We start from the raw sequence: 62960 nt of genomic DNA, 5'->3' as shown, positions 1-62960 counted from the left end.
AAGGTTAACAATGACATGAGTTAATATTATCTATATTGCATGTAAAGGTTAACAATGACATCAGTTAATATTATCTATATTACATGTAAAGGTTAACAATGACATGAGTTAATATTATCTATATTATATGTAAAGGTTAACAATGACATGAGTTAATATTATCTATATTACATGTAAAGGTTAACAATGACATCAGTTAATATTATCTATATTATATGTAAAGGTTAACAATGACATCAGTTAATATTATCTATATTACATGTAAAGGTTAACAATGACATGAGTTAATATTATCTATATTATATGTAAAGGTTAACAATGACATCAGTTAATATTATCTATATTACATGTAAAGGTTAACAATGACATGAGTTAATATTATCTATATTGCATGTAAAGGTTAACAATGACATCAGTTAATATTATCTATATTACATGTAAAGGTTAACAATGACATCAGTTAATATTATCTATATTATATGACGATATCGGCGAATAAGATTGAAGTATTTCACTTGGTCTCCAAATTTACGTGTCGGCAAAGCAAGGTTAACAATGACATCAGTTAATATTATCTATAAAAGCAAAACAAGGATTTAAAATTGCACTACAATTTTATTCAACATTGTAATGTAAATTGTCTCTGATGTATCGTTATTTTCATGGAAAGTGTTCAACTGAGCTTCAATCTATGGTCCCCCTCGCCAAACTTTCACAAGAAACACTCGTCTAGCTGTAAACACTATCAATAATTTCCCCCACTCTTTATCTGTGCCTAAACCTAAACGTAGATTCCATGAACAAAGCTTCTTTCTTAGAACTGCACGCCTGTGGAATTGTCTTCCGTTTTCCTGCTTTCCGGCTGACTACAATATGGTTGTGTTCAAGTCTAAAGTAAATAAGTTCTTGATGAGCCGTTCCATATAAGTTATTAAATTTACCAAATTTTCATTACTAATGAATACTATATTGACCAATATTTACTGTACACTCTTTAACCCTTATCCTTGAGTGGCCTCTGGGCCTTGATAATGTGGTGATGCCTTTGTAAAAAAAAAAAAAAAAAATGTAATGACGTGCATATCGTGAATTTCTTGTAAAAGCACGAGATATTTGCCAAACATTGCATCTCTTAAATATTGCTTGGCCATGGCACACATAACGAAAACTTTTTGGGCGAGCATAAACTGCACGAGTGGAACTTATAGAATACAAACCTGAAACCGCGAGTTCATTGTTTAAACTCACCGGCTTAATATTCACAGGCAACTTGAATTGGAACAAATACATTGAAGGCATTGCCAAGGCTGCTGCAAAGAAAGTGAGCGTTTTTTTCCTACTGTGAAAGAAAATTATTCGCAGCTGAAACATGTACGCCATATGTTTAGAAAGTCACAATTCAGCTGATGCATCTACCACTTGTCACTCATTTTTGGAAATTGCATAAAAATAATCTCCATTCTAATTAGATCCTGTAATATCAATCAAGCTCAACCTCATGTCCCATCACTGTAATGTTGCATACTTGTATCTATTTACAAGTATTTTTAACAAAATGCCCTCTGATGCACTCGTGCCCCCTCGATGTACATATACTTGGCGTTCTCGCGTATCAGCAACATTAAACAGTTTCACTTTTAAGACATGTAGATGCTGTTATACTCCTAGAATTGCATCCTATCATTATATCCAATAATTACATCTTATCATTACATCAATATTATTATAAGTATATCATATAATTACATCCTATAATTACATCCTATATTTGCATCCTATCATTACATCAATATTATTATAAGTATATCATATAATTACATCCTATAATTACATCATCTAATAATATATCATATAGTTACGATGAAGAGATTCCTGAGATTGCAGTTTCTTTTCAAGTCGTACACATGACCTTCGTATTTCGTTCTCTTTCCCTCTCACCGCTCTTTAACCTAAGCATCATCGTTGGAAACACTAAATTCTATTAAGTTTCATTCATTCTTTTTTTCTGTTTCACATTACTGTGTCAGCTTTAATAGATTAGTTTTTAGATCCGTAATCGTAGGAATTACATAGTCATAGTGGATTCAATTTTGTGACATGTAGATGCTGGAAGGCATTCTATTCGAATAGTTTATCTCTTCAGACTGCTCGGAAATTCCCTCCCCGTTTCCTTTACTATATTAGCATGTAGAAGTTTAAAGGTAACTATAATAGATATATATTTGTTAAAGTTTCCGCATAATCACCTTAATGATTTTGATTAATAGCCATTCTGAGCAAAGTTGTTTGAGGTGAGACAGAGTTTTTCGTAGCCTTTTCTCTTCCCTGCAACCTTGTTGCGAGTTTGTCTCTGCTTTATCCTTATTTTCATGGCAAGACCATTCTATGACTCCCCGTCGCCAAATTTTCACAAGAAACATCGTCTAGCAGAAAACACTATCACTAATTTCCCCCACTCTTTATCTGTGCCTAAACCTAAGCATAGATTCCATGAACAAAGCTTCTTTCTTAGAACTTCACGCCTATGGAATTGTCTTCCATTTTCCTGCTTTCCGGCTGACTACAATATGGTTGTTTCAAGTCTAAGATAAACAAGTTTTTGATGAGCCGTTCCATATAAGTTAAAAAAATTACCGAATCTCCATTACTAACGATTACTATATTGTCTAATTTCTACTGTACACTCTTTAACCCTTATCCTTGAGTGGCCTCTTGGCCTTGATACGTGTTGCTGCCTATACATGTTGTTTGAGGTGAGACAGAGTTTTTCTTTAAATTCCACACATTGAGAGACACAATCAAAGCAAGAAAGGCGAGATTCTTTTTCAAAATTCTCTAATTGCAACTGAGGTTCTAAAATATACTTTGTTAATGAATAACCTACTATATTTTTTATTGTTTTTATGAAGTAGTAAGACAATGAATAAAAGCTAACACGATGAAGATGTACAGTGAAGAAATGTTTGAGGAATAGTTTTAAAATATATTTTAAAATCTTCCATTTTATTTAAATCCACAAAAATGCCGGTTAACGTTACTATTGTCATCTGTTGTTACATTTTAATGTTGAATTGAATTTATTGATAATAAATAATGTACAGTTCGATTGAACATTAATTTCCCGTCCAATATTTTTTGGTTCAATTGTTTTAGCCGTGATTTTTATTCAATTTTCGGTTTTTAGCGATTATCGATATTCTATGTTCAATGTCATCCATATTTTCTAATTCTAACTATAGTTGAAATTAATTTATTTTAAGCATTTCCCAGTTCAATACAGAATTAAAGATAAAAACTTATAGTAAATGTAGATAAGTAACATTTACTGCTTTCATTTTTTTATTTGTTTTTCTAACTTTTTATTGTTTTTGTCGAATCTTTTTTAAAAAATATCCCGTAGAAGCATTCGTGTGAAAAGTTGGTTAAAAGTGAAAACAATTGAAATTTTGATGTAAGAAATAAACAAGATGCAAACACACAACTATTGAGAAATTTGTCAAATCAAACGCATTTTCTATCCACTTTGGATATAATTTAAGTTTTCTGCATGGAATTTAATAAATATAAAATTCAAAAAGATTAAAAGAATACAATTTAAAATATATAAAACCCGATTTAATCGTGAAATTGTCTTAGCAGACATCAATCATTTTATCGTAAAATTGTTAAAAACGACATTAGCATCGACAATCAAATAGAAAGCAGAACAACCCTAAGTGTTCAATACCATTTATATAACTGATATGCAAATAGATTATCGATTAATTTTGTGTGAATATGTGTGTATTTATTCATGCAGTATAAACTATTTTACATAGGGGTTCTGCGAATAAAAACTCGCTATCATCAGTATTTTAGCAATAATTAAAAACTCGCTATCATCAGTTTTTTAGCAATAATTAAAAATGTTTTTAGTATGATTTCTTGTTTTAAAATTTTAATTAAAGTTTATTTATAATCATCCACATTTATTTATGTTTAGGTTTGTATCTAATATCGCCAAATTATATATATTGTAAATTGTAAAAATTGTAAGTTAAAGTCGATTTCTACTGAACTCATGATCAACTGAGTTACTAAATTAACTATGAATTAATTGTATACAACATTGAAATAAATTTAAAAAAAAAACAAACACATCATTTATACACAGAATTATTTTAATTATAAGTAAAATACAAAATAAAAAAGGAAACATTCATAACTTAAATTAAAAAACACAAAGAAAGCAAATAATCAACTAAATTTTGTATTTTGTTTAAAAAAGAAAATATCTTTTTTGATAAGATTGGAAAGGGATTCAGTCTGAAAAAAATAATGTCAGCAACTTAATGTATTAAAAGAAATAAATTATTTAAAAACTCATTCACGATTGTGTATTCTATCACGATGGTGTCAAAGAAAATACGTCGACCATAAAATAAATTATTGAAGATGTATTCCTTAAACAATATTCGTAATGTAGAGTATGTTAAATATTTTCACCGGTACAAACATTATTTTTATTAAACAACTCAATCCATTATAAAAATACTTAAATTTATTCATATAACATATTTAATATTTATTTACATCTGCAGCAATGTCTTTCATATATACGGAGAACAACATTTAAGAATTAACCTAAAAAAATCCATTATAAAAATACTTAAATTTATTTATATAACATATTTAATATTTATTTACATCTGCAGCAATGTCTTTCATATATACGGAGAACAACATTTAAGAATTAACCTAAAAAAGTCCATTATGAAAATACTTAAATTTATTTATATAACATATTTAATATTTATTTACATCTGCAGCAATGTCTTTCATATATACGGAGAACAACATTTAAGAATTAACCTAAAAAAGTCCATTATGAAAATACTTAAATTTATTTATATAACATATTTAATATGTATTTACATCTGCAGCAATGTCTTTCATATATACGGAGAACAGCATTTAAGAATTAACCTAAAAAAGTCCATTATGAAAATACTTAAATTTATTTATATAACATATTTAATATTTATTTACATCTGCAGCAATGTCTTTCATATATACGGAGAACAGCATTTAAGAATTAACCTAAAAAAGTCCATTATGAAAATACTTAAATTTATTTATATAACATATTTAATATTTATTTACATCTGCAGCAATGTCTTTCATATATACGGAGAACAACATCAATCCATTATAAAAATACTTAAATTTATTTATATAACATATTTAATATTTATTTACATCTGCAGCAATGTCTTTCATATATACGGAGAACAACATTTAAGAATTAACCTAAAAAAGTCGATTTCTACTGAACCCATGACCAACTGAGTTACTAGGTTCAGAACTTTTGTAAAAGTTAAATGACTACAAAAAAAAACACAGAAAAAAAATAACCAATGGATCAATTATATGTACAAGTTAAATAACTACAAAAACAAACACAGAATTATTTTATTTATAATAAGTAAAAAATTAAATAAAATACAATAATTATTGAATTATTAAAGTCGAATTGAATTAATGGCGGTGATGTATCCGTTGCGTCATATTCATGATATTTTCACATGTTATGTAGAGAGTGTTAAACATTTTTACTTATGCATAGTAATATATCTTTAACAAACAACTCAATTCTTTATTAAAATGTCAAAATGTATTCATATAATATGTATTATTAATATTTACAGCTACAGCAATGTCCTCCGTATATGCGCATGAAATGCATTAATTAAACAAAAAGATGAAATTACATAAAGTTTTACCAAGCAAATTCAGATTAAAATATTATCAGAAACAACATTTAATAATAAAATAAAAAAGATAAAAATTACATAAGCTTTTATCACGTATACGCATATTATACTATTATCATTAACAACATTTAAAAATATAATAAAATATATAGAAAGTACATAATTTTTGATCAAGTATACGCATATTATACTTCTGGTTATGTTCAGATATGAATCAATACTTATGTGTATTTTAATAGTTTCTCAATACCTCTAACAACTCATATTAATGTAATCGTAAATCTGATAATATCTTTTGAATTTATCAAAATATAAAGTGCTTAGAACAACTTAACAAATTAGATTACAAAATGATATTTTTTAAAATAAAATTATGTTCCATGAGTTAGAGATGAACCTAAAAAGGATTTCTTTGTTGAATAATGTAATCATTGCTGACATTATTCATCTCCCCATGAATTATAGTTCAGCGTATTAGAGAAGGAAAAACTTTAATACGACTTTTGAATTTTTTTCTTTATACAAATAAAATACAATTGCGAATTTTCTATTACTGTTTTTTGGCTACGCAATAAAGTAACTGAATTGTTTAAAGAAATGTTTGTTTATCTTATTGCGGACCAGGATATAATAATCCTAACTCGCTACAAAAGAAGAGAATGAAATGAATGGAAAGAAGGAAACAAAACTCAATTGCTGAATAAAGTAAACATGTCGTTTATTTTCTGTCGAAAATAAAGGGTTTAGGTGGAACACGGGTTCATTCAGTCGTTGACGACCATGCGCGTGGAAAAAAAGAGGAATGAAGTAGAGGAACGAGAAATGACAGTCCAGTATGTAGACAAAGAAAGAGAGAGGAGGTTGACCTCAGTAAAGCCGCGCGTACATCGTAGTACTCGTCCACGTGTAAAAGTCTTCTGTAGACGCGAACTTGTCTGGTAATGAATCAAAGCAAAAGGGAAGAAAGAGGATGTTAATGGTGTTGTTGACTTTTATACCGGGGTCAGTGTTCTGACTGCGCATGTCTGGATTTCCTTTCAGGGAAAGTGACGTTTCCTATGTGTACGTACATGTGCGCGTATGTGTGGGTACATGTGTGTACGTTAGCGTGTGTATGTATGCACATGAATGTGAATGTATATACGTGAACGTGAATATATGTGCGTGTTTGTGCGTATGTGCGTGCGTACATGTGGGTGTGTGTATGTGAGGAAAAAACATGTTCGAAAAATCTGTAACTTTTCTGCACAAATAAAGACAAACAGTTTTAATCTGATATCATGATTTTATTTGCAATCTGTACGGTCATTATATTCAATATATACGGCAAACGAAAAGTAAAAATTTGAAATGCAAAAATGTGAGAAGCTTTCAACGAGTTGGTAAGAATTTAGAATGAGTTTGAGCTTCAATGGCGGGGGTAAATGACCAGTTCTACATTGGGCATGTAATCCCCGTACACTTTCATTTGTTTAGTGATCATTATCGTACTATTCCAGATCCTTATCGTCCATACAACAATGGTCGTTGCTGCCCTGCCAATGGGTATTTGGAGTTAAGTATGAAGGAATATATTACTGTAAATTGGATTTGTTGTTTAGGCCTCACAGTTAATAGCGTTCGTTAGATCGAGGAAGTCAATGGACAGCGCTTTTTTCTGTTCATGGTATTTTTCATAGAAGCTGTCATAGAGTTAGCATATTTTCGATTTAGGATAATGTTACTTATTTTCAATAGATTATGTTGTTTTAAAATAATAAAATGTGTTTTCGAATGCGTATCCTACTCTTACATTGGCATTAAAATGACGTAAATATTTTAAAGGGAAATATCATTTCATTTCAGGTCACCGGGTATATTTGTTAGGTAGTTTTCCAATTTTTTGTCACAGAGTATATTTGGCAGGTAGTTTTCCAATTTCTTGCCATATTGTATATTTAGCAGGTAGTTTTCCAATTTCTTGTCACCGAGTATATTTGCCAGGAAGTGTTCCAATTTCTTGTCACATTGTATATTTGGCAGGTAGTTTTCCAATTTCTTGCCACATTGTATATTTGGCAGGTAGTTTTCCAATTTCTTGCCACGTTGTATATTTGGCAGGTAGTTTTCCAATTTCTTGTCACAGGGTATATTTGGCAGGTAGTTTTCCAATTTCCTGTCACAGGGTATATTTGCCAGGTAGTTTTCCAATTTCTTGTAAATGAGTCCAGTTAATCCTATAATACCGATATAATTACATCATTTAAATATGATTATCATCTTCCTAAGATTCCAATTTCTTTTCATGTCGTACAAACGTCTTTCGTATTTCGTTATCTTTCCCTCTTATCTTTGTTTAATGTTGCATCGTTGGAGACACTTATTTCTACTAAGGTTATTCATATTATTTCGCGTTTCATATAACGATGTCTGCTTTAGTAGATATGTTTTTTGATACATAACCATAGGAATTACACAATAATGGATTGTGTATTTCTGTATATGTTCACAACAGTGCAAAACACTTGCTAAGGCATTCGGTATTTTACTTTTTACAGATAATCTAAGGAGCATATTTATATTCATATTCTAAAAAACACCTTAAAGTCATTAGTAAGTCTTGATTATTGTCAGCAATTATAATGCTCATCATAAGTCATAAATGGTCCTTATTCAATTCACGCGGAATATTATTGGCTCATTCTTCTATTTTTTCGTGTATTGCTTGTGTCTCTTGTGGGATATTTCCGTAGCAGATTTGTTTTCTAATTCTTTCTCATTTATAAGGCAATCGTGTGGAAAATGGCCCTTATTAAGTGATGTTGGTGTACTGTTTTGAGGTTTGGATTTTCGGATATATTACCCAATGCTCACAATAGCGACACGATGTAGATGGCCGCCACCCCATGCCAATATGGGCAGATAGAGCCAAGGCTGTGTTCTCCATGTGAGTTGTCATGTCTTATTAAATTAATGTTTTGGTAATTTTGGAATCCATTCAGCTTGTGTTTTATCGTTATTTATTATCGTGTCATTTATCCATTATCGTATCATTTATGATTGTTTTTTGTTGCTTTTAATCAAAGCATAGATTTCTTTGCTCTCCTCATTGTATGTTCCATCATTCATTCTCTAATATAAAACTTCACTAATCCTCGAGCTCTTGATTTTCCAATGACGTTTCTGTGTCCATTATTAAATTTATTAAAACAATCGTACATTCTATTTAAACCGTTTATTTTCGGTTTCTTGCTTTCTTTATTCTTATGTCAACTGTTGTGGTTCTACCCTTGTGTTTCCTCCTACTTCTCTCTTATATATTAAACTGAGCTGCACCTCCTGTTCTTCAGCCGTCTCAGCACTGAAGAGAAATTGTTTGATCTGAACAATTTGTTTTCTGCAAAAATCCAGCCAATTCCGGAGCTTCCGTTTCCAATATGTTATCTTGTTTTATGATAAGGATGTCTCTTGTTTTTCGAATTGAGAGTTTCATAATTTAGAGCCTTGCAGCTTAAGATATTATCTAGTTAATATACAGAAGGGAGTTGTTTTATGTGACAACTCTCTGAGTATTAACAGTAAGTCTTTATTTCTGTCCTTGTAATTCTCGTAGTTTTGACATTTAACAACTGAGCTCTTTCCCACAACTCCCTACTCTGGACTAACAGACGCTCTGGCTTCGACAATTTCTAAGAATATTTTCGATTTCTTTGCGATAGCTTAGTCGTTAATAGTGGGGGGGGGGGAGAACCAAATTCAATTGTGTGATGATGGAGGAGTTTTGCTAATGATACGGGACATATAACGGATTCAATCAACAAATAACATCATGGTTGCAAGTGTTGAGATGTCGATGGCAGAAACTGTTCGAATAGATCAAAAGATGAATGGTGATATGGTTTTAACTCTGCTTCTCAACATATATTGCTAAATGATGGGAATTATGATTCTCCTTCAATTTACTTGTGAGAGCTTATACTTGTGTGTTCATTAAAAACTAGGATACTTGTGTAGCTGAAACTATTTAGGGAGAACCAGTGTATTATTGTTTTTGTTTTCAGTGAGCTCGCTTTCTGTTTGTCTCAGGATTTTATTTGATTTTTATTTTCTAATTTGCTCTGATTTTCAAAGTTGGAGCAAAAATCAATGGGCGAGCTTTTAAGCCTCCATATTTTCTGTTCTTTGTATTTACAAATGATGGATAGAAATGACGAGTATATATTTTATCAAGACTTAATATCTGACTGACGAATTTTTGTCCTTACTGGACTACAATTCTCAAAGATAGAGGCTTGCAGAATTTGTTTGTATATGCTTATATTTCCATGTTATTGCGTCGTGGACAACGGCTTCTTGATAAACAAATGATTTCTATTAATAAAGACTGTCCCAATTCTCAACATGAGATGTGCTTGATGGATTGAGACATCATTTTTATTAATATTTAGTCAAGCTTTTCTTATAATGAATAGTATCCTCACGATTTCAGTTTATTTTCATATCATACATGATATCTTGATATTTGGCCTGTTTCTCCCTTACAGCTCTGTCTAGACCACCATTATAAGGAATATTAACTTCCACCAAGGTTGCAACTCTCTCTGACTTATTCCATATAACTACGTCAGTTTTCACACCCGCATTTTCAAGCTAGGTGGCTGTAGGGATTACATGATCGTAATGTATGGTATATGTCCTTTCCAACTGTTCTTTCTGTTTGATGTTCTCATGATTTTCTGCTACGTTGGATATTTAATTTTTTTACAGATTGTCCAGTGGATGTAGTACATACTCCATCATGTCTCGCTGTGGAGTACTCTACCTAGACATTCAGTAGTTTGTGGATTCGAATATGCCTCATTGAACTTGATTTATCAAAAGAAATATTCACAAGTTTTCAAATGTGTCGCATTGTTTTGTGTCTTATATCATGAATATTGCTATATTATTGTTTTTACACTTTAGTGTGTCTTTTCATGTGTCTCATTAGATGGTGTTTATGAGAACTTGAATAATCACATTGTTCACACGAATATGGCTTTTCGCCACTGTGAGTTTTCATATGTGACATTAAATTGGATTTTTGAGAAAAACAATGTTCACATAATTCACAAGCATATGGCTTTTCGTAAGTGTGAGTTCTCATATGGTCCACTAAATATGATTTTCGAGAAAACGAATTTCCACATTGTTCACAAGAATATGGCTTTTCGCCAGTGTGAGTTCTTATATGTGTCATAAGATGTTCTTTACGAGAACTTGAATATTCACATTGTGCACAGGAATATGGTTTTTCCTTAGTGTGAGTTTTCATATGCCTTGCTAGGTTTGATTTTCTAGAACAAGAATAATCGCATAATTCACAAGAATATGGCTTTTCGCCAGTGTGAGATTTTAAATGTTCCTCTAAATTTGATTTTGTAGTACAAGAAAGATTACATTGTTCAGAAGAATATGTTTTTCCCCCAGTGTGAGTTTTCATATGCCTTGCTAGGTTTGATTTTCTAGAACAAGAATAATCGCATAATTCACAAGAATATGGCTTTTCGCCAGTGTGAGATTTTAAATGTTCCTCTAAATTTGATTTTGTAGTACAAGAAAGATTACATTGTTCAGAAGAATATGTTTTTCCCCCAGTGTGAGTTTTCATATGCCTTGCTAGGTTTGATTTTCTAGAACAAGAATAATCGCATAATTCACAAGAATATGGCTTTTCGCCAGTGTGAGATTTTAAATGTTCCTCTAAATTTGATTTTGTAGTACAAGAAAGATTACATTGTTCAGAAGAATATGTTTTTCCCCCAGTGTGAGTTTTCATATGCCTTGCTAGGTTTGATTTTCTAGAACAAGAATAATCGCATAATTCACAAGAATATGGCTTTTCGCCAGTGTGAGATTTTATATGTTCCTCCAAATTTGATTTTGTAGTACAAGAAAGATTACATTGTTCAGAAGAATATGTTTTTCCCCCAGTGTGAGTTTTCATATGCCTTGCTAGGTTTGATTTTCTAGAACAAGAATAATCGCATAATTCACAAGAATATGGCTTTTCGCCAGTGTGAGATTTTATATGTTCCTCCAAATTTGATTTTGTAGTACAAGAAAGATTACATTGTTCAGAAGAATATGTTTTTCCCCCAGTGTGAGTTTTCATATGCCTTGCTAGGTTTGATTTTCTAGAACAAGAATAATCGCATAATTCACAAGAATATGGCTTTTCGCCAGTGTGAGATTTTATATGTTCCTCCAAATTTGATTTTGTAGTACAAGAAAGATTACATTGTTCAGAAGAATATGTTTTTCTTCCAGGGTGAGTTTTCATATGCCTTGCTAATTTTTGTTTCTCATGACAAATATATTCACACACTTCACAAGAATATGATGTGGCCTCAGCGTGGTGTATATTTTGTGGCATTAGATTTCCTTTCTGAGAAAAAAATAGATCCAAAATAATGCTTATCCTATGTTGCACTAGATGTTTTCTTAGAAGTATATTTACATATTAAACAAAAATATTGTTTATATTTACAGTGTACTTGCATATTTTAGTCATTATGATTTTTGAAACAAGAATACCAAGATATTTATTATTCAGATTTTTCTAGAGATTTGATAAATATTGGAATTTAGGATGTTTTCTGCAACATATGTTTATATTTTCGCTGTTGTAAATATGAAAGAAGATCCAGATCCAACAAAGGCAGGAGTATCTGCAATAGAAAAAATATGTCAATATTTATTTTAAAGTTATTTATCTAAAATAATCTTTAGATGTTCACGTTACGAAATTTTCGTGTCTTTTTAACAATGACTGTGGAATTTCAGTTTTATATTGATACAATCATAATTTAAGCATAAATAAGATGTTGTTTTCGTCAGAATTATAATTATGAATTTTTTTATCAGCTCCACTGCTTTGTGGATGCTTGAGTAAAGCAACGGGGAGTTTATTCTGACAAAAAATTCCAGTTTGGAGTGACGATATGTAAATGGTAAAGCACTGCAGCAGCTTTCCGACAGCTCCTTCAGCTGCTCGGACTTTATACCTTTTCCATGTTATTTAATGCCCAATCCAATGATTTTGAAAACATTTTAATATATATATATATATATATATATATATATATATATATATATATATATATATATATAATTCGGTTTCTATTTAACCCATAGTTGGGACCCTAACAGGTACTACCACTCTGGGTCATAATGGACCTGGGAGAAATGGCAATTAAAGAGTAGCTCCACACTCCACAAAGCCCACAAGCTGGGGCCTCAGAATCGGATATAGTTTAAAGTCATATCGAAAACATTATGTACTTATGCGCCATGTCCAAATTAGCGTAAGTTCTAAAATTTACGCATAATTATTGCAGAGGGCTTATATTTGTAAGGGACGGATGTTATATATTTGTTGCGTGTTCGTATTCGTGAGACGTATATTATATATTCTATTTGAGTGTTCGTATTAGAGAGAGAGACAGAGTACATTTTAATGTGACATGTAATCCATTTAGATGAGGGATATAGAAAGATAGAAGAGATAGAAAGATTTATACAGTTTGGGGAGTGTTTCTATAACATTGACACATATATTTTCTTAACACATTTTTGAAATGAGGATTATCAGTCTTTTATCATAGGAAGGGACATTCATTATTTCTTGATACTGAGAGAGCGACATTCTTAAGATGATTTCATACACAAAGTTCTTTATACAGATGAATGGAACACAAGTTCTTATAAATACAAATTCACAATAACTTGTTCGTAGAATGACATACCACACGACAGCTGTTACAAAATATGATGACGTCCTTTATTTCTTGACCGATCAATGGTTTCGCATGAAGGAATTTAAAGTCTTACATTATTTCAACTTGTAAACTTTCGCCTCCAAAGTTGAGTTCCTTCTGACTCATGTCAGCTCTATCCGACCCTTACTCGACCCTGCCTCGGCACTCTCTGTTTGTCTCACTAAAGCTCTTACTATCTTGACAACTCCTCTCTTAGCCATGGCGTCATTGCATGGCCAACAAACGTGCATATCGATCCCGTGGCCTGACATGCCTCACGTGTCTATAACATGCACTGTTCTTCACATGTCTATCCCATTCTGTTGACCGATTGTTCTAACCTATTTCGGTCTAATCTACTTTCAAATATGTTTAACATTTTCTATTGTTCGGATCTAGATTAAATTTAATTTCATTTTCATAAACAGAATTGAATCATCAAATTCATTTTTAAGCCACATATCTAAACTATTTTATGTGAAATGATTAATTCTACATTCCATTTTCCAATTTTCAGTTCTAAACCCAGATTACCAAGTTCTAACCTATTTCTACTTTCAAATATGTTTAACATTTTCTATTGTTCGGATCTAGATAACCTCAATTTAATTTCATTTTCATAAACAGAATTGAATCAAATTCCTTTTTAGGCCACATACCTAAACTATTTTATGTGAAACAAAACAACGATCAATTCTACATTCCATTTTCCATTTTTAAACCTAGATTACCAAGTTTAATTCTCGATCCATCCTATCTCATTTTTACTTACGTACAAGAACAGGGACTTGTTCTCGTAACATAATGATCCAGTGAACATGATAGATGTATTTGTAACAAACACCATCCACAATTACATTCTGTTAAAAAAGGGCGCTCCTTATTTTAGTCAATGTAAGTCATGTGAAATGAGACATTCTGTCATACTGAATCGGTCTCATAACTCTTGAAATTATTTTTAGTAGATCATTTTTCATAATATTTTAATTTACATTTTTTTTACATAAACGTCACCACTTATCAAGGCCGATAGGCCACTAAAGGATAAGGGTTAAAGAGAGTAGAGTAGTCAAAAGGACAACATAGTAATCGATAGTAATGGAAGTTCAGTAAATTTGTTAACTTAAGTGGAACGGCTCATTAGAAATTTGTTCACGTTGGACTTGAACACAACCATATTATAGACAGCTGGAAAGCAGGAAAACGGAAGACAATTCCACAGGCGTGCAGTTATAAGAAAGAAGCTTTGATCATGGAATCTATGTTTAGGTTTAGGTACAGATAAAGAGTGGGGAAAATTATTGATAATGTTTTCAGCTAGTCTAGTGTTTCTTGTGAAAATTTGGCGAGGGGGGACCATAGATTGAAGCTCAGTTGAACACTTTCCATGAAAATAACGATAAAGCAGAGACAAACTCGCAACATCTCTTCTGTGAGACAGAGGTTGCAGCGAAGAGAAAATGACATCTCCCACCAGGCCACGAAGTCAATTTTGAACCTTATCAAGGCAGGACAAGTCTTTTCTAGCAGCTCCTGCCCATATGTGGCAACAGTACTCCATCCTTGGACGTATCTGGCTCTTATATAGATAGAGAATTGCATCAGCAGTGAGATATCTACTGGATCGATAGAAGGATTCGACCATTTTTCCAGCGGCCTTGGGAACATATTTGATGTACGTATTCCATTTAAGATCAGGAGTAAAGGTCAAGCCCAGAAGCCTGTAAAAACTTGAGACCTCCTCAAGACGAGAGCCATTCATTTTAATTGATGCCAGATGGGGATCAGAACGTTGATGATGTAAAGATAGAAGCTTGGTTTTAGATGCATTAAAAGTAACCAGCCACTCCTTTCCCCATTGTACAACGTGATCAAGATCAGAGAAGAGAGAATAAGAGAGAACTTGGTCGTTTACTGTCTTAGATGTGATACAATAGATGGTAGTGTCATCAGCAAAAATGTCTACAAATGATGTAAGGATGTGATTTGGAAGATCATTAATGTAGATCAGGAAAAGAGTTGGGCCCAGGATCGACCCCTGAGGGACTCCAGCATTTATACTGTGAGCTTCTGATTTTCGCCCATCAACTACTACTCTTATGAACCTATCAGAGAGAAATGATTTAATAATTGAGAAGACATTTCCAGCAATACCATAGCTGGAGATCTTGTGAAGTAAACCTTTATGCCATACCTTATCAACGGCCTTTGATATGTCAAGAGCAATTGCCCTAGAAAGGTTGCCTCTGTCGAGAGATTCGCTAATCCTATGAGATATAACTGTAAGCACATCTGCTGTAGATCTAGCAGAACGGAAACCATATTGTGTGTCACTCAGAAGGTTATTTTTGCTGAGATGGTTGATTACTTCTCTATTTAACACAGATTCCAGCAACTTACTCATGACGTACAGGAGACTTATTGGCCTGTACTGAGAGGGGGATGAACGATCACCTGAATTCTTAAATACAGGGCATACTGATGAGATTTTCCAGGATGATGGGAAGCAATTCTCCTTAAGACAACGTTTAAACAGTTTTGTAAGTATGGGTGCTAGTTCTGGTTGAAGTTTTTTGAGTACTATAATTGGAATATCGTCAGGGCCGGTTGCTTTACTGGAATCAAAGTTTTTGATTAGCTTGGCAACATCACATACAGGTATTTGTATATCACATAGTGTGTTTTCTGATACAGGAGGAAATATTGGGGGTTGGCGGCCTTGGTCGCAAAGGGTAGAATTAGCTGCAAAGTTCTTGACAAAGAGTTTGGCTTTGTCTGATGCTGACGAGATGACCTCAGGTCCATTTATGAGAGTTGGGATAGAGCAACGCTTCTGTTCAAGATTCTGTTTGCAATTTGCCAAAACTGGTCGGAACTAAGCCGCTGCTCAGCTACTTTGGACTTGACGGACTGAGCATACAACTCTTTTGCGTTCTTTATTACTTTCTTACAATGGTTGCTGGCATTCCTGAAAGCGGCTTTAGTTTCCATACATCTATTACGTTGGAAGCAGTGGAAAAAGTGATTTCTGTGCGCAATAGCAGCAGCACATTCTGGAGAAAACCATGGCTGGCTGTTAGGTTTTTGCTGGCACTTTTTCGAGGGTATGAAATTGTCTATACCTACAATTTACCATTCTGTCAGGTCTGATACTATAGACGACACATCCTTTTTAAACATGGAACGCAGAGGAAGATCCGATATAAATGTACGGAAACTATCCCAGTCAGCCATAGTGTATCGATATACTGTATGGTGAAGAGGTACGTCTGAGGACTTATGACATTTCATTTTTATCTTAATTGATACAACTGAATGGTCGGAAGATCCAAGAGGAGACAGAACGGAAACTGAACATAGTTCAGGGCAAGTTGTGAGAAAAAGGTCTAGGAGACTTGCATACTGGCCGTCATTGTCGGGCACACGGGTGGGTTCGTGAACAATCTGAGTGAGGTCATAAGCAATGGAGAAATTATAACAGAATCTCCCCTCATCATCGGTCTTGAGTGGGTCAACCATTCCACATTGTGAACATTGAAGTCTCCACATACGTGATTGTTAGCTGAAGGATATGCTAATAGAACTTGGTCAATTTTCTCAGATATGCTTTTAAAGATAGTAACTCCGCTGTTATGGGGGCGATAGAGAGTAAATATAAATGCCGTAGTGTGAGCTAGTGCTACTCGGAAGCACATATAAGGTAAGTTAGAACCTTCTCTGGAGATGTCCCTACCACATGGAAAGCCATCTTTTATATAGGCACATATTCCATGCCCATGGCGATCTTGATTTTGACATGACAAGTAAGTGCTATTTTGTTTTCATTTGAAATGCGTTAGTTTATAAAATAATTAATATACACATGCACATTGCACCGGTGGTTTTTTTTTAATAATAATAAAACCTATGTTTTTATTAACATCATTTTGCAGTTAAACATTAAAATATACGTTGATTAGATCTAAATTCGAAATATTGATTTTCAAGTAGAATTGATGGTATTCACTTAATTATCATCTAAAAGTACTGAACATATCCGAAAATTACGAAAAAGTGCAACCAAAGCCAAAATAAGTCAACGCCAAAAGGAAAACAAATTTTGTTAACAGCAAAATTCAAATGTCTGTTTGCATAAAACAGTTCAACGAATTTTGTTAATAAAGAAATATTTTTGTAAATAAAACAATTCGGTTGATTAACGGTTAAGCTGAAATAAGTAGCTACAGCAGACTAGTGCTTTATATCCATCATTTAAAGGGCCAGTAATGGTAGAAGCACCGGTGTCAGATGTCACGTGACCTAACAGTTCAAATTTTTTTAGACCGAGGCTAGGCTCGTCTGCTGGACCTACTTATCTTAGCTTCACCTAATAATAATTACTACGACATGACAAAGCAGATACCATTGCTTTTACTTAAAATTACATAATTCGATTTTCAAATGTGTGTATACTAACATTGCCTTTTATCCTAATTTTTAATCGAGTTTTTTTCACTCGTAAATGTATATTTTAATCGACTTTTCATTGACTCTTTATCATTCGTAACTATATAATTCACTTCTATTTTTAATATTTTATCTCCACCTGATGATGATTCAAGAATGAACAGTTGTGGTCATATATATATATATATATATATATATATATATATATATATATATATATATATATATATATATATATATGGCGCACGTATGGCTATCGCCTTTTTATTGTTTTGTTTCATTTTTTCCAGCAGATTATCATCGTATGGTTACTAATCGACCAGATCATATAAAATACAAACAAAATGCATTATTTAACATTTTTTAAAGGGGTGTTTCCTTTCTAATAATATGTTCTCGTAAATCGATCCCCCATTTTGGAAGCATCGATTTTTTCGACTAAATTTCGAAAATATAGAATCTTTCTAAAAAGCTGTTTGGCTTTCAAAATAAAAGGCTAAATTTGGCCAAAAAGTCGGTACTTTCAAAATGGGACATCGACTTAGTATTACGTAGAATTAGAAAAGGAGCACCCCTTAAATATGTTAAATATTGAATTTTGTTGGTATATATTTTTGGACAATCTAGTACATTAGTGACCATTCAATAATAACCCGCTAAAACAATCATTAAATACCGACGAAAAAAACAACAACAAAAAAAAACAGGGTGTATATTTCAGATGAAAAAAAAAAAGAAAAAGAAAGTTAAAACTCTTCCGTAGGAACTTCCGCAGTTTACGAACCGTGTTATTTTTTTAGAAAGGAGTTTCGGGTTAAATTCATAGTATTTTTTTTTTTTAGGTAAAAGAAATAGTTAATTGAAGCCCGTCCTCTTCTAGTTAGTTTTTTTTTTTTAAATATTATTTCAATTTACAATTTAGAAAATTGTTTCGCAGTATTTTTTTTTTCTTAATTTACGTAACAGTAAAATTATTAAATCTGTTTTTATAAACAGCATTTTTTTTCAGATTAAAATATTCATAATATACTTTTTTAAATTTAATTTTAATTTTAATTTCTTTTTTTACATCTCATAGTAATGTCGTATTCCAAATAATATAAACTTCTTTATAGGATCTTTTCTTTTAATGTAAATAATGTAAATATATTTTAAATAATGTTTTTATTAAATAATAAGATTATTATTTTAAAAATAAAATTTGATTTTAAAAACTGTATTTTTCAAGTTAAATTAATTTATAATTTACTGCTTGTGCCACCTAATATTATTTCAGATCCCATATTACTATTTTTTTTTATGTAAATCTTAATATTGTTGTATCTCACATTATCTATTTTTAAATACTTTTTTTTTAATATAAATTGTAATAATATTGCCGTATCTCACATAATCTAGTCTTAAACATGTTTCGGTACTTGCACAGTTTAATCAAGACATTAAAAAATGAAAATATCGAAAAAGTTATCCGAAAAAAAAAACTTAATTTCATCAAGTATTTTTTTCTTAAACAGAAAAAAACAATTTGTTACGATATCGAGCAAAAGGTTCGATTTTTACGAAGAAAAGCTCGTATAAAAGATGGGGATGGAGTGCCGGTGTTTTAAATTGAGTTATCTCTCCGTGACCTGTTCAAAAATTCAAAGATGGCTGACTTAAACAGGCTGTGATAAAAACGTCTTTTTCCGCTATAAAAAAAAAAAAAATCTCGATCAAATTAAGTGATTTTTTGGTGGGGGTGGGGAGGATCTTCAGTCCAAAATGAATACCTACAATATAATCTTTTTTCGATATTTTTAATGCCTTGATTGAACTGTACAAGAACCATTGTTCAATAATTTTTTTTATAATATTGCCGTATCTCACACAATATATTTTTTTATTTTTTTATGAACAGCAACAATTTTTTTTTGAATAATGATGACGTATGCCATATAAAATATTTTAAATTGTATTTCATATTCCTTGACATTTTTATATTCATGTAATTAAAAAAAAACCGTAGCATATATAGGTTTATTGTATAAATATACTTTAATTTAAATAAATGATTATATACTAAATTATATATATATATATATATATATATATATATATATATATATATAACACATTTGGGAATTTAGCACAGCACACACAAAAAATGGGTCAAAAATTAAACTATACGAAAAGTAAACATTACCAAAGGCAAGATAAATTATTCTTTTACATACCTGGATAAGTTTGTTTCGTTGTAAATATTTTAAAACGTCTATTTCAAAACACATTTATGTAAATCTTAATATTTCTGTATCTCACATAATCTATTTTTAAATACTTTTTTTAAATATAAATTGTAATAATATTGCCGTATCTCACATAATCTAGTCTTAAACATGTTTCGGTACTTGTACAGTAAACTGTACAAGTAATCAAGACATTAAAAAATGAAAATATCGAAATAAGTTTAAATTGTATGTATCCGCTATGGAACGAAGTTCTCAGAAAAAAAATTAACTTAATTTCGTCAAGTAATTTTTTTCTTAACCAGGAAAAACACTTTGTTAGGATATTGAGCAAAGGTTCGATTTTTACGAAGAAAAACTAGTATAAAAGATGGGGAGGGAGTGCCGGTGTTTTTTCAAAAAATCAAAGATGGCTGACTTCAACACGCTGTGATAAAAACGTCTTTTTCCGCGGTAAAAAAAAAAAAAAAAAATCTCGATCAAATTAAATAATTTTTTTGGTGGGGGGGATCTTCAGTCCAAGATGGATACGTACAATATAATCTTTCGATATTTTTAATGCCTTGCTTGAACTGTACCAGTACCATTTTTCAATATTTTTTTTAATATTGCCGTATCTCACACAATATATTTTTAATTTTTTTATGAACAGCAACAATTTTTTTTAAATAATGATGACGTATACGGTATATAGAATATTAAGTATTTTAAATATAAATGATATATATATAGTCTATTCTTTATGTTTAATAGAAATAAGAAATTTTTTTTTTAATTGTATTTCATATTCCTTGACATTTTAATATTCATGTAATTAAAAAAAACCGTAACCTATATAGGTTTATTGTATAAATATACTTTCATTTAAATAAATGATTATATACTAAATTTAAATATATATATATATAACACATTTGGGAATTTAGCACAGCACACACAAAAAAAAAATGGGTCAAAAATTAAAATATACGAAAAGTAAATATTACCAAAGGCAAGATAAATTATTCTTTTACATACATGGATAAGTTTGTGTGGTTGTACATATTTTAAAGCGTCTATTTTAAAACACAAGTAATGACGAGTTTGTTAGTTAGACCGACAAGATTGCTGACATTCAAACATTCAACTGGGAAGTCTCGATAATCGCTTAAATCATGAAAACAAAGCAAACTACAGAGACATTTATACTTGTCGACCATGTGTTTTTTAACAGTAAATTCGCTATTACTTGTTTGTTTCGATTTAACTTAAAACTTTAAAATACGTTCAAGATTATATTGCCTTTTACTTTATGTTAAATTCAATTCTTATGGTCTCTTGTTTATTAAATGTAAAATGTAACCAGAGAACTTTTTTTTATGTTACGGTCACAATGTAGCTGTAGATTAGGGTGTTTTAATGTTCCCGGTTACAGAGCACGGGTTTCTAAATATTAACGTTATTATTTCAGCAAGTTCAATTCTAATTTGGATACTTAGGGAAAGAAGCCAACAAACAAGCATACGAAATGTATGTATATATAAGAAATAAATGTTACCGTGGTCAAGAGTTAATTTTATACCTACCTGGGACCTGGCTCATCTGTTTTGGTTTTCAAGTAATTTTGCTCTGTATATAATATCAATCTTTTTTTCGTTTGTTATATTCATTTATTTTCTTCTCTGCTAAATACTTCTATATTTTTATAAACTTTTATGAATTTTTTATAACAATAAGAAACAGTTCGAATCAGACTTTTTACAGATTATATTGTCTTTTACTTTAGATAGGATGTTCAGGTTAAATTCAATTCTTATATTCTCTTGTTTATTAAATGCAAGATGTAACTAGAGAACATTTTTATAATATCGGTCAGTATGTCAGCACGATCCATGTTTTGTATAAGGACCAAAAAGTTAAATTGTAATTTGGATATTCAGCAAAGAAGCCAACAAATAAGTATACGAAAAAAAATATATAAAAGAAATAAATGTTACCGTATCCAATAAAAAAATAATTTTATATCAATACCTGGCTCATTTGTGTTTGGTTTTCACGTAGTTTTTATTGCTTTTTATTTGATCTCAAAAATTCAGTTTTTTCTAGTGAATTAAAAAAAAACAAAAAAAAACATGGCACATCTTTGGAAGATGCAAGCCTCGTTTTGAATTCAAGGTTTACAGGTGTTTTGAATGTTTTTAGAGTGCTCAGCGTAGAATAAACACCAAAAACTCGCCATGTTAGGAACGGCTTTAAGAATAAACATTCAACGTCGAAAGCCGTTCGTAACATATGGAGGTTGGTGTGTTTATAGTACGCTAGGTATTGTTACACAAATACCAAACTAAAATTAAAAACGACGCGTGCTTCTTAAAAAAAAAAAAGAAAGAAAAAAGTCATTTGTTTTCCCAAATCCGCTTGAAAAACTGACTTGTAGATTAAATAAAGAAGATGCTGCTCGGAAAAGCTGAATGTGACATTAAATAAAGAGCAATAAAAACTACTTGAAAACACAAACAAATGAGGCAGATATGTATGAAATAAACTTTTATTAGCTATGCTAACATTTATATCATTATATAATATAATTTGAAAGATAAAGGTTTGTTAAATTATGTTTGTTCAATTACGGATCCATTTCTTACACAAACCGAATCTAATTTTCCCACTAAAATTGGAAATAAAAAAGGAACATTTAATAGCAAATTGCATTCTATGAATTCATGTACATATTTTTGGAGTTTTTACCAGTTTAAAATAAAAAAAAAACGTTAAATTGACTTCACAATCAGCAGCCATTTTGAATGGAAAACTACACATTTTACCGTTTAAAATTCCTTAACAAAACGGTTAAAGGAAAATCCAGATTTTCATAAGAATAAAATGAAAATACATTCATTTAAAATACGTTCAAAGTGAGGGAATAAAATAAAAATACACTCATTTAAAATACGTTCAAAGTTAGAAATAAAATAAAAATACATTTATTTAAAATGCGTTCAAAGTGAGGGAATAAAATAAAAATACATTTATTTAAATGAATTGAATTGTTCAAAGTTAAGGAATAAAAGGTACTAATGCACTTACTGATCCACACTATTTTTTTTTAATCGTATTTCCAAGTTTAATTAAAGTTTTATGATATATTTTTTATTCAATTGTCAGGATAAAGTACAGAATAGGTACAAAACACCCTCCCCATGTTAAGAATGGCTTTTTAAATAATAACGTTATTATTTCAGCACGGATCAATAAGTGCATGTGTACCGATTAAAATATCGAAAAAGATCTTACCAGGCAATTCAATACGAAAAAAAGCAATAAAAAGATTGGATGATTTCTTTTGTTTGTGTTCAAAACTGGCAATTTGGTGGGTTTGTAGGGATTTCTTCAGTAAATTGATACAATTTCGATGTCGTATGCCCAAGAATAAACGAAATTTTTAAAAGTTACAGAATTAAAAAGTCAAAAACCCCATTGAAACATGGATTTAAAAAATGACAGAACGAAAAATGAAATTTCAAAATGAAAGTAAATAAAAAAAAATCGAAAATAATTTAAAAAGATAACAAAAGCACGATAAAAGATTATAACGAAACGTTGTCAATTCTTAAAGTTTTGTTAATTACGTGTGAGAACACGTTTGTTTTTAAGTTTAGAACGTATGGCCCATTTATAAGACTAAAAGAGTGAAAAAAAACCCGAATAAAACTAAGATATCTTTGTTCTGCGTTCGTTATATGATAACGGTCAACTGTGTGTGCGTGTATATATATATATATATATATATATATATATATATATATATATATATATATATATATCTGTGTATGTGGCTTTAAATATGTATATGTGTGCGTATTATATATATATATATATATATATATATATATATATATACATATATATTACATATGTAAATATATATATATATATATATACATATCTATATATCTGAAAAAGTGAGAATGCGTGTGTGTGTCTATCTGTCGGTCTGCCTTTGTATATTTCCCTACACAATAACTCTGTCAATTTTTGGTCTACAGACTCGAGATTTGATATAAGGGGCACTGAGATTTGGGAAAATCTTTTTAATCGGGTTTCGGCCAGAAATTTGGCTATTAAGGGGTCAAAGTTCAACGATTTGACCTTTGAGAACTCTACCAAACTCCTCCGATAATTTTTAGTCTAAAAACCTTGAAATTTTGGATATTAGTAACTTGGACATGAATCTTACTTTATAATTTGATTTTTGCCCAAAGCAATAAATGCTAAGGGGGCTAAATTAGGGTCCAAGTTTTACAAAATTGATCTCTACCATATTACTCAGCACATTTTTGGTATACATATTTGAAATTTTACATAAAGTGTGTTCCGATGTAGGAAAGCTTTTAAATAGATTTTGGGCCATAAATTTGACTGCCAAAGTTCAAAGTTTAAAAGATTTTACATTTGCGGTCTGTAGCAAACTATTCAGCCAATTATTTGAAATTATTATTTATTTACATTTGAAATTATACATAAAGGGTGTTACATGATAAGGGCTGTCCCCTTTTCATGTAAGTATAAAAATGGATAATTTAGTTTAAAATGAAAATGAAATAGCAATAGACAAATTCGAACCTCGTAATTTAGTTTAGAAATAGATTACGTGTGAGAATTTAAAAATGTAAAACAAACATTTGTTTAGAATACAGAAAAATATTTCAAGGAAAGAATGTTAACTATCAAGTTTGTTATGAAATTTTAAATTGAAAGAATGCAGCTTACAAGATAATGTTTTTAACATATTGGATAAATAGGTTACTGAGAAATAGGAAAAGTTTTGGACACGTATGTCCAGAGCACGTGAAAGAAGAACACGTTTTAACATGTGTATGACGTCACGGAAAATAGAAAGTTCTAGGAATAGAGAAAAAACTTTACAGTTAGTCAGTCAGTGAAGAAACTCAGAGAGATTCAGTCGTCTAAGAGCGAGACGTCACTGTGAAACTTTGAATTCTTGATGATGGAATCACGGCCGTGTGAAGAATAAACCATCAAGTGTTTTTTGTAAAGCTCGTCTTGTGTCTTATGATTCTTACAAAAAGATAAAGTGGAATTGTATTATATATTTGTGTTATATGTCTTTACATACACGTCTCAACATCATCATGTCCGAACTGTCTGAACACTATATCCCTTCGCTCCAAGAGTTCCATTCTACACAACAAGGAATGGACATTTTCATATATAAGAATCTCTCCTTACAACTTCTCTCTATCTCTTATAACAGGAACAATATCTCTAAGTCTCTTACAACATCTCTCTCTCTCTCTCTCTCTCTCTCTCTCTCTCTGAGTCTTACAACATCCCACTGTAATAAGACTCTTTCTAAGCATCTCTTCCTAAGACTCTCTCAATGAAACTCCTGTATTCAGACATGCAGCAAGCTTTTTAATCAGTTTTGGGGCGAATGATTCGCTGCCAAGAGATCAAGGTTGAAAGAGTTGGCCTCTTGCAGACTCTACCAAACTTCTCCGCCAATTTTAGGTCGAAACAATTGAAATTTTATATGAAGGTTACTGGGACATGGGTCAAACATTTTAATTTGATTTGAGCGCAACTTAGACGAATCATTATCATCATATCATATGAATCCAACCATTCTATTGTTTGCATTGGTTTCTCCGATATTTTGCTAGTCAGAACTCTTTTATTAGAAAAAACATTGGGTATTACGGGAAGAGCCACGTGAAAGTTGTCAACATCCTAAATCAAAGTGGTTCTTGCGAAACGAATTAAATTCGATCTTGAGACACCAGGTTAATTACTGAACCATCGACGCCTCCCTGAAAAAAATACAAAGATTCATGGAAAGCAGTAAGTTGGTATTCAGAGAGTTGAGTAGAGAGAAAATAATCGTGCTGGAACACTATGTTGAATTATCTTTGTAATTTTCTTTCTTCCGTTTCGATTAAAAGAACTATTAATCAAATATTGATTGGAATCGAAATTGCAATAGCGTAAAATAAAATATTTTTTTTAAAGAATGTTAAGAAGATAAAATTCAACCTCTGCGGTCCTTACGAACTTTTCTCTATGGTAGTTTAGAAAGCCTAGTATATTGAAAGGCATTACCGTACATATGCACACTTTTTAATATATACGAGAGGCGTGCAATAAGTAATGCCCCTGACCAACTTCCAGTTGTCTGATCTTGCTGAAATTTTGCATGTGCGATGATTTATACCTCTACAGGTTATGTGGCCAATTACAGCTCTGAACTAATTGTTATTTCTGTTTTACAGGTGTTTTAACTGAGTCAGATGTGAAATGGAGCCTGTTGAATGTGGAGCAGTGATCCGGTTTTTGTATTTGAAAGGACACACACCACAGGAGACGTTTGATGAAATGAAAGAAACTTATGGTGATAATACCCATCTATGACCTTGTAAAACGCTGGCATCATGAATTCAAACATGGCCGGAAGTCTGTGGAAACAGCTCCCAGACCTGGTCGCCCCCTTCTGCCATTGATGAGGCATCTGTTCGTCAAGTTGAGGCTGCCATTTTGAAAGAGCGGTTCATTACTATTCGCCAAATAGCTCAAGATGCCAATATTAATACAGGGTCTGTGGAAACTATCATTCATGACCATTTGCATATGCATAAGGTATCTGTCAGATGGATTCCCAGGTTGCTCACACAATTCCAGAAGCCAGAACGCGTGGAGTGCTCGAGGATGAATTTGGAGATGTGCCAAGTTTTTCAAAAGACTGATTACACAGGATGAAACCTGGGTCCATCGCTATGATCCAGAGACCAAAAATCAGTCCATGCAGTGGAAACACTTGGACTCACCACCTCCAAAGAAGGCAAGGGTGCAGCCCTCCGCTGGCAAGGTCATGCTAACAGTCTTCTGTGACCAGGACGGAGTAGTGATGACAGATTCCCTGGCAAAGCCTATTATGCTTCACTTTTAAGGAAATTAAGGAAGCTATCAAAATCAAGAGGCAGGACAAGATCAGCAAAGATACCCTCCTCCTGTAGGACAATGCTCCGGTCCACAACTCGCATGTCGCCAGATCAGAAGCACAGGCGTGTGATTATGAAATCCTCCCCCATCCTCTCTACTCTCCCGACCTTGCACTCTCTGACTTTCCCCTCTTCCCAGCCATGAAGTTGTTTTTGAAAGGAAGGCGTTTCCCAGATGATGCAGCCTTGATTTCTGAAGTCACGTCGTGGTTGGAGGACCAACCTGTGGTGTTCTACAAAAACGGTCTCCAGAGTTGAATTAAACGATGGGAGAAATGCATCACTCGGAGTGATTCCCATGTAGAGAAAGAGTAATGACTGTGCCAAGTTTCATTGCTCTACTGCTATGGGATGTGGATCAGGGGCATTACTTATTGCACGCCTCTCGTACATATGCACATAAAGTTAGGAACAGTACATAGGGCCCGGGCAAAGCAGGGCTGAACTGCTAGTATATATATATATATATATATATATATATATATATATATATATATATATATATATATATAATGCTATATTTTTACATATATTTATATACACACATAAATTGCAGGAATATTATGAAGAGTAACAAGATGCCTGTTCACATTATACTTGCACTTCTGCATGTCAGTACAGTTGGAAAAGCAGAATCCCGGAAGGGAGGTCCAAAGTCTAGCGGTTCTGGGGAAGAAACTATTGGGGTAGAAGGCTTTCTTATACCTAAGGATCTCTACTGTGAAGGGGTGGGATTTAGCTGTTTGTTTGTCGGGGTATTCCATCGAGGGGATTACAAGTGCTTGTAGTTCATCAGAGAATTCACCAGTAAAGTACTTGTAGCACATGTAGAAGAATGCAACATTTTGTGGATGGGACAGAGGCTGCAGCCTAGAGGACAGTTCAGGACCTATCAGGCTGGCTACTCTCTTTTGAACCCTATCCAGGAGTGAGAGTCAAGAAGCAGATGCACCAGCCCAAATGTGACAATAGTACTCTATATATGGGCGCATGTTGGCTTTTTAGAGGTACTGGATACTTTCAGGCGTAAGTAGTTTTCTGGCACGGTAGAGAGAGCCTACCTTCTTCGCATCAGCCTTGGCAATGCTCTCAATGTATCTCTTCCAGTTAATGTTCCTTGTAAACGTAAGCCAAGGAATGTAACGGAAGGACTTTCCACGTAAATAGCCATTGCTAATCGTCATAGAGAAGATTTTTTGTAACTATTGAAGGAAACAAGCTTAGTCTTGGCAGAATTGAATGTGACCATTCATTTTTGTTTTCATTCTACTACAGATTGGAGGGCTTCCTCTAGTGTTTCTGTTATATACTACTGTTATTATTATTAGTATTAGACGATACCGCTGTGCGATTGTTACATGAGTTCTTATTAGTAAAGATACGAGTCTTAGTGAGAGTTTGTCTTATTACAGAGAGGGATGTTAAAGACTCAGAGAAAGAGAGAGAGAGAGAGAGAGAGAGAGAGAGAGATTGTTATATATTAAATGTTCATACTTAGACGTGTAGAAGAAGAAAGCTCAGACAGTCTTAGTGTAGATATGAGATGTAGATTCACATTGTCGATATGAGATGTCGAGATGTGTATGAAAAGACATTTTATAACACTGGACATATAGACATATAGTAACAATTCAATTTACCTTTTTGTAGAATCATAAGACAAGACGATGTTTTATAAAACACATGATGGGTTTATTTCTTCACGACTGGCCGTGGTTTTCATCATCAAGAATTCAAAGCTTCACATTTTAGTTTCAAAGTGATCGTCTCGCTTCCTAGACGTTCGAATTCCCAGACTTCTCTGAGTTTCTCACTGACTAACTCTAACTAACTAACTCTCACTTCCTATATTGAGACATCCATGCATGTCCGGCCACGTGAGAAAAGTTCACGTGTCACCAACATGCGCGACTTTGCACGTTTCCGACATTATGATTTCCCAATAACCTATTTTTCTTTTGTTGTTTTCACAAAAGAATTCAACCTACATATCTAATTTATTTAACCAATATTTTATTATCCACATTCTTTTAACAATTGAATAGTTTATTTATTATTTATTTCATCAGAATTAACAATTTACTGGACATTCCATTTAAACCTATTGTTATTTAAAACTTATGTCCAGGGTTCGATTTCTGCTTTCTCTTATTTTCTTTTCATTTTAACTAATCTCTCTATTTTTATACTTACATGAAAAGGGGGCAGCCCTTATCATGTAACATTTCTGCCATTTCCTTAGATATGTGCTTATTTGTTTTCCCCTCTTGCCTGTTATAGAGAGTTGTGTTATCAGCAAATATAACCATCTCAGAAACAATTTTATCAAGTAGGTCAATTATGAATATTAGGAATAATAAACGTCCTAGAATAGACTCCTGAGGTACTCCCACATATACCGTGCCGGCAAAAAGAAGGTCCGCACTTGTAATTTACTCAAAAAGCTGCAAATATAAGCTAAACTGGATGTTACTGTTTAAACAACCTATACCTCATTTGATTCGCCTTTATTTCTCTATTATTTTACCTGCTCATATTTGACTTTTGATTGAAATATTCTGTTATCAAGATCTGCAGCCTAAGAAACAGATTTGAAACTGCTCCTCAGATTCAACAAAAGATCCGCAGACCTGAGGTAATCTCGTCAGCATCAGACAAAGCCAAACTCTTTGTCAAGAACTTTGCAGCTAATTCTACCCTTTGCTACCAAGACCGCCAACCCCCAATATTTCCTCCTGTATCAGAAAACACGCTATGTGATATACGTATATCTGTACGTGATGTTGCGAAGCTAATCAAAAACCTTGATTCGAGTAAAGCAACTGGCCCTGACGGTATTCCAATTATAGTACTCAAAAAACTTCAACCTGAACTAGCGCCCATACTTACAAAACTGTTTAAACGTTGTCTTAAGGAGAATAGTTTCCCATCTCCCTGGAAAATCTCATCAGTATGCCCTGTATTTAAGAATTCAGGTGATTGCTCATCCCCCCTCTCAGTACAGGCAAATAAGTCTCCTGTGCGTCATGAGTAAGTTGCTAGAATCTGTGTTAAATACAGAAGTAATCAACCATCTCAACAAAAATAATCTTCTTAGTGACACTCAATATGGTTTCCGTTCTGCTAGATCTACAGCAGATGTCCTTACAGTTATATCGCATAGGATTAGCAAATCTCTCGACGGTGGCAATCTTTCTAGGGCAATTGCTCTTGACATATCTAAAGCCTTTGATAGGGTATGGCATAAAGGTTTACTTCATAAGATCGCTAGCTATGGTATAGCTGGAAATGTCTTCTCAATTATTAAATCATTTCTTTCTGATAGGTTCATAAGAGTAGTAGTTGATGGGCAAAAATCAGAAGCTCACAGTATTAATGCCGGTGTCCCTCAGGGATCCATCCTGGGCTCAACTCTTTTCCTGATCTACATTAATGATCTTCCAAATCATATCCTTACATCATTTGTAGACATTTATGCTGACGACACTACCATTTATGGTACCACATCTAAGACAGTAAACGACCAAGTTCTCTCCAATTCTCTCTCCTCTGATCTTGAGCACGTAGTACAATGGGGAAAGGAGTGGCTGGTTACTTTTAATGCATCTAAAACCAAGCTTCTCTCTTTACATCATCAACATTCTAATCCACATTTGTCATCAATTGAAATGAATGGCTCTCGTCTTCAGGAGGCCTCAAGTTTTGACAAGCTTCTGGGCTTGACCATTACTCCTGATCTTAAATGGAACACATATATCAAATCTGTTGCCAAGGCCGCTGGAAAAATGGTGGGATCTTTCTATCGATCTGGTAGATATCTCACTGCTGATGCTATTCTCTATCTATATAAGAGCCAGGTACGTCCAAGGATGGAATACTGTTGCCACATCTGGGCAGGAGCTGCTAGAAAGGACTTGTCCTGCCTTGATAGAGTTCAAAATAGACTTCGTAGCCTCGTAGGAGATGTCCTTTTCTCCTCCTTGCAACCTCTATCTCGCAGTTTGTTGCGAGTTTGTCTCTGATGTATCGTTATTTTCATGGAAAGTGTTCAACTGAGCTTCAATCTATGGTCCCCCCTCGCCAAACTTTCACAAGAAACACTCGTCTAGCTGTAAACACTATCAATAATTTCCCCCACTCTTTATCTGTGCCTAAACCTAAACGTAGATTCCATGAACAAAGCTTCTTTCTTAGAACTGCACGCCTGTGGAATTGTCTTCCGTTTTCCTGCTTTCCGGCTGACTACAATATGGTTGTGTTCAAGTCTAAAGTAAATAAGTTCTTGATGAGCCGTTCCATATAAGTTATTACATTTACCAAATTTTCATTACTAATGATTACTATATTGACCAATTTCTACTGTACACTCTTTAACCCTTATCCTTGAGTGGCCTCTGGGCCTTGATAATGTGTTGATGCCTATGTAAAAAAAAAAAAAATCCTGAGTTTTTTTATATGATTTTTATCGTTGTAATAAAATACACATGTATGTTACAATGAGAGTAAATTACAAAAATCCATGCAAAATATATTATAACGAGGTACATGAACAGCAAAATGATGAAGAACAGTAAATAAAGATGACACCTGCTATATGTATATGTGATCTTAAAGTGGTAAAGAATAAATATCGACTAAAAAAGTGTCGATTACATGATTACCGTTTTACTTGTAAACCCATTTTCTGAGCGGACAACTAAAGTACACACGATTATGCACATCAGTTTGAAAGTTATCACAACTAATGTTTATAAATCATGTACACGGGTATTTTATTGAGACAATTCTGATGAGCTGCTAACAATTTTACATGTGGTTTATCAGATGCAGACTGGGGTGGTATGACGTCATAATATGATCAGTTAAATATTATGGATAACTTAACGCAAAGAGTGTATAACAATTCACCTAGTAAATCGACTTTCCCTTAAAATTGGGTGAGCTAAGTGATGGACGGATACCACATAATTGTGATTTTCTGTCTGATTCCTTTTTTACAACACGGTTTTTTGTTTCCACTAACATTCGTTCTATCAAGACTATATCCCCTTCACATAATAATAATACACTGTGTAATAATAATTGTAACGTGCATTGGATTAGATAAACTTACCTAAAAATTTTGTATATGCTACCATTTTGTGTGTGGTGTATAAAACTTCGAAAGTATAAAATTATTCGATTCGAAGTGGGCACAAGTTGTTCAGGGTAGATACCTTTGCTTTGTAAAGAGGTGTTGCCAGAGACGTCGCATTGATATTGCAAGACGGTTTCATTGACACTTTCAATATTCAACAAACACTGATGACCCATGTTGTCATTAATTAGCATCTTTGCTGATTTACAGAACACTTTATCAGTCATTAAATTGATGTTTTGCCACTGAGAATTGTATGCGTTTCATATATGCCTTTAGAAAATTCTATAAAAAAAGACGTTATGTTCTTCCTATTCTATAAAAATACTTTAAATCCACCAAAAAATATCACTTTTAATCGTTTTCAAACTTTTTATAACTTTTAATTGTTTTCAACCTTTTTATCACTTTTAAATATTGTCAACCTTTTTATCACTCTTAATTGTTTTCAATCTTTTTATCATTTTTAATTGTTTGCAACGTTTTTATCACTTTTAATTGTTTCAACCTTTTTATTACTTTTAATTGTTTGCAACCTTTTTATTACTTTTAATTGTTTCCAACGTTTTTATCATAATTGCATAAAAGCGTTTTATCATAATTGCATAAAAACTTTTTTTTATATTTCCCATAAAATATGTGAAGCAAGTTTTTTTTAAAATTCAATCTTCACCCCAAACAAGGTACAGTGCCACTTTGAAATAGAGGCTACAATCGGGGACATGTTACAAGGATATTATGAAGGGAGATGAGTAGCAAGATACCTATTCACATTACATTTGAACTTCTGCATGTCAGTACAGTTGGGAAAGCAAAATCCGGAAACGGAGTTCCAAAGTCTAGCAGTTCTAGCAACTATTGGAGTAGAAGGCCTTCTTACACATAGGGATTTCTACTGTGAAGGGGTGGGATTTAGCTTCTTGTCAGGTTTGGCGGGGGTATACACGTCAAAGGGTAGAAGTGCTTATAGTTCATCAGAGCATTCACCATTAAAGTACTTGTAGAACAGGCAGAGAGATGCAACATTTCATCGATGGGACAGAGGTTGAAGCCTAGATGACAGTTCAGGACCTATCAGTTTGGCGACTCTTTTGAACCTTGTTCAAGTGTGAGAGACAAGTAACAGATGCACCAGCCCAACTCCATACATGAGCGAATAGTGGCCTTATAGCATACTTCAGGCATAAGTAGTTTTCTAGCATGGTAAAGAGATCTCACCTTCTTTGTAGCAGCCTTGCCAATTCTCTCAATGTATCTATTCCAGATGACTTTGTAAAACATAGCTTATTCTTGAGTTTATTGCAAACTGAAGTTAATTAAAACAAGTAAAATGGGCTTTTGTGCAACATAACTCAATCCCTAAACAAAGTAATCCCGTACTGTTTTATGTTATTAGATATATATATATATATTTTAGGAACAAATGGTAACTATTAACATTTTAAAAGTTACTTGATAAAGTAATTGCAAATTAAAATTTATTAAAATAATTAAAATTTATTTTTGTCAAATAGGATCCTCATACTGGATAAGTTTTTGTGTTTTTAACGTATTTTGAAGCGTTTATTCACTTAATAAACGAAAACGTGATAAAAAAAGAAATATTTTAAGCGTGTGTTTACTTAAAAAAAGGAAAAAAAAGTTGTAAAAAACACAAATACATAACAAATAAACGTTTACAAACGTAATACAAGTTACACTTATACCTGCCTGAAAAAGTTGTTGTAAAACTTATTTAGAAGCGTTTCTTTAATTTGAAAATAATTACTGCCGAACCTTACGTTAGAACTGAGAAAAATAAAGCTAACATGAGCAGCCATCTTTGGGATCCCCATAATAGCTACAAATCGCAAATCTAACAAAATACTGGTAGAAAGCCAGCTAATAACTGTCATGTTGTCACGTTATGCAAAGATTTGTTTAGCTCAATGATATTTTATTGCATTTTTTGTTTATTACATTGTTACATAAAATACAGAAAGATATTTTATTGTATTTTTTGTTTATTAAATTGTTACATGAAAATCAAGAATTATATTTTGTTATATTTTGTTTATTAAATTCTCACATGAAAATACTGAATGATATTTTATGGTATGTTTTGTTTATTAAATTGTTACATGAAGATACAGAATGATATTATATGGTATATTTTGTTTATTAAATTGTTACATGAAAATACTGAATGATATTTTATGGAATACTTTGTTTATTAAATTGTTACATGAAAATACAAAACGATATTTTATGGAATGTTTTGTTTATTAAATTGTTACATGAAAATACAGAATTATATTTCATGGTATGTTTTGTTTACTAAATTGTTACATGTAAATACAGAATGATATTTTATGGTATATTTTGTTTATTAAATTGTTATATGAAAATACAGAATTATATTTTATGGTATGTTTTGTTTATTAAATTGTTAAATGAAAATATAGAATGAAAAAAAAAAATTTAAGAAAGCAAAAGTCAATGTTTCTCTGCCACAAAACTTGTCTTGTTGACTGTTAGCTGGCCCTTAAATAAATGCTCATTTTGTGATAGATTTATATAGCAAAGTGATACCTTACTCTAAAAGTTTTTGAGATATTTTAAGGTTATTGAAACCTTTCCAATAAAAGTATATTTAGAATTTTCAAGTGATTACCACTAAATGGGTGATCATTTTATGTAAACTTCATAGAAGAATATGATCACATTCTTAAATCTAAAATATTGAATAAAATATTAATAATCAAACGAAAAGCGACATACGATATTAAAACACTGCTCAAAATGTATAAACATTTTGACCCCTCCTTTTGCTTAAAAATTCACCAAAAATCAGGGAATTACCCAATTTTAATGAAATTTTCATTATTTATCAAATAATGATCGCGGAATAAAATGAAGTAATTATTTTTATTTAAGTCTTAGTGGAAATGTATTATTTTGTTTAAACAAGAATACCTTTAATAAAGTTATGGTTTTCAGTAGTAAATAAAAAACGCAAGAATTTATTTTTGCTGTTTTATACATATATATATATATATATATATATATATATATATATATATATATATATATATATATATATATATATAAAGCATCGTAATTTGTAACAATAAAAAATAATAAAATAATTTTTACAGGAACATTACGAAAAAGCTTTTGTTATATAAATAAAACAAATAAAATAATTTTTTTGAAATTGTAAACAAAAAGAGAAGAAAATAACTTACGTTTCATTCCAGAAATTCAATACGAAAGAAAAAAGTGAGAGGAATTCGTTTTTTTTTTTCTTTTGTGTTCAAAACAGAAAATCTGTTTTGTTTGTTATGATTTCTTTAGTAAATTGATACAACTTTTGGTTTGTGTGTCCAATTCATTAAGAAATAAAATATATGAAAATATAAAAAATCAAAATTGAAAGATAAAACCACGATTTAAACGTGAAATTATTAAAAGAAAAACAAATCAACTGCTAAAGGACAAAGAATTTAGGTCATCGTAATAACACGGTGTCAGCATTATTTCGTTCCTCGTGTAAAAATGTCCGTTCATTAGTATATTTGTCAATGGTTAAAGCTTATGAGTATTTTTTAGTAAATTCATCTATTCTGTGGCTTATTTATTAAAAATAAAGATTCTAATTATGAAACTTGGGTGCTAATGCCGAGTTCTGCGCTAGTTTTTAAATCGTATTTCCACGTTCAATCAAAGTTTTATGATATGTTTTTTTTTTTATTCAATTGTAAGGTTAAAGTACAGAATAGGTACAAAACACCCTCTCCTCCCCATGTTAAGAATGGCTTTTAAAAATAATAACGTTATTATTTCAGCACGGATCACTCTCTGCATGAGTACAGAAACTTGCAACTTAAAATCTTTAATAATAATTATATTTTTTTTTTAATTCTTTGCGGATATTTTTAAGGTTATTGAAACTTATTGGCCAATAAAAGTAGATTTAGAATTTTGAAGAGATGGCCACTAAATGGGTGATCATATTATGTAAACTTTATAGAAGAACATGATTACATTCTTAAATCTAAAGTATTGGATAAAATATTAATAATCAAACGAAAATAAATGTATTCAGAATTTTTAAAAAAATAAATCAAAACAATCAAAAACCGCAATAGCAGTTTTCGTGCTAAGTTGTCTAACAATTCAGCCATATTTGAATTAAATTATTGTGTTTTTGATAAACATTACTTTCTAAGAAATCACATAAGTTTTACTAAAAATAAACAAAATTCTGATTTTTAAAAAATCTTAATGTCAGATTGAATAATATTTTCTTCGGAGATTTTTATTGATTGGAGATTCATACTTTTTTATTCACGTTTGTTAAAAGCAGAATCCATAGTTTTATTGGATTGAAATAAAAAAAAAAATATGTTCATGTTTAAGATTATTTTAAAAGTTATTGGATGCATTTTTTAAAATTGGAAACAACAACAACAATTTTTTTTTATATTTTACTCTATTTCTTTTCTATCTCTAACCCATATTAATTTTCTTATAAATTTTAAATCCAGACCTTTTATTTCAATTTTTTTCAGATACATCTGCCTTACTTTTAATGCTAGGTTTATTTATGGTGTCTTTTAAATTTAATAAAAACCCTTCAAAGTTTGCTGACGAGGAGACCTTGCTTATTAAAAAACCATATGTAATAAATATTGTACGTAACTTGATGTCTACCACAATAAAAAACATTGTTTTCCGAAACGATCGTACAAATAATTGATTTTGTTGTTGTTCCTTCTCATGCTACGGAGTTTTAATTTAATTATAATTTGATTTTAAAATTTTAAATTATCAATCACATTACTTAATATAAATAAATATATATATATATATATATATATATATATATATATATGCATATATATATATATACATATACACACAGATATATATACACATATATATATACACACCCACACATATATATACACATATATACACACATATATCTATACACATATCTATACACACAGACATATATATACACATATATAAACACACACACATATATACACACAAACACACACACACACACACACAATATATATATATATATATATATATATATATATATATATATATACATACGCATATATATACACACACGATATATATACACACATATATATGTACATATATATACACGCATATATACATACACACATATATATATACACACACATATATACACACATTATATATATATATATATATATATATATATATATATATATATATATATATATATATATATATATACAGTGGGGAAAATAAGTCTCGGACACATCCCATTATTCTTTATTTAACACATTTTTTATGCAGCGAATGACGCGAAAATTTAACAAGAAGTAGTTACTAATTAAACAATAACAAATAACTTTAGAAATTGGAACCTTTTAATGCAGAACAAAAATTATATAATAAAAACGAGAATAGCCGGAAAAAAAGTATTGGACACACTAACACAATTTGATCTAATATTTAGTTGAAACCCCCTTATTGGCTATTACAGCTTCGAGACGTTTTCTATACGACGAAACTAATTTGTGACAACGTTCAGGCGAGATTTTTGCCCACTCTTCAACACATACTTTCTTCAAATCCTGAATATTATGTGGATCTCGCTTGGGGACCATGATTTTGAGCTCTCTCCATAGATTTTCTATAGGATTTAAGTTTGGGGACTGACTGGGTCACTTAAGAACATCTATTTTGTTCTGTACGAACCAATCGGAGGTTATTTTAGCAGTATATTTGGGATCATTATCTTGTTGAAAGATCCATCCTTGTTATATACCTAACGCATTGGAAGCAGGCAAGAGATTATTTTCAAGAATTTCTCGATATTTGGCTGCATTCATCTTTTCATCTATAATATGAAGTGGTCCAGTACCATTTGAAGAGAAGCATCCCCAGAGCATGACATTTCTACCACCAAACTTTACAGTGGGGAGGGTGTCCTTGGGATCGTGCGCTGTGCCATCTCTTCTCCATACTCGACGTACAGAGTTAATGCTGAAAAGTTCCACTTTCGTCTCATCGGACCAGATCACATTCTTCCAGTAATCACCTTTTTTCAATAAGTGGTCTCTTGCAAAATCCAGATGAGCATTAACAGGACATTTTTTAGTAATGGTGTCTTTTGAGGTGTACGCGATTTAAGACTCTTGCATCAGAGTATATTACTAATCATTGGTTTCGTTACTACTATCCCTGCTTCTTCCAAATATTTCTGAAGTTCGCCTCGTGTGGTTCTCGGTTGCTGCTGAACTTTTTATACAATTTTTCTCACTGCTCAATCCGATATCTTGCGAGGAGCTCCGGTGTGCGGACGGTTCAGGGTTGAGTCATGCACCTTCCATTTCCTAATAAGGTTTCCTATGGTGCTTACAGGGATTTTGAATTGAGCAGATATACGCCGAAAACCAATTCCATTCTTGTGCTCGGCAATAATCTAATCACGGACGACTTGAGGGAGTTTTTACGTTTACTCATCCTGAGAACCTTCACGCATGATGGCTTACTGGTGACTAACGTGTTTCAATACTTTCCAACGACCTAGAGTATGGTCTACAACAATTAAGAAACTTCTAAAACTTATAATAGTGTCGGAAAATAAAAATACAAATTACAATTGTCAGCATTATTTATAAAAAATAATAATAAAATATAATTTAAAACAATGTGTCCAACACTTTTTTTCCAGGCTATTCTCGTTTTTATCATATAATTTTTGTTATGCATTAAAAGGTTCCAATTTCTAAAGTTATTTGTTATTGTTAAGTTAGTAACTATTTTTTGTTAAATTTTCGTGTCATTCGCTGCATAAAAAATGTGTTAAATAAAGAATAATGGGATGTGTCCAAGACTTATTTTCCCCACTGTATATATAAGCTTTAGCATTTATTTACCTCCCACGAGGACAAAGCAAGAAGTTTTGCACTTTGAACAAAGTTTTTTAATTAAAATGTGCAATAACAAGACGAGTATGTAAAACCGTTTTTATAATAAGCTTAGTAAATAGCAAAGTTTGTTTTTATTTTCATATAAAAAGTTGTAAAAAGATTTGTAAATAAAATTTTGTATCTTTATTTCTTTTGGTTTGCTCATAGTACAAATATGTAAACTTTTATTCTATATTTTATTTACAAAGTTTTGTTATAAACACATTTTTAAATTTTAAATAAAACTGTTATCCAATAAAACCATTTTTAAATGGTAAACTCCTAACTTTACCATCGTTTGCAGGAAAGTAAATTTCAAAGATTTTGTCTTTATGAAAAAATAAATTATTAAAAAATTGTAAATAAAATGTATTTAAAAAATGTTTTTCGCTTATTTGCCTGCGGAAAAATCCCGTAAAATTTTATTTAATCTGTAAAGTTTAAAAGAAATATTTTTGTATATTTTTTTTATTACTCTGTAAAGTGTATACAATTTAAAATAGTGTTTTTTAATTAAAATGTTTTTGCGTATTACCCCTTTGTCGACGGCTTATGATGGCAAAGTTACAAATATTTGTATTAAAAAAAAGCTAGTTTAATGACAAGCTTATTTTGTTATACGCCTATTTTTAATTAACACCAAGCTTTTTATAAATAAAACCGTTGTTAAATAGTAAAACTCTTTCGTTAATAAAAATCTGTGACCTAAAAGATATAAAGTATGATTAAACTCAGTTAGAACTTCTGGTTTAGTTGAATCGCAAGAGGATCACGTAAACATTGTATTCCTTCTACCCTAATTTTTATTCTACTAATAGACTACCTAGTGCTTACCTTTCCCAATACAACTGATATAAAAAGAATTTAACCATGGTCTCCTTGCATCCCCAAGAAATAACTTCTGCGACGGTAAATGAACTTCAACGGATTGAGTTTTCACAGCTGTCTCTCCATGATAAAGTTGAAATTAAGAAAAGAAGCCGTTCAACACCTGATATTCAAATATCTCAGCCAGGCATTAGCAACAACAAAGTGTATATTCGTAGCTTTAATGGTACCAACAGAAAAGTTGGCTTTGCGGTTGTGAACTAAAAAAGGCATTGTTCTGCTTTCCTTGTTTGTTGTTAGGGGGTGATGTAACATGGACAAAAGATAGTTTCAAAGCTATTAGCAAAATGAAAGATAGAACTGAAAAGCATGAGAAGCACGTTGACAATGTAGTTTCCCTATCGATCTTGGGGACCGTAAATATTAAAGAAAAACTTAGTGAGGCCTGCAGACTTTCAATCAATCATCAAAACACGAATGTTAAGAAGAACCGTGAAATTTTATCTAAAATAATAGATTGTATTTTCTTTTCTGGGAACTTTGAAACTCCCTTACGAGGACATGATGAAAAAGATGATTCAGTAAATCCAAGTGTATTTATAGGATTTTTAAATTTTGCATCTTTATTAGATCCAGATTTAAAGAATCACTTAGAAACCAGTAATATCTTCAAAGGTGTTTCCAAGAATATTCAGAATGACATATTTGACTGTTTTTTTTTACAAATATACCGTGATGAAATAAGGGCAGAAATTAGCAAAACTTCCTTTGTAGCTGTCATGGCTGATGATACAACAGATATGTCTGAACATCATTGTTTTACGGTACGTCTTGGATGAAAAAATACTTGAACGCATTTGGGGATTCTTTATTCCAGAAAACCAAACCGCTGATGGGATATCAAAATGTATTCTACAACAATTAGATATAATTCTTCAATGGAATCGCCAGAAACTGATACACACATTTGATGATGCAAATGTCATGAAAGGCAAAAAATCTGGTGCTCAGGTAAAAATAAAAGCAGATTATAGTAATGCGCATTTCACTCACAGTTATGCGCATCAACTTAATTTAATAATGAGAAATGCAGCAAGCATTACACGAAATGCTAGAATATTTATCTTTAACATTTTGGCTATTCCGACTTTCTTTTCTAGATCATCACAGCGTCTGTCCATGTTTCAAGAAGCATCTTGATGTAAGCATTCTACGTGTATCCGCCACAAGGTTGAACTTTAACATACATAGAGTTTATGAAAATGTTCAAGCATAAAAAATGTCATTGAAATTCAGTCAACATCATATGTAGATTAGACCGTTGCAGAAGCGACAGAATTTCTGAAATATTTGAACGATGAAAATGTCATATTTTGGTTTGAGCTATTTCATAAAATTATGTCTCATGTTGAAATTATTTATCGGGAAATTAGCATATATAAAGTCAATGAATACATAACAAATTTCAAAACTGTTATTTTAGAGATAAGAAACACCAAATACTGCGAAAATCCTTCACAAACACACAAGGTCGAAGATAAAGAACTGTATGACTATATATCTGTTGACATAACCGACAGATATTCTTCAACTAAACATTTAATACTTCCTACTTGTTTTACAAGATAATGTGAAGAAATGCGTGACTTACCTGGATAGACCACGTGCGGGTCGGACACTGAAAATAAATAAAAAGAAAGAAAAGAAACGGTCAAGACTCTTATTTATAGAGTAGTGATCACGTGAGTTAGAAGAATATGCAAATAGAGGTGAACGATTTTGCGATATAAAAAGCCTGTATTGTTAAGAGGAGGGGGGACTGTTGGCAGAAGTCAGTGCTGTCAGACGTGCTTTAGAGTTTTGTTATTATATGCTGTGCTCGATTATTGGAGAGAGAAGAGAAGAGGAGGAACCAAGAAGACATTCTGCAGGTACTTTGATACAACGGGGGCGCAATTCAACAATCAACCATTTCCTTTGGTTTAAGAACACAAAGGAATCGAGATACTTGACTTTGTGTTGGTTTTAGATAAGCTTTGCTAGTTTTAAGAAAAAAAACTACCTACAGAAGATATATCCTTGACAACTGAAGCATATCCCATGATTGACAAAGGAAAGTTTGAAACTGAGCTAGAAATATTTTATAGTAGGTCAGATATCCATGAATATTGCAAAGTAATTGATCTCCTGAAATTTAGTTTGGAAAACAATTTAAACGACGTTCTTAGTGAAATTACAAAACTCATAAAAATTATCTGGACAATTCCCATGACTACAGAGGTAGAACGTTATTTTTCAAGTCTGAAAAGAATAAAAAAATGTTCTAAGGAACACCATGTGTTTCCAAAGACTAAATGAACGTGCAGTGCTTTCAATTGATAAAAAAGTTCTTCAGCAGTCATTCAGAAGTTAAGGAGAAAATTATCAATCTTTTCTCACAAATTAAAACAAGGAAATTGAAGTTTACTTTCAAATGAATGCAATAAGTAAAATATTTAAAATATTTACATCTATTTAGGATTCCTTTAAGTTATTGTATTTTTATACGTGTGCATACGTATAAATTATGTATATTTTATGTTTGTTTTATGTTTACACAATATTAAAACAATAGGTATTTTCTTTAAAACAGCACCCCCACTAATCTTAGACAGGAGCCGCCACTGTGATATATATATATATATATATAGAAGGGACTTTGCAAATTCTTTAATCAAACATTATTAAAATAAAATCATGATTTGTTTAAATTTATGTTTCAGAAAATTGTAAATTTCTTTAAACAAACTTAAAATATATTTATGAATTTTTCCGGCAGGTTTTGGGGAAATGAGTTTTTTTTCCGTGTTTTCACTCAAACGTCAATGTTAATCGTTATTAAAAAGTGTGCATACGTATAAATTATGTATATTTTATGTTTGTTTTATTTTTACACAATATTAAACAATAGGTATTTTCTTTAACACGAGCCGTCACTGATGTAAACATTTAGTCTCGCAATTTCATTATTTTTGTACGAAGAAAAAATTTTTAAAATATTACTACTTTATTTTCCCTTCTTTTTTTAAATGGTACAAAAGTTATATTGATAATATTAATTTCTAATAAAGTTACGCCATGTTCCATATAGTGGGTAATTCCCTGGTGAATTTTGGAGGTGCCTATTGCTCCGATTTCAATAGTGATATTGGTATTAGACGCAAAAACCTGAAATTAAAAGACATTTATTTCATTATAAAATTTATTTTTATTCTGCTTTACGCCAATATTTTCTCATATTTTGCTTTTTATATTGAATAGTCGTAACGACACAAATTGTTTGTGGAAAAGTTAAATCCTGTAAAGAATTTAACATGAAATTACAAGACATTTATGTTATTTTCTTTTGGGGAGATGATAAAATGTTCCAACTTAATTAATTTTAATGCAGATTTTAATATTCCCTGGTCTTCTTTTTCAGTATGAATTAAAGAACTGCTTTATGCAGATGAAATACGTTTATATCAAAAAAGTATGATACTAATACGCACATTGGTTTGAATCATATTTTAATATTTCATCGTCGTATTTCTCCGTAATCTGCAGATGAAATAAACTGACGCAATTATAAAAGAAATCAAATTTACAAATTCAGAAAATATTTTAAACCTTCAAAGAGCATGACGCAAGTAAACACATAAGGTTGAGTCTGTTGTACTGATGATATAAGAAATTCACTGCCAGAGAGCAACGTGCTGGGCATGCGGACCCGGTACACATTCTTTTGTATATAGTCGTCAGGATTTTGTTGTTTTAGACTCTTTTCGCCAAGTCAGCCAGGTTGTGTCGCCATTCTACATCATCAACAAGGACATCTCAAATATGAGTATCTTTCAAATTTAGTTCCGATGTGGGCAACGTTGAAGAAACCGATACTGCTTTTGATAAATAGTACTGACCAGTGATCACAATAGTTGGCCTATGTTGATGATTGATCTCTGAGAGTCCCAGCCCTCCTTCTCCCTGGGCGAATACAGCCTGGTAGACACTGATTTCTATATATATTGTATGAAGCATTAGTAGCTTCCGTGTCTTTACATCTAGTCGGTTGATGTATTTTTGTGGCCAGTCAATGATACCAAAGCTGTATATTATGACTGGCATAGCAAGCTGGTTGATGACAGTAATTTTATTTTTATTGGTGAGCTGTATTTTGCATAGTGTCCTCACACCACGTAGATATTCTTTACTTATCTTCTCCCTCATCTTCGCATGTTGTATGTTCTCGTTTTCCTCAATGCCAAGGTACTTATAAGGCTCATGCTCTTCTAGATCCCTGATGTCGATGTTTTCATTAAGCTGCATATTTTCTGTGTGGGTCTTCATCCCAGCTCTGAGTGTACATTTGGCACATTTATCCAGGCCAAACTTCATTCCGATGTCACTGGAGAATGTGTGTACTACCTGCAGAAGGTGGTGCAGATCGGTGTCAACGAGGTAGTTACAGCCAGTGGCTGTCGTCAATACCTTTAGTAGGGGCAGCGAAGCGAACAGACGTCTAGCACCGTCGAAGGCTGGTATCGTAAGAGCGAGAGTTTTCTTCTGGGACCGGAAGCTGTCTGGTCCCTAGGGGTTAATTCGTATTCATGTGCAAGTCCTCAGATTGGACAGTTTAAGGCCGCATCACTCACTCAGAGGAAGCGAATGCGCGAGAAGAAAAGGGGTCTATTTGTGTCTGCTACAGGTTTTACAGGCAGGGGTAAAGTGAGGCTTCGAGAAAAAGAAAGGGCTGACTTGCCGTAAGGTGGTCATGTTGAAAAAATATTTAAATGATGTATTGATAATTTTTGTCTGTGAACCATGTATTATTGTTTTCTGCCCGGGCGGCATTGTGATTGAATGCTTTTTTTGTATGGAAAAAAATAAAAAAAATTCTATATATTTTTTACACACATGTGTATTGAGATTGTCTGTAATGTACTAGCGAGGGTAGGATCCTTGGTTATTTCGGGGTAAACATAAAATTTTGTTAGTTAATAATTATGGAAGTATAATTTAAACATTTTTAGGCGATTACCGGGAAGAGAAAAAAACAGACTATTTTATGTGGAGGTTACAAAGGTAAGTGAATTAGGTAAAATTCGATAATTTGGGGTTTTTATGCGAATTTCAGACCGAAACAATGACAGGCTGTGAATTGTATATATGTATGTACATTTTATGTTAAATGTTATATGTTGTAAATATTATTGAGTACGACCTGAGTGGCATTACCCGGTTGAGTTGCCTCACATGGTGGGAGAGATAGATCGAGATACTTTATTAAGGAATTTAAGATGTGCGAAAGGGGAATTTCCCAGATTTGGTTGGCTGAAGCGGTTGGCAATGGAATGGAGATATCACACGATAGAAAATCCGCTAGATAGAAATCTCTGTCTCTGAGCCGCTAGTTAAGTTAGGGTGTGGTCGATCTTGCCTCTATGAATTGTTGAACGCTTGAAACGTGACAAGCCTGGGAGATTCGAATGATTCTGAATTATAGACGGTATTTCAGAACTAGAAACTGATCTCAGTGAAGCAATAGGGAGGGGGTTTCTGTTAGTCCCCTGTATAATTGGTGTGTCAGTGAAGAGTACGACAGACAGGTTGGGGCCTGAGTAATGAAGTTTGTGTGCAATCCGGAAGAAAGGCTTGTCTGTGAAGAGTATTTATTTTGGTTATGAATCGTTATGGACGGTGAAATAGGAAGTACAGGAGGATTCCTGAGTTTAGGTGGGGTTTTTCTTGGGACGTTTCTCTGGTACCTAATACGGACCAGCTTAAACAAGTGATGCTTATGTGGAAACGTCCTTGTTCCCGCGTGCCATGGGTTAATAAAACCGGTTTGCAATTCCCAGACATGGAGATGTGTGTTTCCTCCATGGAGCTGAGGCGGAAAACGGTAGAGTCGTGTGTTACCGTTGAAATTGGTGAAATGACAAGAGGATGGAGAGCGTTGACATGTAATGAACCGGTCATGGGCTGTGAGAATTTGAGGATTATGGTGACAGCCTTCTTTGCTATCCGGATGGATATAGGTGTTCCCCTTAGAATGAAATGGGGATGGTTGAAAATGTATGTTCAGGCCATACATTTTGATAAGATGATGGGGGAAGAGATGTAGCATTGGAAATCCCAGTTTAATTGCTATATAGGTAGTTTTTAGAACTAGAAAGTTATATAAGAATATTTTGATTTTTCATCAATGATTTAGCAGGGTCAGAAAGGTAAAGCTTTACAGGCATCAAGCAAAGTCACCTTGAACGACCTAGATAGAATGCACCGGAAATTAAGAGATGATAAAGGAATTGTGGTTGTAGGCTTCCGGTTGACGACCGCACGAGTGGAGTTGTTCTTAGCAGCAGAGGAATGTAGACGGGAGATTTCGGGTCTCTCCTGACAACCAGGGTCCGTGATGTTAGGCTTGCCTTGAATAAAAAGATTGAAGCTTCAGTCCATCTCGTTGTTCATTGCTGAATCCGTCTGCAGCACCATCCCCAGCAAGATGGAAGACAATCAGGTATGTTCGCATTATATTGTTGCACATACACAACCTGGAAACTTCCAAGGCAAAGAACTGTAGAAGAATAAGCACACACACACACACACACATAACAGTGGACTGCGCGTAAGATATGTAAGAACACGCACACTTAAATGTAAGAACGTTGATAAACACACATCAATAAACGTAAGAAAAACATAAGAGTAAACGATTAGTAATAATAATAAGTAATAATAATAATAATAATAATAATAATAATAATTATAATAATAATAATAATAATACACCATTTCATGACGGTAACATTGATGTCGATTTTTGAGCAGGTAGCATCATCGATGCGAGACTAAACCTTGTTATGTTGACGGAAAATCACTACGTAAATCACTAAAGAAAAGAAAAAGCTAGACAACGTAATTGATAAGACAAAAAAATCACGACGTAAATGTGTCTTTAAAGAAAAGAAAAAAGCTAGACGTCGTAATTGATAAGACAAAAAAATCAATGGGTCTTTAAAGAAAAGAAAAAGATAGACAACGTAATTGATAAGAAAAAAATACAAATCGTGTGTTTGTTTTTTGTGGGAGATGAAAAAAAAGAAGAGAAAGTAAGAAAGAAAAAATCCACATGCTTACATCGGGAGAAAAGCGGAAAAAACGAATGTGTTTTCTTTTGTTTTTTGTGTTATTGTTGTTGATTTCACATTGACTTTAAATGGTTATTAAGTGACTGTTGGCGGAAAATATTGATTTTTGTAGCCGAACTGATGACTTTTGTTGACCACTCGAAGGCGGTAACGCATGGCACTGACATTTTTTCTTTGTTTTGAAAGTATTAATTGTTTTTTAAGAGATTCTTCGTAGTTATGCATTTCATGGATTTTTAAAAGAGAGAAAGACGGGGAGAATTGTCGCGGTCCACTTTTCCCTTTATCGGGTGATGTTTTGTCTGTTTTTTTTTAAATTTTACTTTAGTGTGCTACGTAAGAACACCCACACATATAACAGTGAACTGCACATAAGATACGTAAGAACGTTGATAATAAACGTAACAGAAACATAAATGTAATTAGAGTAAACGATTAGTAATAAACGTTTTGGTTAGTAATAAATAATAATTCATTACGGTTACAGTCATGTGTAACTAATGCTGATTGTTATGCATGAATATCGACACTTTACAAGAATGCGGCTTTTCTCCAGTGTGAGATCTTTTCTGTATAACAAAGTCTGATTTTTGAAACATGAGTATCTACGCACTTTACAAGAATGTGGCGTTTCCCCAGTGTGAGTTTTCATATGTATCACTAACTTTCCTTTTTGTAGAAAAAGAATATCCACACACTTTATAAGAATGTGTCTTTTTCTCATTTTTGTTTTTTATTTTACTTCAGTCGAAGTTCTCAGAAGTCAAGGGGCCCACAACCTGGGGCTAACACTTGAAGTCTATATGAGATACATAGATATTCGAATGTTCAATTTAAGTTCTTTATCTCTCAAATACTGAGTTAGTAACGAAATTGAGAACATAATTTTTTTCTCTCCACATTAACCTATTTCATACGTTGTAGTATATATTTTATTTTAGTCTTTATGTATTACTGGATTCCAGTACAAGTCTCGTAGAGTATCAAGCTTCGTGCTATTGCTGTTCCTCGTAAAAGCTAATGTGGGTTAGCCATAGTGAGATCTTATTTGGGCAGCGAATATTGTGTGATTTTGAATATGTGGTCAGGTTTACGTCTATAGAAAAGGTATCCTCATGTCAGGTTGTTCTGAAAAACCCTGTACCGAGAGATCTTAGACACTCGGTGACAGTGTCTAGTAGGCATTTAATTTCTCTTCCAGTTTTTTCCCAGTGTGAGTTCTCATGTCTCACGAAATTTGATTTATCAGAACAAGAATATCCACATACATCACAAGAATGTGGCTTTTCTCTTTTTTATGTTACGTTTGTTAGTTTGAAGAGATAAAGGGGCTCCTTTCTGTGGATAACACTTGATTCTGTTATAGTTTTAATTTATATCCGAGGGCTCTTTTAAGAATAGACACCGTTCCCTTTATGACTGCTATCTGTATTTCCTTATAGCTTGCTTTTCCAGGGATTGCTTCTTTCTTTTTTATTAGGCCAGTCGCTCCTGTCACAAATGGTATAATGTGTATTTCTTTTAGAAACCATGTTGTTTTTAGATCATTTTTAGGTCCTGATATTTTGTTATCTTTTCCCGTTCTACTCTATTATAGCCAAAGTTGTTTGGAACTGTGACGTCGATAATGAGTGCAGTCCTTTCGGGCTTGTTCCACATTACTATATCTGTCTTGTTGGCCTTGTCTTTTATGTATCCGCTCGCCTGTAAGTCTTTGTCGTAGAACACTGTCACTTTTCCATTTGATGTTACCGGTGGTGATTCATGTTCCCAGATGTTCAACGACCTATCTAGTTGCATCTCTTCACAGATCTTCCAATGTAAGTATCTACATACTTTGTCGTGGCGAGCAGTGTAATGATCATCGGCTAGAAGGATCTTGCATCCAGACATTAGGTGACTTGGGCTTTCAACAGCAGAGTGACAGAATCTGCATTGGTCTGTTTTTGTAGACCAACCATTTTCTTAAATCCATTTGTGAGTAAGCCTTCGTCTTGTACATCTATAATTAATCGTTCTTCATCAAATGGCAACTTGTCACTTTTAAGCCATTGCAGTGAAGCTTTCTTGTCAATGTAGTTTTGGTTCAGTTCTTCCATGAACCTGCCTGCTCTCTTATGTTGTTGCCATCCTTCTAGTCTTGTCTTTGGTTCCCTTTTTGTATAGTCCTTTCTCTTCTTTCGGACGATCAGGTTGCTGGATTATCAAATTCTTCTATTGTGGAGTCCAGTGTGTTACCACTGAAATTTTCACCGAGCTTTGTAGTTGACGTCTGCTGGGGCAAAGATTTGGTGTGATGTTTTGTTAAGTTTTGAGACATTGTGTTGAACAAAGATAGCGGCTTAGTTCAGATCAGTAACCAAGATGGCGACTAATAATCAAATGCGGTCCATGGCGTAGTTAACCTCTTAAGTTCTGAGATATTGTGTTGAACAAAGATGGCGGCGTAGTTCAGATCAGTAACCAAGATGGTGGCGTAGTTCAGATCAGTAACCAAGAATTAAGTGCGGTCTGTGACGTAATAAACGGCGAACTGATTGAATCCAAAATTCCACAATTTTTATAATTTAGGGACGTTTTCATTGGTTGTTTAGCACAGCCGTTGGTTATAAAATGATTGGCGAATCCATTCGTCTCATCACAAGTCAAAACATTTTACACACCCCCTTTTTTGATATAATGGAAAAATACGTTCAGATTCAATTTTGGTTTCACTTGAGAAAAGGAAAGAAAAATAAAGAAAAATAAATGAACAAAGAAAAATAAACCAATAAAATAATTGTTTTCTTTATCTTCTGGTTTTATGGGAATTTGTCTTTATTCTCATTGGTCAAAAATAATTAATATATTGGTATAACGTGTGCAAAAAGAAGACATTTTTTTTTATACATATAAAAATAAACACTTTTTAAATATATAATTATTTTTTTCTAAGAAACCACATAAGTTTTACTAAAAATAAATAAATTTCTGATTAAAAAAATCTTAATGTCAGATTAAATAATATTTTCTTCAGAGATTTTTATTGATTGGAGATTCATACTTCTTTTTTATTCACGTTTGTTAAAAGCAGAATCCATAGTTTTATTGGATTGCAATAAAAAAAAAACTTATTTTACTATTTAACATAATTTTAAAAGTTATTGGATGCTTTTTTTTAAAATTGTAAACAACAACAAAAAAAAAGAAAGAAAATAACTTACTTTTCATTCAGGAAATTCAACACGAAAAAAAAAGTGAGGTGAATTTGTTTTTTTTTCTTTTGTGTTCAAAACAAAAAATCTGTTTTCGTTTTATAGGATTTCTTTAGTAAATTGATACAATTTTTGTTCCGTGTGTTCAATTCATTAAGAAATAAAATAAATTAAAATATAAAAGAATCAAAATTAAAAGATGAAAAACACGATTTAAACGTGAAATTATTTAAATAGAAAATCAACTGCTAAAGAACAAAGAACTTAAGGTCTAACACGGTGTCATCATTATTTCGTTCCTTGTGTAAAAATGTCTGTTAATTAGTTAAATGTTCGAAATGCTTTCCTAAAAAATGTTTTGCCAACAAGTTTAGATTAAAACTTGTCAATACTTCATGTTGTTGTGATTTATTTATTAAATTTATCTTTTCTTTTTTAGTTGTTATTGCTTTGGCAGTTAAGTCCCTGCAAAGTTCGACAACTCAAAAATGGTCCCATCAGTATTTTACACCGTAAAATCACGAATATTACAATTATTAGTTTTAAAATAAAACTAAACATTATTAAAGTTAAAAAAAAAAAAAGAAAACCATGTAATTAATATAAAAAAAATATTTTAATATTGGAAGTAAACACTTGCTTAAATAAAGTAAACGAACAAAATATACATTTTTTATATATTTATATAAATTTAATATTTATTTATATATTTACATAAATTTAATATTTATTTAACAGAAAAATGAAACATTTTTTAGAAAGTGTATTATTGTCTTAACAGAAAAACGAAGAAAATACAGGGTGTTCCAAAAGTCTTGGGCACATTTTGACATTGAATATCTTAAGAACTATTAAGATATTGGATCTAAAAAGAAATGAAAAATATCAAAAGCCTTACAAAAAAAACTTAATGCATTTAGCTTTAAAATGGTACCACTTTCATCTTTCTACTATTCAGAGTTATGAAGATATGAGGACTTGAAATGTGCTCAAGACTTTTGGAACACCCTGTAAAATCTGAAGTAATGAGCCACGTAACAAAATATAAATTTATACAAAATAAAACAACTTTGAAAATTAAACATTTCTTAAAAAGTGTATTGTTTTCTTATGTTTTTAATAATTCGTGGAAATGCGTGTCCTTTCTCACGCCGTCTCCACAACCCTTCCATTAGATGGGAATCGAACAAATTTTCATTAGTCGCTACCATCCTCATCTTTCTTTTCACATATGATCAGAATCCCTCATGTTTTGTTACGATTGCGAATAATGGACCGCATGTTTCCGTGACGTCAGATTTGTGTTGACTATACGAACTATGGAAAAGCAGAAGTGACTTAATGATTTTTTTAAAACGTTTGTTTATCTTCTTCAAACTGCAATTAATAATTAATCTTTGTTATAATTTTATTAGGTTTTACGATTTACACAGTTTAATGGTTAATATTATAAACATTTGTATAGTAAATATGAAATACGGTTTTACTAAATATGTATGAATGTTAATTACCGACTTTCATACATTTTTTGGCAAAAAGAGACAAAATATGGGGGGATGGTCTACAAAATGCTTAATGTTTGTGCAATAATATTTTCAAATTGGTTTCAATCTGGCGATAAAATAGCTGACAAGATACACTTAATATTAAAAAAAAAATTAAACACACTTAAAAATCTATGTTGTAACGGGACATTTTGAAGTAATGAAATTTTAATTGTTTTAATCTTTTAAAAATTAATTAATTTCTATGAAGTGTCATTTTCTTGGTAATTCAACTAATTATGGTATATATTAATTAGAAAAACCGCTATTTAAACAAAAACACATAATAATATTAAATTTATATCAATTTTTGTAATTGCAACTTTAAGTTAAGATTTTTTTTCAATACTTGCATTTAAAATTTTAAAAATTAAATAGTTTTTGCTTATTTTAACTCTGATGTCTCATAGTAAATAGAAAATTCGATTGATTTAAGTATATTTTGTTCAAATTTCGAAAAAAATTAAATATGAGGAGCACGCATTAAAAAAATGTTTCCATTCATATATTTTGCGAAAACAACATTTTATATCTAATTTCATTCAAAAATGGATAATAATCGAAAATTTCACGAAAATCTGACCATTAGTTGATTTTTGCTTGCTTTATTACATACCGGAATGTTATTTTAAAGTGACAATTATGTAAATATTATTTTAGTCTCGCAATTTCATTATTTTCGCACGAAGAAATTTCTTTTTTAAATATTACTTATTTATTTTGCCCTTCTTTTTTTAAATGGTACAAAAGTTATATTGATAATATTAATTTCTAATAAAGTTACGCCATGTTCCATATAGTCTGTAATTCCCTGGTGAATTTTGGAGGTGCCTATTGCTCCGATTTCAATAGTGATATTGGTATTAGACGCAAAAACCTGAAATTAAAAGACATTTATTTCATTATAAAATTTATTTTTATTCTGCTTTACGCCAATATTTTCTCATATTTTACTTTTTATATTGAATAGTTGTAACGACACAAATTGTTTGTGGAAAAGTTAAATCCTGGTAAGAATTTAACATGAAATTACAAGACATTTATGTTATTTTCTTTTGGGGAGATGATAAAATGTTCCAACTTAATTAATTTTAATGCAGATTTTAATATTCCCTGGTCTTCTTTTTCAGTATGAATTAATGAACCGTTTTATGCAGATGAAATACGTTTATGTCAAAAAAGTATGATACTAATACGCACATTGGTTTTAATCATATTTTAATATTTCATTGTCGTATTTCTCCGTAATCTGCAGATGAAATAAACTGACGCAATTATAAAAGAAATCAAATTTACAAATTCAGAAAATATTTTAAACCTTCAAAGAGCATGACGCAAGTAAACACATAAGGTTGAGTCTGTTGTATTGGTGATAGAAAAAATTCACTGCCAGAGAGCAACGTGCTGGAGAATGTGTGTACTACCTGCAGAAGGTGGTGCAGATCGGTGTCAGAGCTGGCATACAGTTTAAGGTCAATTTCCCTAATAAAATAAAGGAATTTCCCCAATAAAATAAAATAACACAATTCTATAAACAAATGACAAACAACTTCTTCAACTTAACAAGGGAAAGGTTTATTCGCAAAACGTACTTTAGGAAGAAAGGAAGGAAGAAAGTAGAGTCGGGTCTCCACTGCCTTACGAGGTAGTTACAGCCAGTGGCTGTCGTCAATACCTTTAGTAGGGGCAGCGAAGCAAACAGACGTCTAACACCGTCGAAGGCTGGTATCGTAAGAGCGAGAGTTTTCTTCTGGGACCGGAAGCTGTCTGGTCCCTAGGGGTTAATTCGTATTCATGTGCAAGTCCTCAGATTGGACAGTTTAAGGCCGCATCACTCACTCAGAGGAAGCGAATGCTCGAGAAGAAAAGGGGTCTATTTGTGTCTTCTACAGGTTTTACAGGCAGGGGTAAAGTGAGGCTTCGAGAAAAAGAAAGGGTTGACTTGCCGTAAGGTGATCATGTTGAAAAAATATTTAAATGATGTATTGATAATTTTTGTCTGTGAACCATGTATTATTGTTTTCTGCCCGGGCGGCATTGTGATTGAATGCTTTTTTTGTATGGAAAAAAAGAAAACATTGTATATATGTTTTTTACACACTTTTGTATTGAGATTGTCTGTAATGCACTAGCGGGGGTCGGATCCTTGGTTATTTCGGGGTAAACATAAAATTTTGTTAGTTAATAATTATGGAAGTATAATTTAAAAATTTTTTAGGCGATTACCGGGAAGAGAAAAAAAAACAGACTATTTTATGTGGAGGTTACAAAGGTAAGTGAATTAGGTAAAATTCGATAATTTGGGGTTTTTATGCGAATTTCAGACCGAAACAATGACAGGCTGTGAATTGTATATATGTATGTACATTTTATGTTAAATGTTATATGTTGTAAATATTATTGAGTACGACCTGAGTGGCATTACCCGGTTGAGTTGCCTCACATGGTGGGAGAGATAGATCGAGATACTTTATTAAGGAATTTAAGATGTGCGAAAGGGGAATTTCCCAGATTTGGTTGGCTGAAGCAGTTGGCAATGGAATGGAGATATCACACGATAGAAAATCCGCTAGATAGAAATCTCTGTCTCTGAGCCGCTAGTTAAGTTAGGGTGTGGTCGATCTTGCCTCTATGAATTGTTGAACGCTTGAAACGTGACAAGCCTGGGAGATTCGAATGATTCTGAATTATAGACGGTATTTCAGAACTAGAAACTGATCTCAGTGAAGCAATAGGGAGGGGGTTTCTGTTAGTCCCCTGTATAATTGGTGTGTCAGTGAAGAGTACGACAGACAGGTTGGGGCCTGAGTAATGAAGTTTGTGTGCAATCCGGGAAGAAAGGCTTGTCTGTGAAGAGTATTTATTTTGGTTATGAATCGTTATGGACGGTGAAATAGGAAGTACAGGAGGATTCCTGAGTTTAGGTGGGTTTTTTCTTGGGACGTTTCTCTGGTATCTAGTATGGGCCAGCTTAAACAAGTGATGCTTATGTGGAAACGTCCTTGTTCCCGCGTGCCATGGGTTAATAAAACCGGTTTGCAATTCCCAGACATGGAGATGTGTGTTTCCTCCATGGAGCTGAGGCGGAAAACGGTAGAGTCGTGTGTTACCGTTGAAATTGGTGAAATGACAAGAGGATGGAGAGCGTTGACATGTAATGAACCGGTCATGGGCTGTGAGAATTTGAGGATTATGGTGACAGCCTTCTTTGCTATCCGAATGGTCATGTTGAAAAAATATTTAAATGATGTATTGATAATTTTTGTCTATGAACCATGTATTATTGTTTTCTGACCGGGCGGCATTGTGATTGAATGCTTTTTTTGTGTGGAAAAAATAAAAAAAAAGTGTATATATCTTTTTTTTTTACACACATTTGTATTGAGATTGTCTGTAATGTACTAGCGCGGGTAGGATCCTTGGTTATTTCGGGGTAAACATAAAATTTTGTTAGTTAATAATTATGGAAGTATAATATACAAATTTGTTGCAAGTCTATAAATGGGCCATAAGTAATCTTTTTACTATAAAAATCTGAAAAAAATCTTTATAATGTACGTACTTGTCACTACATGAAAATGTCATATTGCAAAAATCACGTAAATCGGTCAAGTATTTTTTTAATTTAAGAAAATCAAATATTATCGAACGATTCATCGAAGAAAAAGCCACACGCCATCTTGTTTGAGAGATAACGCAACTAACGACCCCTGGCGGAAATATGGGTCAACAAGGGCAGTACATGCAGACCATCAAATATTTTATCAATCAAGTACTTTTATTTATTTATTTTTTTAAAGAAAATCAATTTTTACGATTTCTAGGGATAATAAATAAATAAATTGACTTCTGTCTTTGGGTTTGTATTACTGTACACATAGATTGGAAAAAGTTGTCAAAAAACAAATAAATGTTATCAAAGGAAAGATAAGTTACTTTTCTACTTAACTGAATAATTTTTTTTAGTGTTTTTATTCATTGTAACATGTTTATTCAGTTCGAAATACATACAGTATTTACCGATGTATTGGAAAATTTTAAATGGCGCCGGCTTCTCTGTTGAACACGGTATGTTGTGGAAAATGAGTTAAAAATAAAAAAAATATATATACAAAATACTGCTAAAAACTCACCGAATATATGTCTGCCTATGTCACGGTAACATATTGAGCGACTTTCTAACAGTATTTTGTCTAGTTTTTTTTTTTATTTATACCCCCTTTTCCCAAATTTACTGTATGAAAGAGAGCCGGGCGCCATTTTGAATTTTCCAATACATCGGTAAACGCTGTATGTTTTTCGAGCTGAATAAACATGTTACATTAAATAAAAACGCTAGAAAATTATCCAGTTAGGTAGAAAAGTAACGTATCTCGCCTTTGATAACATTTATTTATTATATATTTGTTTTTGACAACGTTTTCGAATCTATGTGTACAGTAATACAAACCCAAAAAGGGTTTTCGACAAAAAAAAAAAAAAAAACTAAAAATAGTCGATGGTCTGCCCTCCACATTCTCTTTATTAAAAGACACATTCTTTATTAAAAGACACATTCTCTTTATTAAAATACACATTCTCTTTATTAAAATACACATTCTTTTTATTAAAGGAAGTCAATTTATTTATTTATTATCCCTAAAACCCGTAAAATTTGTTTTTTTCTTAAAAAAAAGTACTTCGCTTATTAAAATCTGTTTTCAGACGAACAAAAAAAAACTAGTGTTCTCCATATTCTCTTTATTAAAAGAAGTCAATTTATTTATTTATTTATTATCCCTAAAAATCGTAAAATTTGATTAAAAAAATGTACTTGATTGATAAAATATTCGATGGTCTGCATGTACTGCCCTTGTTGACCCATATTTCCGCCAGGGGTCGTTAGTTGCGTTATCTCTCAAACAAGATGTCGCGTGGCTATTTCTTCGATGAATCCTCCGATAATATTTGATTTTCTTACATAAAAAAAAACTACTTGATCGATTAACGTGATTTTTGGAATATGACATTTTCATGCAGTAACAAGTATGTACATTATAAAGATTTTTGTCAGATTTTTATTGTATAAAAGATTTGTTGGCCAATTTATAGACTTGCACCAAAATTTTTAGGCGATTAGCGGGAAGAGAAAAAAAAACAGACTATGATATGTGGAGGTTACAAAGGTCAGTGAATTAGCTAGAATTCGATAGGTTGTGAATTGTATGTATGTGTATAAGTTATATGTTAAATGTTATATGTTGTAAATATTATTGAGTACGACCTGAGTGGCATTACCCGGTTGAGTTGCATCACATGGAGGGGGGGAGAGATAGATTTAGATACTTTATTAAGGAATTTAAGATGTGCGAAAGGGGAATTTATCAGATTTGGTTGGCTAAAGCGGTTGGCAATGAAATGGAGATATCACACGATAGAAAATCTGCTAGATAGAAATCTCTGTCTCTGAGCCGCTAGTTAAGGTAGCGTGTGGTCGATCTTGCCTCTATGAATTGTTGAACGCTTGAAACGTCACAAGCCTGGGAGATTCGAATGATTCTGAATTATAGACGGTATTTCAGAACTAGAAACTGATCTCAGTGAAGCAATAGGGAGGGGTTTTCTGTATAATTGGTGTGTCAGTGAAGAGTACGACAGACAGGTTGGGGCCTGAGTAATGAAGTTTGTGTGCAATCCGGGAAGAAAGGCTTGTCTGTGAAGAGTATTTATTTTGGTTATGAATCGTTATGGACGGTGAAATAGGAAGTACAGGAGGATTCCTGAGTTTAGATGGGGTTTTTTCTTGGGACGTTTCTCTGGTACCTAGTACGGACCAGCTTAAACAAGTAATGCTCATGTGGAAATGTCCTTGTTCCCGCGTGCTACGGGTTAATAAAGCCGGTTTGCAATTCCCAGACATGGAGATGTGTGTTTCCACGATGGAGCTGAGGCAGAGGCTTTAGAGTCATGTATTACCGTGGTAATTGGTGAGATGACAAGAGGATGGAGAGCGTTGACATGTAACGAATCGGCCATGGGCTGTGAGAATTTGAGGATTATGGTGACAGCCTTCTTTGCTATCCGAATGGATATACGTGTTCCCCTTAGAAGGAAATGGGGATAGTTGAAAATGTATGCTCAAGCCATACATTTTGATAAGATGATGAGAGGAGAGATGTAGTATTGGAAATGCCAGTTTAATTGCTATATAGTTAGTTTTTAGAACTAGAAAGTTATATAAGAATATTTTGATTTTTCATCAATGATTTAGCAGGGTCAGAAAGGTAAAGCTTTACAGGCATCAAGCAAAGTCACCTTGAACGACCTAGATAGAATGTACCGGAAATTAAGGGGTGATACAGGAATTGTGGTTGTAGGCTTCCGGTTGACGACCGCACGGGTGGAGTTGTTCTTAGCAGCAGAGGAATGTAGACGGGAGATTTCGGGTCTCTCCTGACAACCAGGGTCCGAGATGTTAGGCTTGCCTTGAATAAAAAGATTGAAGCTTCAGTCCATCTCGTTGTTCATTGCTGAATCTGTCTGCAGCACCGTCCCCAGCAAGATGGAAGACAATCAGGTATGTTCGCATTATATTGTTGCACATACACATCCTGGAAACTTTCAAGGCAAAGAACTGTAGAAGAATAAGCACACACACACACACACACACACACACACACACACATAACAGCGGACTGCGTGTAAGATATGTAAGAACACACGCACTTAAATGTAAGAAAGTTGATAAACACACATCAATAAACGTAAGAAAAACATAAGAGTAAACGATTAGTAATAATAATAAGTAATAAAATAATAATAATAATAATAATAATAATAATAATAATAATAATAATAATAATAATAATAATAATACACCATTTCATGACGGTAACATTGATGTCGATTTTTGAGCAGGTTGCATCATCGATGCGAGACTAAACCTTGTTATGTTGACGGAAAATCACTACGTAAATAGGTCTTTAAAGAAAAAGAAAAAGCAAAGGCTAGACAACGTAATTGATAAGACAAAAAAATCACTACGTAAATGTGTCTTTAAAGAAAAGAAAAAAGCTAGACGTCGTAATTGATAAGACAAAAATATCAATGGGTCTTTAAAGAAAAGAAAAAGCTAGACGTCGTAATTGATAAGACAAAAATATCAATGGGTCTTTAAAGAAAAGAAAAAGCTAGACAACGTAATTGATAAGACAAAAAAATCAATGTGTCTTTAAAGAAAAGAAAAAGCTAGACAACGTAATTGATAAGACAAAAAAATCAATGGGTCTTTAAAGAAAAGAAAAAGATAGACAACGTAATTGATAAGACAAAAAATCAATGGGTCTTTAAAGAAAAGAAAAAGATTGACAACGTAATTGATAAGACAAAAAAATCAATGTGTCTTTAAAGAAAAGAAAAAAGCTAGACGTCGTAATTGATAAGACAAAAAATCAATGGGTCTTTAAAGAAAAGAAAAAGATAGACAACGTAATTGATAAGACAAAAAATACAAATCGTGTGTTTCTTTTTTGTGGGAGATGAAAAAAAAGAAGAGAAAGTAAGAAAGAAAAAATCCACATGCTTACATCGGGAGAAAAGCGGAAAAACGAATGTGTTTTCTTTTATTTTTTGTGTTATTGTTGTTGATTTCACATTGACTTTAAATGGTTATTAAGTGACTGTTGGCGGAAAATATTGATTTTTGTAGCCGAACTGATGACTTTTGTTGACCACTCGAAGGCGGTAACGCATGGCACTGACATTTTTTTCTTTGTTTTGAAAGTATTAATTGTTTTTTTTAAGAGATTCTTCGTAGTTATGCATTTCATGGATTTTTAAAAGAGAGAAAGACGGGGAGAATTGTCGCGGTCCACTTTTCCTTTTATCGGGTGGTGTTTTTCTGGGTTTTTTTTTTAATTTTACTTTAGTGTACTTTGCTGCGTGCTCCCGTTGGGAGGAGGTACGTTCTATTGAAAGATAATTCTCGTTATGAAAGTAAACTACGTAAGAACACCCACACATATAACAGTGAACTGCACATAAGATACGTAAGAACGTTGATAATAAACGTAACAGAAACATAAATGTAATTAGAGTAAACGATTAGTAATAAACGTTTTGGTTAGTAATAAATAATAATTCATTACGGTTACACTCATGTGTAACTAATGCTGATTGTTATGCATGAATATCGACACTTTACAAGAATGCGGCTTTTCTCCAGTGTGAGATCTTTTCTGTATCACAAAGTCTGATTTTTGAAACATGAGTATCTACGCACTTTACAAGAATGTGGCGTTTCCCCAGTGTGAGTTTTCATATGTATCACTAACTTTCCTTTTTGTAGAAAAAGAGTATCCACACACTTTATAAGAATGTGTCTTTTTCTCATTTTTGTGTTTTATTTTACTTCAGTCGAAGTTCTCAGAAGTCAAGGGGCACACAACCTGGGGCTAACACTTGAAGTCTATATGAGATACATAGATATTCGAATGTTCAATTTAAGTTCTTTATCTCTCAAACACTGAGTTAGTAACGAAATTGAGAACATAATTTTTTTCTCTCCACATTAACCTATTTCATACGTTGTAGTATATATTTTCTTTTAGTCTTTATGTATTACTGGATTCCAGTACAAGTCTCGTAGAGTATCAAGCTTCGTGCTATTGCTGTTCCTCGTAAAAGCTAATGTGGGTTAGCCATAGTGAGATCTTATTTGGGCAGCGAATATTGTGTGATTTTGAATATGTGGTCAGGTTTACGTCTATGGAAAAAGTATCCTCATGTCAGGTTGTTCTGAAAAACCCTGTACAGAGAGATCTTAGAAACTCGGTGACATTCAAGTTCTCTCCCAGTTTTTCCCCAGTGTGAGTTCTCATGTCTCACGAAATTTGATTTATCAGAACAAGAATATCCACATACATCACAAGAATGTGGCTTTTCTCTTTTTTTATTTTACGTTTGTTAGTTTGAAGAGATAAAGGGGCTCCTTTCTGTGGATAACACTTGATTCTGTTATAGTTTTAATTTATATCCGACAGCTCTTTATGGCTTCTATCTTATAGCTTGCTTTTCCAGGGATTTCTTCTATGTATTTATGAAGGTTCTTTTTTATTAGGCCAGTCGCTCCTGTCATAAATGATATGATGTTTATTTCTTTCAGAAACCATGTTGTTTTTAGATCATTTTTAGGTCCTGATATTTTGTTATCTTTTCCCGTTCTACTCTATTATAGCAAAAGTTGTTTGGAACTGTGACGTCGATAATGAGTGCAGCCCTTTCGGGCTTGTTTCATATTACTATATCTGGCTTGATAACTTTGTCTTTTATGTATCTGCCCGCCTGTAAGTCTTTGTCATAGAACACTGTCACTTTTCCATTTGATGTTATCGGTGGTGATTCATGTTCCCCGATGTTCAACGACCTATCTAGTTGCATCTCTCCACAGATTTTCCAATGTAAGTATCTACAAACTTTGTCGTGGCGAGAAGTGTAATGACCATCGGCTAGAAGGACCTTGCATCCAGACATTAGGTGGCTTGGGCTTTCAACAGCAGAGTGACAGAATCTGCATTAGTCTGTTTTTGTAGACCAACCATTTTCTTAAATCCATTTATGAGTAAGCCTTCGTCTTGTGCATCTATAATTAATCGTTCATCATCAAATGGCAACTTGTCACTTTTAAGCCATTGCAGTGAAGCTTTCTTGTCAATGTAGTTTTGGTTCAGTTCTTCCATGAACCTACCTGCTCTCTTATGTTGTTGCCATCCTTCTAGTCTTGTCTTCAATTCCCTTTTTGTATAGTCCTTTCTCTTCTTTCGAACGATTAGGGTTGCTGGATTATCAAATTCTTCTATTGTGGAGTCCAGTGTGTTACCACAGAAATTTTCACCGAGCTTTGTAGTTGACGTCTGCTGGTGCAAAGATTTGGTGTGATGTTTTGTTAAGTTTTGAGACATTGTGTTGAACAAAGATAGCGACGTAGTTCAGATCAGTAACCAAGATGGCGACGAATAATCAAATGCGGTCCATGGCGTAGTTAACCTCTTAAGTTCTGAGATATTGTGTTGAACAAAAATGGCGGCGTAGTTCAGATCAGTAACCAAGATGGTGGCGTAGTTCAGATCAGTAACCAAGAATTAAGTGCGGTCTGTGACGTTATAAACGGCGAACTGATTGAATTTAAAATTCGACAATTCTTATAATAATTTAGGGACGTTTTCATTGGTTGTTTAGCACAGCCGTTGGTTATAAAAAATGATTGGCGAATCCATTCGTCTCATACACCCCATCACAAGTCAAAACATTTTACACACACACCCTTTTTTGATATAATGGAAAAATACGTTCAGATTCAATTTTGGTTTCACTTGAGAAAAGGAAAGAAAAATAAATAAAGAAAAATAAATGAACAAAGAAAAATAAACCAATAAAATAATTGTTTTCTTTTTCTTCTGGTTTTATGGGAATTTGTTTTTATTCTCATTGGTCAAAAATAATTAATATATCGGTATAACGTGTGCAAAAAGAAGACATTTTTTTTATACATATACAAATAAACACTTTTTAAATATATATAAACATACAAATAGAATACTTTTCAAATACATATAAACATATGCACAAAAATTCACAAATATACAATTTTTGTTTTGTTTTAACAAATGTTTGCCTAACGAAATAAAGAGATACTAAAAGAACTATTTGACAAATAGGAAGTTTAAAAAGTGTTTTAACAAGTGTTTTTTTGTAAGAAAAACTGGAAACATTCTGTTACATATTAATTGGTTAATTTGGTTAGTAAGGTAGAAATGGTCGCAGTTTAACGTCGCGCCCGGGACAATTTACAATTTCTTTTGGTGTGATTTTAACCGTTCATGCTTCTCATTTTGGGTTTCTGAAAATAGATTTATTCATAATTAGATTCTTAAAAGTTCGGTTATAAAA

At 32.3% G+C, this 62960-nt stretch overlaps 1 protein-coding gene across 1 annotated transcript; it reads right to left on the bottom strand.

The window, feature by feature from the left end:
- Positions 1-6681: 6681 nt before the first annotated feature.
- Positions 6682-35818, bottom strand: LOC145270826 (uncharacterized). The gene is made up of 2 exons (XM_080126399.1): positions 35562-35818; positions 6682-12442 (listed from the first exon to the last, which is right to left on the bottom strand). The coding sequence occupies exon 2, from the start codon at positions 12145-12147 to the stop codon at positions 10687-10689; it is 1461 nt and encodes a 486-aa protein (XP_079982525.1). The 5' UTR covers positions 12148-12442; positions 35562-35818; the 3' UTR covers positions 6682-10686.
- Positions 35819-62960: the final 27142 nt, after the last annotated feature.

The sequence above is a fragment of the Euprymna scolopes genome, chromosome 46 (genome assembly GCF_053919585.1).
Source record: "Euprymna scolopes isolate OS-2025 chromosome 46, ASM5391958v1, whole genome shotgun sequence".
NCBI lineage: Eukaryota > Metazoa > Mollusca > Cephalopoda > Sepiida > Sepiolidae > Euprymna > Euprymna scolopes.
Note: the sequence above shows the minus strand (reverse complement) of the source record. Positions and strands in the feature narration are given on the sequence as shown.

Bases quoted from the DNA above. Each gene is read 5' to 3' on its own strand.
- LOC145270826 (XM_080126399.1), bottom strand. From the start codon at position 12,147: ATGCCACAAAATATACACCACGCTGAGGCCACATCATATTCTTGTGAA.